Genomic DNA, 72,089 nt, shown 5'->3' on the forward strand with positions numbered 1-72,089 from the left:
GAATAAATCGATTTTTTAAAGAAAATCCGTGTTTTCGTTTACCCGTCAATTTGACGGGTGCTCGTAGAAATAGGTATCTAAAAAATGCCCGTAAACCTAGTGCCAAGGATGTCATCCACTTCGTGAAATTACCGATAATGTCAATGACGTTTTTTCCTTTACAATAATAGCAAGAATTCGATGTGACTCTATACCTGGCCAACATACCGAAATCTAAGGTCTTTATTACTTTTGAAGGTTAGTACAAGAATATATCAGGAAGCTAACTAAATTAGTGGATGGTTTAGAAAGTGTTTTGTTATTTACGAAAATTGCATTTAATTGAATACAATCCGATGAAAAGGTTTTTTCTTTCTTATTCTCATTTACCACTGGAAAAAAGGTATACAGGACGGTGACCTAACTCATCATGTGTTATAGGTATGAGTTTTTAAAAGTCATATTTTTATTAAAGGATCAATTGTACGATTAGCAAATGATCCTCTTGCTTTAGATAGGAATATGATAAACATTTAGACAATTACAGACACTAAGTAAGGTACTAATTCTGCTGATACATTTGCACACTATATACTATCTTAAGGTGAAGTGAAACCCCCTTCAAATCAGTCGATTCGAATACAAAACTTTTTTTTTAATGGTATTAGACCAAACTGTCCGAAACTTTGACACATCACTCCTCATCATCTAAGAATTGTCCTGACACATTCAAAATTTAGATTTTTTAAAAACATTTTTTAACAGCCCAGACCAGAACCAAAATGGCGTCGAGCTCTCATATTTCGATCAATATATAATTATAGAAAGGCTCTGATATGAGAATCGAAAGGGTCAGGACAATTTTACGACAATTTAGAACACTATCTTAAGCTGAAGTGAAACCCTCTTCAAATCAGTCGATTCGAATACAAAACTTTTTTTTTAATGGTATTAGACCAAACTGTCCGAAACTTTGACACATCACTCCTCATCATCTAAGAATTGTCCTGACACATTAAAAATTTGGATTTTTTAAAAACATTTTTTAACAGCCCAGACCAGAACCAAAATGGCGTCGAGCTCTCATATTTCGATCAATATACAATTATCGAAGGCTCTGATATGAGAATCGAAAGGGTCAGGACTATTTTACGACAATTTAGAACACTTTGGTAATCGATAAACTCGCATTTGAACGGGATAAAGGCAAAAAAAGTGCTGTCTGCGCTTCTATGCCAAAACGATGGGAATACGAGGTCTCGGAGTGAAAATTTAATTGACCTGAAAATCACAGATGGCGCAGGGGGTCCCTCTGCAGTCAATTAGGGCCGTAGGAAGCACGAATCCAGAGGATTTCTGGAGTTTTACTTCGATTTCTTTATAATTATTGTACGAAAACGACAGGTAGAGTATGCCATTTGGTACAATACCCAATATAATTCGATATAACTGTCAATATAAAAACCAACGTCGGCAACGTGGGCATTTAGAAAAATCTTCTTTATCGACGTTGATCAAGTTCCTCGACGTGTTTCACTTCACCTTAAATGTATAGAAAATATAGGACTAATGTTTTGTGCTACCAGGGGAACGATCCGAGACTTACCCGAGAGGAGCAAGCTACCGAGCACAGGCACGAAGACGACGAGTCCCACAACACTGACCGCCATCTCCCGCACTCCCGACGTGTGTGATATGACATCAGACACCGCAGACCCGAAAAATGAGTAAAAACGATTCTCGGTGGACGCACAGTCGTTAAATGCGAACTCATCGGGATCCCCGGAGAATTTAGAAAGTAGCCGGCGCCTCTCTCGAGCGCGATGTCGGTGCGTGAGACCGCATCAACTCGCGTGAGTTTAAATAGCGTAAACGGAGTGTCACCCGGACAAGCAGGCGTGAACCGAACACGCGAACGCACTTTGTCAGGAAGCGGATCCAGCCCGGGAACCACGTACTGGCGGAACACAGGTTAATTGTGTAACTAATAATTGCGAGATCTTCCTGAGAGCAGGGGAGAGAGTACCGAGACTGTAACGGGAGGCGGAACCACATGGACCAACCACGTGGGAGACTCCCATTCATTCACGTGAGGGATACACTGCAAGACGGTGGTCCACTTTCCAGAATACTTTCAAGATCGGTAATTCGAGGGTTTCGACTTTTCTTTAAAACAGGAAGGAAAACAGCGCACACTATTAATACATGATTGCCGGAACGGGTCAGTTTGACTGATTTACGATTTTATTGCTATATATATATATTGAAAAACTTAAATAATTTAATTTTAAAACATATGTTGGNAGATTTCCCGGTGATACCAAATTCAAAGACGTCTCAGGGCCAACTTCCTACTCCAAAAGAAATATTATACTTGGTACTGTAAAGAGCGCTTCCAGAATATATATGTAACAATTGTTTTGAATAAGTTTCATTAAAATAAAATTTTATTTTTTTTTAACTCAATTTTGACGTTCGAGTCAAATTGACTCATTTCAGGCAAAATAGGTATATACCCAACATCCGGCAATCTAGTGTTAAAAAACGTTTTTTTCTCATTTCTCTTAACTCTTTCGGTAAAATATTGAGTAAACCTTTGATATGTTTAGAATATACAGATTTTTAATTAGAATGCTTACCTCAACCATCGGCATGTCAAAAGAGAGAAGTATAAATTGAAAATTAAGGTACAAATAACAATTTTTATAAGTAGTAGTAATGGTAGTACATGGCACTTTTGAAAACATTGGCTTAAACTTTATTGTCAATAGTCGCCATTATTCCTTGTATTATTACATAATACACTCAAGTTACAATATACATACATATTTAACATAATTATTGATATAACAATGAGTTCATTTCTAATCTGTATGTGCAGTTAGAGAATAGGTCTGCTATAGATTAATCTATAAACGATGTCGATGAAGTCTTGGCAATAGATAACGCCATCCGTGAGTTGTCAGTTTCGAAAGATACTTATTTCATCGGAAAATTGGAACGATATTAAAAAGTTACCTTTCAACGTTATCATTCCGAAAATTCCGTAAATATAAAGAAATAAATGTTCGCAGCTGCGTTCAAACATATATATATTCCATTGTTTGGCAAAGACTGTCAATTTAATCGAACATGTCATTTTAGAAATGGTTTATTGCAATGAACTGTTCTTTCGAAACGAAAATAAATGTGCAGAGTTGCGAAAAGAAGAGTGAAGGGTAAACTGTATATACATACTGTAATTATAAATAAAAATCTGGACAGTAACTATAGGAAGTTTTATTTTAGTCTACCTTGCAAATAGTAATTACAAATTGTTACATTCAACGTTTTGACTTTTGCTGAAGGCGAAGTAAAAGCTTCACTATTATTATTAAATTATTTTCATTAATTTCAAAGAATTTAATTTCCCAAGTGACCAATATTACAATTTTAGATATTAGTGCGTGCAATTTTAAAGAAGTGCCATGTTGTAAATTACATAAAAATACAATTTGTAGAAGACCAATAAATAATAATGCCTCGTGTTAAGCTATTAAAAGCATAATGCACAACATTCATATATGTATTTGCGCAGAAAATTGAATCATGTTGGATTTTTTTTCTAAATCGGCGTGGGTGAACAGCATAATTCTGTATTAGAAATAGTTTGGAAATTTTTACATTTCGAAGTCTAAGCATATACAATCGAACGTCGACCTGCTTTGAAATAAAACTATAAAATTACTCGTGACAATAGAGCACCAAACCAATATTATTCTCGCACTTTTACTTACAAATACATAATATTATATATATAGATATACAATACCTAATTATCTCATATCTCTATATTATTGTCCTTACAGTGTATTACTTTCACTCGTTTATTATTTACTTTCATGTTATTGTCAATATAATAATTGATAGACTTACATGCGTTAATGTAACTATAACCATCTTATCACGACAGTACGCTGAAATAATGTACAGCCGATAATTGCTACGGATATATAGATAATAATTAATACATAATATATTCATACAGAGAACGTGCACATGAATGTATACAGAATATATCATAGCAAGTGATTCCATTGCAACTTTCTTCTGTATGGATAGAACGGCTGGTTCCTCTCTAAACATTGTGCAAATAACATTGAAACATTGCAACAAATAATAAAATATTACGAAACAAGACAATCTTTTAATAAAATGTATATATATATATATATATATATATATATAAACACAGTATGCATTGATGTTATTTTATGAAACTAATTTGGTGAATCTCGTTCAACATTTCAGGTTACTAATGAAATTGTTAACTTAACTCTTAGTACCAGGGATGAGCGGGAAAATGTTTCACAAAATGGTCGAAAGTGAGACACGGCTCAACGCCGTGGAAATGCTTTCAAAGGGGCGAAATGTTGTCTGTTCTTTGCACTGCACGCCAGAAGGCGAACAGCTCCTAGTAGTTCTGATTAATTGTTTTTAAACCAGACTTCTACTGGGATAAAGCGTACGGAGGGATGCAGCTTCGCGTTACGTTGTTCTAAATGAGAATCGAGGACTTCCTTCGTTCGTTGTAAAAAGCAGAGTGTCCCTTTTGGAGTCACGCAAGGACTCGCGGTGCCTCAGAAAAATGTTGCCGCGTTGTGGAAGGGATAGAAATTTTTTCTAAGTTTTACGTGATTGATTCGTTGGCGGAGATGCCCAAAAAAGTCGCCTCCCACGACTTCGGCAACGAGGGTAGCAAAAGGGTAGCCAGGTCGAGTACGGCCTGACCATGCCTTTGTAAGATCACGTACCGTCCAAGGGTATTTTTTATGGTCTTGTTTACCCAACCCTTCGCGAAAGTTCGGTTCCTTCGCACAAAGGCAAACAACATTTGGCGGCCAAATGCACACCGTGAGAAAGCGGAGAAAGTCAAAATTCCCAGGATGGTACGAGATCTCGTGAAGTTATAACTATGTACTCTAATTACTACACGCATTTTTCTTACGGACGTAACATTGTCCATCGATAAAAAAAGACGCGTCTGTAGATTTCAAATACAGAACAGTATTCCCACTGAACAACAAACATAACAGTTACGTACCTTAAAACTAACAAATAACATAATGTTTGTTACAATGTAATAACCTAACAGTCACGTAACATAGAGCTAACTAGTTACATGACATTCGTTACAATGTAGTAACTTAACAGATATGTAACATGGAGCTAACAGGTTACATAACATTTGTTACTATCATATCTATATAAATGCAGCATAACTTTGTTACTCTCATCTTACATTATGTTACCGTTCTGATATTACTGTGTATATGCAGCATATATTTATAACAAAACAGAACTACATTGGTGCTAACTGTCATTTATTTTATTACATCATCGTCATCGTCATTGTCATAATTCAACGTCAAATGTCATAAGATTAATAAATGTCATATTTTGTTTACTACTCGTATGAAAAAGTGTGACTTTAATTCATACACGCATATACATTATCAGTCATTGTTTGCTAGTCCAATGAAATCCTAATTGTTTTTAATTAAAATCAGAGAGTTCATCATTACATAATTTCATTGAATGTCTGATTTATTATTTAATATCTAACTATTCTCAAGTACCAACAAAATAATTAAAAATAAAATATTATCTAATTTTGGATAAAATTGCGTGATCTTTTTTATTAAATGTATGAAAAATTAACATTGTTTTAAGGTAACTGAAATAATAACATTAATATAACATGTTACGTAACATGTTACCTTACTGAGTGGGAAATAATAACTGACATCTAACTTCCATGTTACTTTTATGCTGCATAACATGTTAGTTTCAAAAACGTAACATTTACCCAATAGTTATATAACAGTGTTCACTGGGTTGATAGGTTACAGTTATCGCTTTTTTGTTTTCAGTATTAGTGTTAATGTAGGTTCGGAAAGCAGACTGTGAATACTAAATAAAGTTGTTATGCGTGGGTGAGATTACGGCACGGCACACACGTATATACTGTTTTACGGATCACGAAGATTTCGCCCCTTTAAAGCAGTTCGAATTTTTACAGGTGTAAGGGGTGTAGAGGGCGCCAGTGGGCCGTGCCTCATTTTCAAACAATGGCGCGAAAAATTAGAAACACGAAAACAGAGGAACATCTAATGCATTTACAAGTTATATAGTTTTCAAAATCTACGGAAATTGTTTCTGACATTTTAAACTAGTATATTGTTGGGGACAATAACGATGGAAAATAAAATTTGAAATTAATTTTTAAAGGTAGGTATAATAAAAGGTATTAGTAATTTCTTCGAAGAATTTTAAAACTCCGAGTAACGACGAATATGTATACTTATAAAACTTTGGATCGTCAAAGCTGTTACATCATTTTTTTAGTCCTGAGACTCCGAGATATGACATAGCGAATGTTAATTCATATAGCTGGATTTTTATCTACTACTATTCGATACTAAGTACGTGCTAAAATGAGAAAGGATTTGCTCACTAAATACGGCTTAACACCAAAGCTTTACTCAGTTTGTTTCATTTATACTTGTTCCAATTTCTAATTGAAGGGTTTAGTGCAAATAGGCAAAAGTAACACATGGCACTTACATTCTTTTTGCACAATGATGCATAATCCTTTCAATCGTTACAAACCTCACTACTCATGCTTTTCTCTGTTGCCAGCATGTTCAAAAGCTTGATTAAAAAACATGTACATTCGTTAACTTCTTGGTTCGTTTACACTATGAGAAAGCCTAATTGGAACAATGTAAAAAACATCTTCAATTGATTTCTCTAAATCATGAGATTATATATAAACGACCATCACTACTGTTTTTCGTATCACTGCACTTTTCGTGCTACAAGGTCATATGCTAATTTTGTCGGATCCTCAAATTCCTTTTCAATTAGAGAATTGCCTTTATAATATCGCTGGAAACCGTGTGTACACTGGGAGACATCAATGCCCTCCCGTCCTGCACAGGCGATATCGTATCTGCAGGGGAGGCATTCATGTCCGCCATTGTACAAAGCAATGTCAAGAAACTTTGTGGAAGAAAACATTTCATTTCTTGTACATACGATTTTAGAAGGGCAGGATATATCTGCTCGGTCGGATTTTTATCGTAATTACGCCGCTAATAATAAAATAACTATTTAGTGGTTTGCTTCAGAATGTCCGAAACAAAGCGTCAAATTAATTACCTGCTTTAAACACATAGGGATGCCTTTTACAGAAAATAATTATTGTCGTTTCGTAATAAGACATCGCCCAAAAATATTGTTTGCGCTAATGGTAAAAGTATTAGCGATAAACAATGTTTAGTGCTTCGGATACACGCTGCGCTTATCTATTTATTGTCGGAAATTATTATTGGATTTATACTAATACGTCATTGTTATTGTTCGAACAGCATTATAACTTAGCCTAGATATTTGTAGTGAATGTAATCGATACAATACTTCGATTCCAATCCTTTCCTCGTCCCCTCATTAAACTGCGCATAGCTTTAGGCCAGACACTACTTCGATTAGACAATTCACTTTCTTACATAAAAAATACCGATACATATATGGGCCAGAAAAAATACTTAGACTTGCCAGCGAAATTACACAGTTTCAAATCCAATAACTCGATACTAAAGGTTATTCGAGATTTGAAAAATGTTACAATTTCACAAGTCATTGCGTGGTTAGCTTCTACGTGGCGTCAGAAAATGTTTAAAATATGTTACAAAGTGTCAAAGTGTCAAAGAATGGACACCTAGTAAGTAGCAAACGTGATTCCTGACAAAAAGTGAGGACATTAAAGTGTAACATAAATTTCTCCAAAATACATCATTTGAATTTCAAATACAGTCAATCAGACAGAATGTTTAGGTAGTCGCGCATCTATGAAGGATAGTACGGACTGTACGAACATCAATTTGCCAACTCTTAAGGTGATGCAAATGTGATTCCCGACAAAAAGTACGGAAATGATAGTGTAACCAAAATTTCTCCAAAATGCATAATTTGTATTTCACGCACAGTCAATCAGACAGAATGTTTAGGTAATCGCGCATCTATGAAGTATAGTACGGACTGTACGAACATCAATTCGCCAACTCTTATGGTGATGCAAATGTGATTCCTGACAAAAAGTACAGAAATGATAGTGTAACCAAAATTTCCCTAAAATACATCATTTGAATTTCAAATACAGCCAATCAGACAGAATGTTTAGGTAGTCGCGCATGCGTGAAGGTTGGTATGGACTGTACGAACATCAACTTGCCAACTCTTAAGGCGATGCGAAAGTGGCGTCAAAGAGGTCTCGTTTGTGAAACTTTTCTCCGAACTGAGTCTACTGAATCGTTTCAAACTGGACAATGTGAATATGGAGGCTATAAGGAAGGTCCTGACACCGGTAAAATTTCAATTTTTTAAAAATCCGTTTATAGATATTTTCAAAATGTCGTACAAAAAGTGAAATTTTATGAGTGTCAGGATCTTCCTTATACCCTCCATATTTACGTTCTAAAATTTGAAACGATACGGTACACCCACTTTGTGGAAAAGTTTCATGAACGATTGACTTTTCGGATGCCCTTAAGCACCAGTTCACTCACAAGGAAGGTACCTGAGGTGTCTCCCTCCGATTTTGTTCATGTTTAATATATTATATAGGACTAAAATCTAAGGGACCCGTGTTTTTTTTTTTATCGGTGGATAAACACTTTTAGGGGGTGAAATCAGGCTTCAAAGTTGGCCGTGCAATGGGGTGAGTTGGCTGTTTCATATAGAAGCACTCGACCGATTTTCATGAAACAACTGTCAAAATGTAGAGAATGAAAAATTATGAAATATGCATTTGGAATTATTCGAAAAAATTCGTTTTTAAGGGGTGAGCCACCCCTTTGAATACTTCTTTTACCCCTTACGCGAGCAATAATTGCTCTATCCAAATGAAACTTGGTTCATGTATAGACCAGAATAATGCAAAAAAAAGTTTCATTTGGATAGAACAATTACTACTAACGTAAGGGGTAAAATAAGTATTCAAAGGGGTGGCTCACCCCTTAAAAATGAATTTTCTCGAAAAATTCCAAATGCATGTTTCATAATTCTTCATTCCCTACATTTTGACGGTTGTTTCATGAAACTCGGTCGAGCGCTTCTATATGAAACAGTCAATTCACCCCCTTGCACGGCCAACTTTGAAGCCTGATTTCACCCCCTAAAAGTGTTTATCAATAAAAAAAACATATCAATAAAAATAACATATACCAATAAAAAAAAAACAAGTCCTTTAGATTTTAATCCTCCATAACATATTTAAAAATGATCAAAATCGGAGGGGGACACCTCAAGTACCTTCCTTGTTAGTTTGGTATTAAATAAAGCCAGACAGTGAAGACGTACCCAAAGTCGGACTATCCAATTCGGTATTGAAAAAATACCGACACTGAAGACTTAGTAATTGTGCACCATCTTTTTGTCGGAATGATCGTAGGCTACTTATAGAGCGTCTCTTTTGAGACATCCTGTATAATTTTTGTAACATTGAATTTTTCAATTTTTCCAAAGTCTGACTATCCAATGTGGTACTGAAAAAATACCGACGGTGAAGACTTACAAATTGTACACCACCTTTTTGTCGGAACGATCGTAGGCTACTTATAGAGCGTCTCTTTTGAGACATCCTGTATAATTTCTGTAACATTGAATTTTTCAATTTTTCCAAAGTCGGACTATCCAATGTGGTACTGAAAAAATACCGACGGTGAAGACTTACAAATTGTACACCACCTTTTTGTCGGAACGATCGTAGGCTACTTATAGAGCGTCTCTTTTGAGACATCCTGTATAATTTCTGTAATATTGAATTTATCACCCCCATACCTACTGTTGGCAAGGTTAGTAATTTTTTCCGGCAATTCATGATTATGGCGACTTTCGGCACAGCTATTGTCGCGATAAGCATATACGCGACATACAAAGTAACTTTGCTTAAGTAAATTAAAAAGTTTAACATACTATTACTTCTGGCTTATTGACATAGTAGCTCATAAGCATGATCCAACATGAAACGCTTTTATAATTCGCCTGCGATTTTATAGTATAACAAAGATTGGAAACCATTGTCATGATTATTTTCTATCTCTCTCAGACACAAGTACCGAATAAGAAGGAAGAAATGCGCATTTACCTTCTTCTTTCATCGTGAATATTAGAATAATAGTAGAATTGCAATTGTTTTCAATCTTTGCCATATAGTATTGCGTCACATTAATAAATGGTATCAAATAAATATTTAATACAACGATAATTTACGCCTCTCAATAACTTAAGTCATAACGATATTACCAAGAGAAATGACGATCAACATCACTACGCCTTGTACGTTGCATTATTGAGTACAATGCAATAAACAATACGCTCTCTAGTAATAAATAAGTAACCATAGATCTCTATAAAGCACTCGATGCTATTGTTAACGTGTTTCAACGAGTACGTCATATAATATCATGAATAAGATATATAATTTCCAATGCAATATATATTTACGAGCCACTTGCGTTCTTTAATATACCGAAAAAAAAAAAAAAGAAAAAGAAAAGGTTGCAACCACAAAATACAATACTTTGACACGCACTAGTTAAGAAGAAGTTATTGTCAATTTATTAGCGAATTGAGACTTCATGTACGAATCGCTTGGATTATAAAAAAATTACACGATTCGATTATTCGCGGTATCTTTTCTTTTTCTCTATACTAACAATTAGTCTGCGCATGCTAAGCTTTATATGTGTAGACTTTTTAAAAATGAGATTTCCCGCGCAAAAATCATCAAGTATTGTCAAATTTAATACTCAGTTTGCGTTACGCGTACCACCTGACTCTATCGACATCGGCTGATGTAGATTTTAGTTTTGCGTCTCAATAGTATATGTATATATATACCGAGTATATACAGAGTGTTAGGAAAGTCTGCAAACGGTCAAGTATTTTGGAAACGAAAGATTTTTTTTTAAAAAGTTTCAGACCTAAGTTTCAAGGTTTAAAAAGTCCTATGGAATAGTTATATCCCTTTGATCTTGAGGGGAATGTTCACGGAAACATTAAGGAAGCATGATTAGTGTAAATAAAATATCTCATCTTTTATCAGGCAGTGTTCAAGCTGATGGTAAGGTCTTTTCAAGACATTGGTTGATGACATATTTCTATTGAGTATTACCTGAGTTATGAGCTTTAGAAATTACGGTGTCGGCAGTATTAGCATTATTCGAAATGCATCGCATAGTCAACCCTTTGTATGTGTGTGTGAGTGTGAGTGTGTGTGCGTGGGTGTATGGGGTACGAGAATCCTCACTGGATGCGCTTTTTGCGTACAGAGTACCTCCAAAAAGTTAATATTTGGGCAGGGGTTTGAAAACGTGGTATTATCGGGCTCTTTTTCATCGATGGGAATTTAAATGCCAACAAGTATATGGACTTATTGTAAAATTGTAATCCTTACTATGTAATCCAACGTAATCCAATGTGCAAATGTAATCCTTACTATTGACGAATTGTTCGATGGAAATACATGCATATCGTCAAACAGCAGACTGAAGACAATTTGAACATCTAATCAAGTGAAGTACATAGCCATCCACGCGCCTGCGCAGACGTAGGGATATTAAACCCAACAATGCAGTCTTCACGCAGTGCATCCTGAAAAATGCAAATATTGGACATACTGTAAATTCTAAAGCTCATAATTAAGGCAATACTCAATAGAAATATATAATTAAACTGTACTTTAGTACGACCTTACTATGGAGCTTGAACACTGTCTAATAAAAATTGGTTATTCCGTTAAAAAAATCACGTTGACCTTGATACCATCCATTCAAGGTCAAATGGGTATGACCTTATTCTATGGAACTTTTGAAACTTTTTTCTTGAAAATATTTCGTTTTCAAAATATTTCACCATTTCCAGATTGTTCTAGCATCCTGTACATGCCGACAAATTTGCATATACTTATGTTTCTATTTATATATATTTGTTTATTTATCTATATATTTCTCTCTTAACGTTCGTTTAGAAATTGACTAATTTCGCGAATCTCCGGCAACCGAAAGGGGATCTGTTCAATATGTTACACAATCTGTTGCTTCCCTCTTAATTTACACCTTTCGTTTAAATAATACTTTCTTCACATATAGTCATACATATCATTTGTGTACTTTCATTTGTCCCTTCTCGGGATACATAGGTACACGAGACCGTAGGATATAACGCACTTGTAAGTTGCGATTACGTCCGACATAATTGGGAAGCGCCGTGTAATTACCGAGTTACGTTTATTTCATTCAATGCGCGCTGAAGCGCATTGATCGGGTTCATTTATTGGACTATCCAAATGAAGTCGTGTCAAGCTACGGACAGTATAAGTCATAAATAAGTTTAAATCATTACCAGACAGGAATACAACTTCATGACTGCATCTGGGTAACCGCAACTTTGTTAAATGCGTGGACGCGCGTGTGTTTAATTTATACGAGAGGCATCTTATTGTTGTTTAGTATTACATATAACGTATTGTCTCCCAAATCCTCGCAATATTTAAATCGCGATTTTTGACTTTCCTTCATCAAAGAAGACCTTCTTATCGTACTAGTACTTTCATGTTTGGCATCACTTTCCTATGAGTACTTTCATACGTTTCAATATCAAATCATCTGAAATAATTCTTTCGTTATATGGGCGCGGATGTACATGTGTATACACGTTTTTTGCGTATGTTTCGTTACGGTGAGTACGTTCTGTTTCAGGCTCTAGAACATTATTTATATGATACATAATCTCACCGTTTGCTATTTCGGCTTTTTCGCGGTCGACATGAACCATCCCTATAATGCCCATTTTTTAAGTGAATTTTTTCCCACTTCTATCTCAAAGTTTTTTTATATCTGTCTCTCGACATTCCATCATATCGACTGATTTTTATTCACTATATGTCAGTCGATAACATGCCTCGTCTCGTTCTTTCTCACCGATTGTTTTTCCCCACCGAGATCGTTTCTAGTAATCGTTTAAACTTATCAGTTATTGCTTCATTTTCCTATTACCTTTTACTCGACATTTTTTACGATCGATCTTAAGCAATATCTAAAAGTCTCAGTCAATGGCACTTAAATCTGGGGACTTTTTTGCAAGGATCTTTTTCCCTTCCCTCATTTTATTGTCGGTAAACATTAGAAGTTATTGTCACTCCTTTAGTTCATATCGATGAATTTTGCTTTACATACTTTTCTGTTTAAAGATTTATGAAAAAATATTAAGAGAAATGAGCGCGTTAATTGTTACCTCATTGTGCGCCTATCACATTTTCATTAATATTGAGACTGTTATATCGGTTTTAAGCATAATTCTCAATTATTCGAATTTTACCGTTAGTACTCAATCTTGTTTGAAAGTGAAAGTATAAAATACAACCATATATGTAACATCGAATCCACGGTGAAAGTAAGTAATGTGGAATTCTTACCACCATTCTGACTAATTTACGAACTTTAACCATTTCGATGTTACTTTAAGTAATTTCTATTTTATACAGTTACGAAAATTTATGTTCAAACCAGAGTCGATGTAAAGTGGCTCTTAGTCTACTCTTAAAAAATAATAATTTTGTACTAAACAAGAATATATTAAAGGGGGAACGATCTATCTTATCGTAGGAGGCCGTCACAGGTGGCAAGACTTGAAAATTCATTGAATCAACTACGTTTAAATCAATTGATAGGACTTCGATTTCTCTAATTTTACATTTGATTCAACTCAAATATTCTATTTAACTAAGTCATGTTCCTGTTATTATTTTAAGCATAAATAAATAAATTATAACAATATCGGAAGCACCTTACCGTAAATATCAACATAAAAGTTTAAGTTGCTAATTGTAGATAATTTTGGTATGTCGATTAAATGTGAAACATACATTAATACTTACCCCAACCTTAGGGATAAATATTATCAAACACTTATTACCCGAAAATTTGCATAAAACTATAGGATAATAAGATATTAATAGTACATTGTATACCCAGGAGGAAAAGTGGGGCTTTTTACATTTAGCGCGATCTTGAAATACAAGTCGTAGGCTCGCGAACGCATGAGCACAAGTCGAGCACACATTCATGAGCCGAAGACAAGTATTGCGAACACGCGAGGCGTAAAAAACCTTGCCTCAGGAGATGTACAAGATACTTTAACCTTCTAACCGCTAAGCCTTTTTGACGTACGTTGACCGAAATTCGTGACCGTGTGCAAGCACTAAGTGGGCCAAATGTTAGGCGTGTATATACAGGGTGTAACAAAACTCGTAATCCCGGTTTATACAGCACTATCCTTGTTGACAAAGGAGTCAAAAAGCCTTGTACTATTTTTTTCCACCGTGCATAAATTACCTGTAACAACTAAGTGAAGCACAGCCTTCCAATCGCGTTTCCGAACAGACGCATAGCGGAGAGGACGCTGGTAGGCCTGCGTTCGGCTGTCTGTGGCGTAGCAGCCTTTCCGGCGTCCTCTCCGCTACGTCCGTTCGGTAATCGGCTGTCTGCGGCGTAGCAGCCTTTCCGGCGTCCTCTCCACTACGTCCGTTCGGTAACCGGCTGTCAGCGGCGTAGCAGCCTTTCCGGCGTCCTCTCCGCTACGTCCGTTCGGTAATCGGCTGTCTGCGGCGTAGCAGCCTTTCCGGCGTCCTCTTCGCTACGTCTGCCGTTCGGTAACGCGATTGATTGGCTGTGTTTCACTTAGTTACTACAGGAAATTTATGCACTGTAGGAAAACATATTACAGGATTTTTCGACTCCTTTTCAACAAGGATAGCGTTGTATAAACCATGACTGCGAGTTCTGTTATAACCTGTATACTCTTTTCGCAGTCAGAAGGTTAAATAACAAAAGCATGTGTCCCGCGTCTTTTCGCATGTGCGTCGAGTGCAAATATGGGCACTTTTCATGTTAGAACATTTTGAGGCTCATTTTTGTACGACCCCTGTTTTTTTATGTTCACCGTTGAAAAAAAAAGCCAAATAAGTACCGAAAACAGCAGCGAAAAGACTTGTTAATCATGCTTGCATCGCAAAATAAAATAGTATCAACGGCTGAAATAATGAGAGCAGTGCTATTTTGTATAGCGTTACATTTTTGCATACTAGAATTTTGTCAATGTTTCAAGTCTTGCCAAGAGGACGTTTTTTCGTAGGTCTTTTCATTCAAGTTACGATAAACTTAAGCACTATTTTCCGTTCTTTTAGGTATTACCTGCTTTCTTATCAACAAGACAATTTCAGAAATCGAACACAATCGATAATGTGGTACAGATTGCAATTCGAATCCCATTTAGGGCGATCGGTTACGAGGTCGATAATCAAACCATTACACCACAATGTAAAGTATAAAGGAAAGTTCCAACATTTTTATCCTACAATTCGTCTTTATGTTCTCCCTGAATTCTTAAAGTCGCTTTCTTTATGATCAGTTATGGTATTCCATATCTTACCATAGCCTTTTTTATTTATAACTTTTAACCTATAAAATAATAGACGGTATTGAACATTTTACTCAATTTGTTGATTTCTTTCCTTACTCCTTTTCAAAGGAATAATTATACTTTCATGTGTGTTTTTAATAACTTATATCAAACCACTGGAGGACAATATTTGTAAATTGAGTCAGCAGACTTCATTTTGGTTAAGATTATTCAACAGATAAACAATATTGTCATTTCTTCAGGTGCCATTTTCCTTGTATTCGATCTGTCGTCAAAGAATCGTATCTTTTCCGTTAATTCCTTACGACTACTTTTCATCTTGTACATCGTCGTTATATCATTTGAAAACGAGTACTGATGTAAGAATTCATCATGGTTTTAAACGCTAAAAAGTATCGATTATCAAACTCGAATTGCTAGTTGGGACTTCTTATTCCACATTATCGACCGTGATAGATAACCGAAGATCTGATTAATTGTTGATTTGAACCATTTTGATCAACCGATATGCCGAATTTCTTCAATTCCATCCTTGATTCTGCATGACGTCATATGTATGGTCGTCCCTCGGTGGTGGCTGCACCAGCGAGGTATTTAGTTCGCTGACGAAAGGATTTGTCGAATGGAATGGATTGCTGGGATTGGTTTCGGTCGATCCATAATTGATCACCTGATTTGTATCTATCTTCTCTTGCTGCACATACGTATACTGATCCACAGCTGGCGGCTGCTCGTAATCGTTCCAATCGGTTGGAGCTCCGCCCAAAGACGGTTGCTTCTGAAAATAAATAAACAAGACCATTAAAATCAAGCGCAAATCAAGTTGAGAATGCCAGTGCAGACAACTAAATTTACGTCAGTCTCCATCAAAGCAGCAAGTTAAGGTGAAGTGAAACACGTTGAGGAACTTGATCAACGTCGATAAAGACGATCTTTCTAAATGCCTACGTTGCCGACGTTTGTTTTTATATTGACAGCCGTGTCGAACTATATTGGGTATTGTACCAAATGGCATACTCTATCTGTCGTTTTCGTACAATAATAATAAAGAAATCGAAGTAAAACTCCAGAAATCCTCTGGATTCATGCTTTCTGGGGCCCTAATTGACTGCAGAGGGACCCCCTGCGCCATCTGTGATTTCCAGGTCAATTAAATCTTCACTCCGAGACGTCGTATTACCATCGTTTTGGCATAGAAGCGTATACAACACTTTGTTTGCCTTTATCCCGTTCAAATGCGAGTTTATCGATTATCAGAGTGTTCTAAATTGTCGTAAAATTGTCCTGACACTTTCGATTCTCATATTAGAGCCTTCGATAATTGTATATCCATTGAAATATGAGGGCTCGACGCCATTTTGGTTCTGGTCTGGGCTGAGTTAAAAAATTTTGTTATAAAATCCAAATTTTTAATGTGTCAGGACAACTCTTAGATGATCAGGAGTGATGTGTCAAAGTTTCGGACAGTTTGGTCTATTACCCTTAAAAAACAGTGTTGTATTCGAATCGACTAATTTGAAGGGTGTTTCACTTCACCTTAACGTCATTTTAAGGTGAAGTGAAACCCCCTTCAAATCAGTCGATTCGAATACAACACTTTTTTTTAAGGATATTAGACCAAACTATCCGAAACTTTGACACATCACTCCTGATCATCTGAGAATTGTCCTGACACATTAAAAATTTGGATTTTGTAACAAAATTTGTTAACTTAGTCCAGACCGGAACCAAAATGGCGTCGAGCTCTTATATTTCGATCAATATACATTTATGGAAGGCTCTGATATGAGAAACGGAAGGGTGAGGAGAATTTTACGAGAATTTAGATCACTCTCGTAATCGATAAACTCGCATTTGAACGAGATAAAGGTAAAAAAAAGTTTTGTATGCGCTTCTATACTAAAACGATGGGAATACGAGGTCTTGGCGTGAAAATTTAATTGATCTGGAAATCACAGATGGCGCAGGGGATTCCTCCGCAGTCAATTAGGGCCCCAGAAAGCATGAATCCAGAGAATTTCTGGAGTTTTACTTCGATTTCTTGATATTTATTGTACGAAAACGACAGGTGAAGTATGCCATTTGGTACAATATCCAATATAATTCGTCACAGCTGTCAATATAAACACGAACGTCGGCAACGTAGGCATTTAGAAAAATCTTCTTTATCTATGTCGATCAAGTTCTTCGACGTGTTTCACTTCACCTTAAGGTGAAGTGAAATCCCCTTCAAATCAGTCGATTCGAATACAACACTTTTTTTTAAGGATATTAGACCAAACTATCCGAAACTTTGACACATCACTCCTGATCATCTGAGAATTGTCCTAAATTGTTGCTAAAAGATGTTGCGAGAATTGTCCTGAATTGTTGCTAAATTCAATGTATTTGTCGAAAACTTGTCCGCCATTTTGTTTTTTTTTTTAATATTGACTTCGGATTGTTAGTCACAGACCCCAAAAACGCCCTAGTAACGAGTTTCAACTCAATTGGAAACCGTTTTCTATTTTTGTCGGGTCTTTTGAGATCTGACTCCACTGTGCGCCAGTTACATGTGCACAGATCAGTTTATACAGATTCATCGCAACGATTGATCATTACGTATTTAGCCACCTTTAGTCATATACTAGCATGACATGAAATACAAATACTCGCTTACCACAAAATTGGTCTGGACGGTCTGTGGTGGTGGCGGTACCGGAGGTTTGGACTGGTTAAGTTCGTCTAAAGGGTTCCATGCTTTCTGCTCTTCTAAGTTCGGATCTGCCCAGGGTTGAAGTTCACCAGAACAAAATATCGCGTAAAAGATTACCCCGAAGAAGTGAACACAAGCAGCCATGATGAAAACGTTTCTCCAGCCCTGTGGATCCTGCAAAATATATCGATGTGTTTTGTAACCCTTTGCGATTGTGATGAACTGAAAATGAAATTAATAAAATCCGTACAAGAAATGTGTAAAAATCATTGTTCATTTGTAATATGCGAGTTATTTTAGAGTTTTTGGCTCTTACTCATACCTCACTTTCAGCAGCGCTTTCAGACGTCTTTTTGTTAAAGATGATCGAACCACTGCTAAAAGACATACTCATACCTTGTTTTATGATCGCTTTTACTTAAAAGACCGCTTTTACAAAATGCAATATTACAACGTCGGAAAAATGTAACGACTGCGTTACGCACATGCGCTTCGCATAGGCAGTGCTTGCGTTTTTCGTATGCCAAAAGATCAGAGTCTGCTGAACTTTGCCGCAAAAATGGAAAGCGAGTTTGACAGAGTAAAGTCGGAACCAAAGCTCAATTTCTTGGTTAGCCAAGAACGACACAAATTCGATTTAAAAACTCCCTAGTATTTATTTGATGCACTGCATTCACTTCACGAGCTTTTACTTTGTGAAAAATGTCTTTAATGAATTTCATTTTTCATGTACGATTTTGACAACTAAAAGCTATCAAAATTTGATGTATGATTCTGACGGCTAAAAGCGGTTTATAAGTCCCCCTAACTACTTTTTGGGAATCGCCGCTCACTTTTATTCTAAAAGCACTCAAAGAGAAGCTTAAAAGAGGGTATGAGTAGGTATTGCTGCTAAAATATCTCTTTTATAGCTTCTTTCAAGACTTTTCTATGAAAGTGGTTTAAAAGCGGCACATGAGTAGGGTCCCTTTTAACAGTGCTCTCAAATACATCTTTTAACACTAAAATTTAGATATGAGTAAGGGCCTTAAATGTACAAAAACGTATTCGAATACATATAATTCCTCAATTAATTATAAAAGGAGCGCAAATCGCTTTTGCTTCATAAGTAGTATAAAACAACTACATTTGCTAAATACAATAAAACTATCATGTCATCCAAACCTCTAATTAAATATTTTTCTTCCAAATGATACAATACATATTGCTTCATATAAAATACGCGTACATCTGTTCAAAAAATTATAATTTCCCTCAAAATCATGTGTGTTGTGACGATGCACCCCGTGGGCGATCGTCCTAGGGACTTTATATTATCTTTAATTACTGAGCGGCATTAAATAATTGCCTAAGGGAGTGAAACTGTAATTGATTTGATTTTATTTCATCAACCTTTCGTTTCAAAACGCTCGAGGCCGACGAGGCAAATTATTATGTTGACTGCCTTTTATTTCTTATAGTTCATAAGTTACGTATATATTAGCCGTTAAGGGCGCTCACCACTCTAGCGATTTTGCAGGGCCTCACGGGGACAACGATTCCGAACGTATTTCTAAACCGATCGAGCTTAACGAGTGCTCATATCGAAGATGAAATGTTGACCTGTGTTTATATGGGAGCGATTTTCGATAAGTGGTCATTTTCATATAAAAAAGTGCAACGACATAATTTCAATGCCCTTTTACCTAGGAAGGAGGTGCTCGACCGAAAATCGCTCCCATATAAACACACGTCAACATTTTATCTTTAAAACGAGCACTCGTTGAGCTCGATCGGTTGAGAAATACGCTCAAAATCGTTGTCCCCGTGGAGCACCTTTTTCAGGATTTTCGAGTTTCTCGAGAGGAATTTTGGCATTCCTTAGCAACCGTTGCCGACTCTAGGCGGAGCGTCCAACTGGCGTGTGCGTGCGGCCGGTGGTCACACACGTTTCGGCGCCTAGTCCAGAGGCATCTAGCCGTTGTGTGAGTCCTATACGTGCAAAATACGCACACATTTTTCGCCCCTTGCTAAACACCGCCCATTATGCGTCGCGTCTCCCTCATCCGAGCGAGAAAGTACGTTTTGGTTACCTCCCCCGAATTCGATACTAATGCCATCTAGCGGTGGAAGTCATCGTCCCCACTTTGGTGGTGAACGCCGTTAAGAAGTCCTCGTGATGAGACGGATGCGGGCAAGAAGAATCGTCAACATACCAGACAACTGTCACGAGACAGGAGCGTCTTCGAGGGACCTCTGGAATAGCAACCACGGTGGCAACCCCCTCTCTCCCCTCTCTCCCCGCCGCCCTCCATAGATGCTGGAGTCCCGCGGAGTAGGGCCGTGCTGAGCCAACCTCGGCCCCGCTCTTTATTGCAAGGGCCGGCCCATGACGGCGCCGCTCCGTCATCGCGTCCGCACCCGAACATTCGGCCCGTCACTGATGGCGGGAGGAAGGCGCTTTACTGGTGGCCCTGACCCCCCCCCCCCCGCGCTGTGACCTATGACTCAAGGGAGTCCTTACAAGGGCAGCGAGGGGGGGTTCCATTTGCATTACCCTCCTGCATCGAGGCTAGGGCGCGGTGTTGCAGGGCGGAAGGGCCCATCGATCCCCTCACCCTGGAGGAGCCACATCGGGGGATGCCGGCACCCCTGGTCACACCGAGAGGAAAATTTTTGGCTCAAGGGGGTCCAGGACTGGCGTCACCAGATCCCTGAAGAGCAACGCCCCTGGACTTCACTCCCGCTGACGTCGCGCCCCAGCTGCGAGCCCCAATTGAACTGCAGGCGCGACCTCAAACCCAGTGCGCGAACGATCGCGCAAGCCGACTCACGTCGCAATATTCGAGAAATCTATTGTAGCCTGCGTAGAGTCGGTTAGCAACCGGGACGATAAAAGCGTCGACCGAAAGGCGTGAGGTCGCGGCTACGTCATCGCTCGCCGCTCCAAGAGTCGCCTCGAAAGCAGCGGCTGGCGACTGCGCAGGGGCGTGTCACCGAGGGGAGTCACGATCGTGACGACGGGTCCCATGAGGGAAGCCGGCCGACCCCATCTTCGTCACTCTGGCGGCCCTGCCTGCAGAGGCGGGCCCACAGTTAGTCCTGGCGGCTAGAGGTGAGCCGGCCGCAGGAACACCAGAACTAACCGGACAGGAGCCGGGCCGGAGGACGGGGCCTGGCATTTTTCCCCGGTCCCGATCGGCACGGCGGCGGATCGGCATCGGCATGCTGCGTCCTGGCAACGCCCGCTTCCGGCCAAGTCACTGCGTCAGAGAGCGGACAAAAAAGTCCGGGCCATAATTGCCCGGCGCTCGGGACGCCTGACTTCCGGGCCAGGAGTTTGACCGGTTGCCGCCGAAAAACTCGGGTTTGCTTAAGTAACCCGGGTGGACTGGGGAACCCTCTGTAAGTATTTCAGACGGCTGCTCGGGGAGAGAGCGGCTCGCCAGGAGCCCCGATGGACCCACCATCGAGGACGGGCCTGATCCCGGAGGAGCGTGTAGCGCGCTCCACCACCCTTGCCACCACGACCCCATCCCGCACCATCCATCAAGCACCAATTAGCGCTTCGCGGTGCGCGAAGATTTCCGAAATTTGGGTGTCAGAGGAGCGCTTGAGCCAACCAATGACCGGAATTAAAGATTCCGGAGTTATCGCCCGAAATCCTACATCTAGCCGGACTCCAAGAGCTCCGGCCTTCTGCGCCCACGGACCGTCGGACCGGACGCATCAACGGCTGTGCTTTCTACGTTTCCTGATTTCCTGTACGCCGAGCCTATGTCGCAGCCCCGTATCGTCACCTCGAGGAGTGCGAGAGAGACAACAGGTTAGTCGGCGAGCGGCGGCGATAGCCCTGCTAAAAGTAAGTGCCTGTTTTCTGAGGTCGAGGGGAGCCATTTAGAGAAAGATTGCAAAGATGAAGTAAATCTTCTGAGTAGAGTAGATTATCGAATCCGTTCAGATTGTTTGATTTCCTGTGTTTCGGTCGGATTTTCTGCATAGTTTTGGAGGAATTAGAAGGCCAGGTTATTTAGCGACTTTCGTTCGCGCCCGGTGAGTAATTTTTTTTTTTTCTCTGGCGTAAATCTCGTGCCAGCGGCAGGTTTGGGAGACGCCTAGGCGGCTTGTTCGAAAATCCGTGCGGGCGAGTAAAATTGGGAAATCGGATTTAAGTCTCGTGCCGGCGGCCGGACTGAGAGTCATGGAGGCGGCCTTTCCGTGGTTCCGCTCGGGCGAGCATTCGCGTTTTGTTTGATAGGGGTTAAGAATCCAACGGGTAGGAAAACCGAGGAGAAACAGGGAAGTTCTGGTCACGATTGCCTTGTAGAATAGGCTGAAGGCTCCCCGGATCAAGGCTAAGTGTCGTGTCCGAAACTGTCCGCGTTTTTCTTTTTCTGAGTTTAATGAAATTGTAGTAAATTTTCTAAGCTTTCGAACCGTGTGCAGCGAATTATATTGGCCGTAAACTTCGAGCGATCGCGAGTAATTTCAAGTTTCCTCGCGAGTTGTGCCGAGAGAATCATTGTATCGTACGGTTTTTCCTTTTCTTTTTTCTAAGTTCCCCGCTGTAGGAGGCAAAGAAGCCGCACGGCGACCGCGTGGTGTATAGTAATGGATCCATGTCTCATCCCCTGTCACTATTCGACCGAATAAACCGTCTCCCTCATCGTTGAAAAATTGCTGAAACTGCAATGCAACGCCAACTCTCTCCTCTTTATGTTGTTCTAAAAGCAGGCGTGGATCCCATCTTGCACACACTTTTAGACCCAAGTCTTCAAAAATGATCCTGTGAAATGTTCCACGGTTTATCTCAATATTCGGAGGCAGTTGATAAAAAATGTCATCAAGCGTAAGGCGCCAATCAGAATCCAAGATCCTTCGAACATACTTGGCAACACACGGAGTGCGTGAAGTCGAGGGCCGGCCTTTTCGTTGTTTATCGCGCAATGTTTTTCTCCCATCAGTGAATAATTGGCCCCAACGAGCAGCCATTGATCTTGACATAACATCTTCACCTTACACGCTACACAACTTGCGATGAATTTCAGTCGGATTTTTGCTTTTCCGGTTAAAAAACAAATAACACCACGAACTTCACAATCGGCAGTATGAGCGAGTGGAGCCTCCATGGCGACTGGGACGTGATTGATCTAGCGATGAATGCACGCGCACAGGGATTTTACAGGGTTTGCACCACACACAAATATTCACTCCAAATTTCAAACGTTTCCCACCAACCCAACGGGTTTAAAGAAATAGTGAACCTTTCTTTTGAGACACCGCTTGTAAAATAATTTTCTGAATACATGTTTTTGGATAAAAGGCCACTTCTGAAGCCCTTTTCTTTGTTTCGTATTTCAAATTGAAGTATACTTACTATACATACATTACGTATATATTTCGATTTGCATTTGTTTTCTCAAAAACTGAATTACTATTTAGCTAATATTAAATAACACCACCAAGAGTGCATACCTGCGATATTTCACGATTCGTTACTCTTTTGCATTGATTCACCAGCATTAGATATGGATTGTTACTTTCAACATAAATTAAAATATTTCGTTTCTCTTTCAGTCAGATCATTGATGTTGCGCGTAAAAGAATTGCATTACTCAGAATACTAGTCTACAAATATATATTTGGCGTACTGACTGTGTTGAACGAATTAACATCCGAGTTCAACATATCTTTTGGAAGTTGGAGAGATGTCACCGGAAATAAAGACCTCTGCGAAGCCAAGGTACAGGTTCTCTTCAGAGAACTCCATTCTTTTACTCTTCATCATTCCTACACCTTCTTCCAAATTCTATTCAAAATTACTAACCTCTCACAAAACTCGATATCCACCTTCCAACAACCACCGTCGAATTATAATTCCCCATAATTCAAAACCGCAAAGCATTAGCTGCCCGTGCTCAGTAAGGCAAAGCGCACCTTGCAAGTAAAGAATTTCTTGTCAACATTCTACAATTGGTACGCAGACATATATTATTACACTTCCGCAGGCCGCTAACGAGCGGCCTCCAATGCCCTTGTTTCATCTCGCAACATTCTCTTATCACAGCGTATCAAGACACTTGGTAGAGTTTCGAGCCAAATATATTTGAACGAGAAACTCGTAGTGTCGAAAGGTGAGCGAAACGCGCCTTGGGCGTTTGAATTTCAACGAGACGCTACCGAGTTCTTTTTTTTAATTTACCCGACTTAGATTAATAGTATGTACGTGAAGATATGGCAGATTCACATTTTACATACGCTCAGAATCGTTATAGTTTCTAATCGTCGTCGTCGTCGCCGTCGACTCTTAAATCGAAGTAAATATATATTTCGCACACAATAATAGGACACATTTTTAGACAGTCGACATTCGACACCGTTTCTTGCGGAACGAGTACGAACCATAGGTATCCCACCTATAAAAGTGATATGTGCCGCGAGCACGATATCAGCTTCGGTGCAAACCTGCGAGTCTGTTCCTCGCCGGCCTTACTAATTCTCGGTCAAACAAGTCATAGCGACGGTTTCTGAAAAACGACTTCAGGTAAGAAGCAGCAGAAACAGTACGGACGACTCCGATCGGTGCCGTCATTCGCCCTTTAGTATATCAGTAGGACCAAAATCTGTAAGAAGGATTGAATCTCAAAACGGACACTGTACAAAGGGAATAAACATCCCATTTTCGCAAACCCTCATCTTATTTTCTACCGAGTGAACGTCCTGCCATTCTGCACCCAGCCTATCTCCCGGCGAACCGGAACCTGTCCACGAGGAACCAGAAAGCAGCTCCAGCGGGGAACCCGGGCAGACGAGCGGACAACCGAGGAGCGGGTCTGGCCGATAGAAGCTGGATCGGCGCTTCGACAGCGGAGGGCGCAGGTGTAATGGCCATTCCAAGGCTGGGCGACAGTAAGTCGGTAGATGACACCCCGAGGATGCAACGCGCGGAACCCCAGTTCATTCTCTCGGGGCTCGGACCCCGCGCCTAGGAACCGGAGGGCAGCCACCCGGGACTGAGGTTCGCAGCCTCAACAAGGCTCTGACCAGCCCCGGGGACGCTCGCATCCCTCCGTAACTTCGGTCTATCCGGCGGATGCCGCGGCATCCTCGAGGAGCTCGGCATATCCGTCTCCGAGCTGGGGAAGCACGCCGGACCTGTCGAAACGTCGTACACCTTAGTGACTTCCTCACCGCAGCAGCATGTAGCGGCCCCCCTTCGGAGTCCACCCTGACAATCCCGGCCGAGGGCGGGGACTCCACCACAGCCACCTTACGGAACCAGTCACCAGAACGGACCAACCCTGAGGCGTGTCTGCAAACAACAGTATCACCGTCCCTGACTCCGGATAGCGTGTGGCGGCAGGACCAGCTGTTCACCTGAGTTCCCAAGGTAGCAATCAACCCGCCGGCCTACAGACGGTGCCAACAGCTAATCGAGAACCTCCAGGACTAGAAAGAATAAGCAGCAGGCCTTTTCCGCAGGTGCGCCCGAGACCGAGTACTCTTGACAAGTCGCGAGACGTCCTCTTCATTTGCCCGCCACGTCGATAAAAGGATTGGATTTTTGTAGAAAAACGGTTTCTTGATGTTTTTGAAATTGCTGAAGTCAGGTTTAACATTAGATTTTATTCACGCATTCCATATGCTCGCACACATATTTCGCGCCATTTCCCGAGCGCCCTATCGCGCCGACTCCCTAGCGCTCTCTGCGCGAGTTGATATGGGGCGTTTCCACCTTCAGTCTTCTTCTAGATCTCTTCAATCGTGTCATTGAACGAAAGTGGTGCGATCCTTCCCCATCTGAAAGTTTGCGAGGTTTCTTGTCGTACCTTGTGTGCGGGATTTCGAGTATTGTGCCCATCCGGGTGTGACGTAGTTTTTTAATTTTCTTCGAAAACCCTAAATGGAAGGGACCATCAATATCCGATGGGAGGGGGTCATCAGCGAGCCCCCTCCATAACAGACAACTATTACCTGTGGTAGTGAGAGAAATGACGCTCTACACCACCAACCTTAGGTTCGCAGCGGGTACGAAGGGAAATCTTGTCCACCCATTGGTGGACATCCGGGTGTAATGTAGTTTTTTAATTTTCTTCGAAAACCCTAAATGGAAGGGACCATCAATATCCGATGGGAGGGGGTCATCAGCGAGCCCCCTCCATAACAGACAACTATTACCTGTGGTAGTGAGAGAAATGACGCTCTACACCACCAACCTTAGGTGCGCAGCGGGTACGAAGGGAAATCTTTTCCACCCATTGGTGGACAACACACGACCGCACTCAAGGTACCAGGTGGACTGGATGGTCATGACCCGTCCCAGTTAAAGGCTCTGCCGAGCTCAATGTACAGAAACTAAATGTATGCAACACGATCTGTGTCTTACAATCCTTACTCTAGGCACATCACTCAGGTTCGTCCCATTTGTACGTACGATACTCACTGCACTCAACAAAACTCAGAAACTAACTAAACTTGTTTTTGGGGTTCCTTATCAAAACGCAGGTCATGTTCCAAAAAGGGGGGGGGGGGTGATCCTTCAATTGGGCTCCCTCCGAAGGGTCCCTGGGTAATTACCAACATGAATTGTCTCCGTCACACACGCTTTTGTAAACTTAAATTGGATATGTTGCCAAACGTTATAGTATATTTTGCCCCATGTATGCGTATGCACACATCTATTCCAAAAGTTATATTTTCTCTTAAGATCATGTATCTGAATAAATGTACACAATCTTCTATTTCATGTAACCAAATTAAAAACTAAATTTAACGAGATAAAGAAAAAATTAGATGTGCATGTATAGTGTGGGGCAAAATGTACTATAACTTTTGATAACACATTTGATTTAAATTTTTCTAAAGAATTAAAGTACTGAATTTGGCAAAAATAGTTCATTTCTACTTCTTATAAAGAAAAAGCGATATATGCTATTTTTATATTTGAGAAGGGAAACATGAATACATCTAGAGAAGTTATTTTATTCCTAAGGTGTTTTTTTTTATTAGATTTTTTAATTTAGAAAAGTCATTCATGAACCCGCGCGGACATATTTTTTGTATTGAATAAATAATAACTGACCTCAGTCGTTTTGCAAATATATATGTATTCGTCTAAAATTATTGTATGCTACTTGTTTTTTACTTTTACTGATAAAGGAATTTTTGTCTGAGTACTATACGTTCCACACATTATCAGACACCATTACATCTCAATCATATGCAATTCTGTATAACTGCATATGGTAAAGCACATAGTTGTATACAATTACATATAATTGTATACAATTATTTTTCTTGGATATACAGTTTTAATTTGGCGTTCGGTACACTGCACGTCTGGTGTCCGTAACAATAAAGTGATGTACAGGTAACCCTCCTATAACACGGTAGTTAGGTTCCTAGAAAATGCCGTGTTGTGTGAAACCGTGTTGCATGAGACCCAGAGCTAGTATAAAAAGGGGGGTTACATTCCAAAAACTTATTAAAAACAAATATTTTTTTAATTCGACATAAACAACTTAATTTTTATTAAAAATATAAAAGTATATACAACACAAAGTATAAAAAAAATATTTTAATCTAACGCAACCATAATTTAATGAATTTATTCGTCGTCACTGCTCAGTATAATCAACCGAGCACGTTTTTTCGGTGGAACGATATCGCCTTCACTTTCAGAACTTTTTTCTCTATTTAAAGTTTTTGTATGTTTTCCCCTCTTAAAAAAATCTGTAATCGAACTTTGCTTGCTGGTTCTTACTAGGTCATTGTAAATTTCGCGGTATGGAGATAAACAGTTTTGCAGCTCCCTTTTGAATTTTCGACTTCGTTCCGTGGAAGGGTCTGTATTCAAGAAAAATGACTCGAGATTTTCCGCTAAGCATAGGCCTTCTTGTATTTTTTTTCGTATCTTTAGGACAGCAAGCCTCGCCGCGGCTGTAGAACTACAATACAGTGTTGTATGGACAAACGATTTGCAGTTTTCTCATCACGTTATAGCGAAACCGTGTTATAGGATGCCGTGTTGTAGGAGGGTTCCCGCAATTTACGAATCGTGTTATAGCGAAACCGTGTTATAGGAGGGTTACCTGTATTCAGTTTTACCGCCCTGACGAATTTTTGATAAAAGTTGCACTTGATCTCGCTGTAAACATTATAACAACAGGAAGAAACACTTGTACGGAACATTAACTTTACCTTATTCCTTGTGATGTATTCCACAAAGAAGGGCACCAGAAGGCCGGCAATGGTACCGATACCGTTTGACATTCCCATTAAGATGCTGGCATATCTGGGCGCAATGTCAAGATGATTAACGTTGAAACCGGAAATTGCGAAACCACTGCAAGCCACACCAATCGCCAGAGCCAGTGTACCCGCTGTACCGTTCCTGTGAGTGGTAGCATTAGCCAAAACCAGGAAGAATATCGCCTCCATGCCAAAGCCACCACAGTTGAAGACCTTCCTGACATTTGTCGTGGACATGATACCTCGTTTCCTAAGATGATCCGCCAGAAGGCCACCGCATGGAACGATAATGGTCATGAGCAAATGTGGAAGTGAACCTATTACTCCAGTCTGAAAATTCAAATCGACTCGTATCATATGGGCATAATGGTTCGTTAACGATACTTTGAACTTATGATTACAGTTCAAGATGATGCAACATTTTCTTCTAAATTTACATTGCTTACTTATTTACATCGGTACACGTACATGAAGGAAAAACTCTCACAAGAAATGAAACTTTAAAGGTAGTAATGCACGACTTTATACGTGTTAATTCATTTGCTGAACTTTCTTGGTATCAGAATATAATGAAGGTTAGGTGTTAGGAAAGGCTGGATGCGGTATAATATTTTGAAAACAAAATATTTTTGAGAAAAAAGTTTCAGGCCAAAGTTTCCCGCTTGACCTTGAGTGGAGGGGTCAAGGTGACTTTAAGATCAACGTGATTTTTTTTAATGAAATACCCCATTTCTTATCAGGCAGTGTTCGAGTTAATGGTGACCCACTGAACAACAAACATAACAGTTATGTAACTTAAAACTAAGAAATAACATAACGTTTGTTACAATGTAATAACCTAACAGTTATGTATCATGGAGCTAACAGGTTTCATAACATTTGGTATCATATCTTTATAAATGTAGCATAACTTTCTTACTCTCATCTTACATTATGTTACTGTTCTGATATTACTGTGTATATGCAGCACATATTTGTAACAAAACGGAACTGCATGGGTGCTAACTGTCATTTATTTTATTACATCATCGTCATTGTCATAATTCATCGTAAAATGTCACAAGATTAATATATGTCATATTTTGTTTACTACTCGTATGAAAAAATGTGACTTTTAATTCATACGCGCATATACATTATAAGTAATTGTCTTAGTTCCAAAAATCTATATGCGCTATACCTATTTTGACGGATGTGAGTCAAATTGACTCATTAAATATTTTTAAAGTTGCTCGTTTTACCCACATGTAACTTATTTCTTGTCCATAGAAATTTTTTGTAAACAATCAGATTCGATAGTTTTCATGTTCAAACTTGTCAATTTACTAGTTAGATATCTATTGCAAGCTTGAACTTTCAATATTGTGAAATTATTTGTTGCGTCTTTTTGTTGAAGGCTTTTATGAAAGCTCTGACAAAAAATTCTTCGTGTTCTTCCATTTCGATTTCTGGATTATTATCGGAGAGAAGAATGAATTTTTGGTAACACTAAAAAAAATAAATTTTATAAATTATTTTTGAAGAATTTTTGCGTACCAAATTTCAGAATTTATTTACAGATGTATTTACGTATATGCAAATAAATATTTTAGTTCTAGATAAGGGTTGCTATTATGACAAAAACTGTAAGAGATCTTGAATAGCGAAAAAAACTGACCCAAATAAGAGGAAACCAATCAGATATCGAATTCGATGCATCTGATACTAAACTATATGAAGTAGAGAATCAAGCTAAAAGGATTGAATTTTCGAGCAGGGAAGATGAAGATCTTCATCATACAGCTCCTAGAAAAAGAACAGCTTGTTTTCTATCTGAAAGTGAATCAAGTGCTAGTGAAAGTGATCGTTATATAACTCTTGGCAAAAAAAGAGTACGATATATTCCCGATTTTGAAACCGATAGTGAATTAAACCCTGCAGATAGATCCGATAATGAAGAAATTTCAACGCAAAGTGCTGCTGATGGGACATTATGGGAAACATTGAACGATTATAAAAATACTGGTAGATTTCCCGGTCATACCAAATTCAAAGACGTCTCAGGGCCAACTTCCTACTCCAAAAGAAATATTATACTTGGTACTGTACAGAGTGCTTCCAGAATATATATGTAACAATTGTTTTGAATAAAGTTTCATTAAAATAAAATTGTATTTTTTTGTTTAACTCAATTTTAATGTTTGAGTCAGATTGATTCATTTCAGGCAAAATAGGTATACACCCAACATCTGGCAATCTAGTGTTAAACTGCGATTACTTCGAGTTGTGGAACCGGGACTAAACCCGACAGATGGCACCGTTGGTCGATTATAGTATCAAAAAGCACGAATCCAAGGGGTTTCTTCGGTTTAACTTCGATCTCTTTATAATCGTTCTAGTGAAATGACGTATGGATGGGTCTACTACAGATAGATCCGATAATGAAGAAATTTCAGCACAAAGGTCTGCTGATGGGACATTATGGGAAACATTAAAAGATGGTAAAAATACTGGTAGATTTCCCGGTCATACCAAATTCAAAAACGACTCAGGGCCAACTTCCTACTCCAAAAGAAATATTATACTTGGTACTGTAAAGAGTGCTTCCAGAATATATATGTAACAATTGTATTGAATAAAGTTTCATTAAAATAAATTTTTTTTTTGTTTAACTCAATTTTGATGTTCGAGTCAAATTGACTCATTTCAAGCAAAATAGGTATACACCCAACATCCGGCAATCTAGTGTTAAGAAACGATTTTTTCTCATTTCTCCTAACTCTTTCGGTAAAATATTGAGTAAACGTATCGATATGTTTAGAATATACAGATTTTTAATTAGAATGCTTACCTCAACCATCGGCATGTCAAAAGACTCGTGCATAAAACGAGCTTGGAAGAGCACTAAAAGATAGAAGTTCCAAGATCTGCAGAAATTTGCTACGATAATGGCATAGACCGGCATAGACGTAAGGAACTTTTTCCAAGGTGTGTTGGCGAATGTCGGCACGAATACTTGAGTTTGACCTTGCCCAAGAGAATCCTCGATATATCGTAACTCGCGAGCTGATATGCAAGGATGTCTGGATGGTTTTTCAAAGGCCAACCAGAGCCAAAAGCAATACCAAATTAACCCACAAACACCTGAAATAAGAAAAAGATGACAGTAAAAATCATGGGAACACAATCGATCCATCCACTCTTTTCTATTAATCACTAGTCAAATTTCAAAGTGTATTATTGTATCCACGAAGCTAGAACTAGGTTCCAGATCTCGGCTGCAGATGCAGCCCGTCCTATTTTTCTATACTAGTTACACTTCTTTTACTATGTTACAGTCAAACACCGAAATCTGAAGAATGTCGACTTTCACCGGTGAATGTCAACATTCACATAGTCGCTTCGTGTATGTCCGAAATATTTGCTAAATACCCTTATTTCTGAGTTACACCGGTAAATGTTGACATTCACCGGTGTGTGATGTTGACACACACTGGAGAGGGTGCGAATGTACAACAATGTAAAGAAATATTCGATCTTTCACCGACGTATTTGGTATCTGTTGACATTCACCGGTGAAAGTCGGCATTCTCCGATTTCGGTCATTCACGGTAACAACTATACTACATATAACTTCAGTTTATATACTTGATTTTCTGATTCCGAGATCTCGGACTGAGTTTATAGTATCGTGGGCACAACTTCAAAGGCTCGTGTCCATGAACAAATAAAATTTCCGAAAGCTGCTTTCAAACAGTTCTTGCCGATAGTGTACACGGTTTTGGAAGTAAACTTGTGCAAGAACTTACACATTACGGCAAACGTTTCAAGTTCAAAAAACGAGTGGCCATACACTCGAAAATCAAATAAAACGATTTTCTTCTTTGAGGACTGATTGCCTTTGGTTTCATATAATAAACAGTAATGTCATTCAGAAGCAAATCACGGTCAGTTTTTAAATTCCGACAATTTTTCCGTGATTTTCAACTGTTTCCAGTGATTTTCGCATGCGATTTCGAGCTAATTTGCACGTGATTTCGAGCATTAACCCTTTCGTTACCTTGGACGAGATATCTCGCGACCCAGTACTGGCCGATTAACCCTTTCGTTACCTTGGACGAGATATCTCGCGACCCAATACTGGCCGATCAACGCTTCTGACGAGATATCTCGCGATCCGGTAGTAGCTGTATTTATTTCTTCCTTTTAGCTATACGAATAGAATTAGTTATAAAAAAAAATCATCTAGAATGTCAAAATATTGATGCTAGAAAGCTAGAGTCTCGTCAAAAGCGTTAATCCGCTACTACCGGATCGCGGGATATCTCGTCAAAAGCGTTGATCGGCCAGTATCGGGTCGCGAGATATCTCGTCAAAAGCGTTAATCGGCCAGTATTGAGTCGCGAGATATCTCGTCCAAGGTAACGAAAGGGTTAACCCATAATTTCCTCAGTGAATAACCTCTTGTCGAAAATGCAGCTCATGTTCTATAACGAGACGATTCGGGAGCGGTTGCGCGGTACCGAAATCGACGGCAATCGACGCGTGCGCGATAAGGGAATAATTAGGCGGCGCAAAGAGGCCATGAGACTCCTTGAGACCACGAGTCAAAATCAAAATGGCAGAAGGAAGTTCATCTATTTTAACAGGGCGATTCGGGAGCGCTTGCGCAACACTGAAATCGACGGCAATCGACGCGTGCGCGATAAAGGAATAATTAGGCCGCGCGAAGAGGCCAAAGAGTAGGGAGAGGCCATGAGATTCCTGGAAACCACGAGTCGAAATAAAAAAAGCAGAAGAAAGTTCATCTATTGTAACGAGGCGATTCGGGAGCGCTTGCGCCGTACCGAAATCGACGGCCATCGACGCGTGTGCGAAAAGGGAATAATTAGGCCGCGCGAAGAGGCTAAAGAGTAGGGAGAGGCCATGAGATTCCGGGAGACCCTGAGTCAAAATCAAAATGGCAAAAGCAAGTTCATCTATTGTAATGGGGCAATTTGGGAGCGCTTGCGCGACACTGACATCAACGGCAATCGACGCGTGCGCGATAAGGGAATAATTAGGCCGCGCGAAGAGGCCAAAGAGAGGGAGAGGCCATGAGATTCCTGGAGACCCCGAGTCAAAATCAAAATGGTAGAAGAAAGTTCATCTATTGTAACGGGGCGATTCGGGAGCGCTTGCGCGACACTGAAATTGACGGCAATCGACGCGTGCGCGATAAGGGAATAATTAGGCCGCGCGAAGAGGCTAAAGAGTAGGGAGAGGCCATGAGATTCCTGGAGAACCCGAGTCAAAATCAAAATGGTTGGAGCAAGTTCATCTATTTTAACGGGGCGATTCGGGAGCGCTTGCGCGACACTGAAATCGACGGCAATCGACGCGTGCGCGATAAGGGAATAATTAGGCCGCGCGAAGAGGCCACAGAGTAGGGAGAGGCCATGAGATTCCTGGAGACCCCAAGTCAAGATCCAAAAGGTAGAAGCAAGTATATCCTCAATTGGAACAGTCGCTCAAAGTAGAGATCGACATAATAGATTCGAGTCCATCGTCGAACGAATTAGCAAAGAAAAGGTTCTTAGAAGTTAGAATTTCGACAGTATATCGGAAGAGATAGAGATAAGACCGAAGTAATCCGGAATCCAAGATTAATTGATGGAATAAACTTTGCAGGTAGGCAATGAATTCTAACTAAATCCCAAATAACTGCGGTCTCTGCCATCGTGGTAGCCTTCGCACTCCCAATTCTAATCCTTTTGAACCCTATCCTGGGACTGTCCTGCTGCAGCATCTCCCAAAATCAAAGATTAGAACGCGTAAAAGATAAGAAAAAGAAAAAAAAAGAAAAGAGCCGTACCTTCAATTGACGGAAGTCAATCGAAGCAGGTTCACCCAAAAAGAATACTAAGGACGTGTAGATCCGTACCTTCGGCCTTGTCAGTATGACAACCCTAAAGCAGGAGCCAACACGGTCTTCAATTGTGGAAGATGCTCGGACTCTATCACTATGATTGTCTCCGATATGCCGAGCTTGCACAGTTGGAAAGGATAAGAATCGTGGCACGAATAAGTGCACAAGAACCTTATCACAAAACATCCTACCGAACCTGAAAATCCTTTGCCAGCGGATATCCGAAGCTGGATAACCTAAATTAAGTTGAAACTAACAACTGTAGAACAGTGCTCTAGGAATCACATAAGATAATCCAAGTAATTTAGAAAATCGTATCATGAATACAAAATTACGGGAATAACTGGGTTCCGAAATACTAGGGACAGTCAACCCATTCTCACCCACATCTTGACTTCTTTTTATCCAGATTCGATGATGAACATTTGGCGTACTTTTGTGAGATGAATCGTCAGTCTGAGAGTTCACTTCCTATCCAAAATTAAGTCCATCTCGGAACAGCGAAAACGATTAAACAATTAACAATCGAAGTTAGTTTGGAATCTCGGCGCGTTAGAGATATCGAAACAGGAATTCGACTCAGGATTTCGGCCTCAATCAGCTGAGCGACCGAAACCGAAACGCGCAAAAGATCGAAACATTGCGCGGCACGATACATCGCGATCCTTCTCTAATTCGCGCTTGCCTCTCATTTACTCGCGTCTTCGCATCTAGAAACCGGCGATTTAAGGTGAAGTGAAACACCCTTCAAATCGGTCGATACGAAAACAACACTTTTTTTTAAAGGTATTACACCAAACTGTCCGAAACTTTAACACATCACTCCTCATCATCTAAGAATTGTCCCAACGCATTTCAAAATTTGGATTTTTCAAAAAAAGTTTTTAACTCAGCCCAGACCAGAACCAAAATGACGTCGAGCTCTCATATTTTGATCAATATACAAGAATCGAAAGCTCTAATATGAGAATCGAAAGGGTCAGGACAATATTACGACAACTCAGAGCACTCTGGTAATAGATAAACTCGCATTTCAACGGGATAAAGGCAAAAAAAGTGTTGTATGCGCTTCTATACCAAAATGATGGTAATACGAGGTCTCGGAGTGAAAATTTAATTGACCTGGAAATCACAGATGGCGCAGGGGGTCCCTCTGCAGTCAATTAGGGCCCCAGAAAGCACGAATCCAGAAGATTTCTGGAGTTTTACTTCGATTTCTTGATATTTATTGTACGAAAACGAAAGGTGGAGTATGCCATTTGGTACAATACCCAATATAATTCGACCCAGCTGTCGGATATAAAAACGAACGTCGGCAACGTAGGCATTTAGAAAAATCTTCTTTATCGTCGTCGATCAAGTTCCTCGACGTGTTTCACTTCACCTTAATATTCCCGGAAAATTCTTACGCGGCTCGGACACACGACGGTGTGGAAAATACGGTGCATCTTGCACGGCCTAAACCGTACCATTACAGTACACGCTTACTTCTGAAAGTTGAAATTGCGCAGGTCGATTCCGAATCGACCTTGAAATTATTGATGCAAGTTTCGTACAGTTTCGTATGTTTTTCCCAATAGGATCTGATAATAAAATTCAAAATGATGGGTCAGTTCAAACTTCATGTCGCCGATCCGGATCATATTAAGGTGAAGTGAAACACGTCGAGGAACTTGATCGACGTCGATAAAGAAGATTTTTCTAAATGCTTACATTGCCGACGTTCGTTTTTATATTGACAGCTGTGTCGAATAATATTGGGTATTGTACCAAATGGCATACTCCACCTGTCGTTTTCGTACAATAAATATATAGAAATCGAAGTAAAACTCCAGAAATACTCTGGATTCATGCTTTCTGTGACTACAGAGGGTCACCCTGCGCCATCTGTGGTTTCCAGGTCAATTAAATTTTCACTCCGAGACCTCGTATTACCATCATTTTGGCATAGAAGCACATACAACACTTTTTTTGACTTTATCCCGTTCAAATGCGAGTTTATCGATTACCAGAGTGTTCTAAATTGTCGTAAAATTGTCCTGACCCTTTCGATTCTCATATCAGAGCCTTCGATAATTGTATATTGATCGAAATATGAGTGCTCGACGCCATTTTCGTTCTGGTCTGGACTGAGTTAAACAATTTTTTTGAAAAATCCAACTGTTGAATGTGTCAGGACAACTCTTAGATGATCAGGAGTGATGTGTCAAAGTTTCGGACAGTTTGGTCTAATACCCTTAAAACAAAGTGTTGTATTCGAATCGACTGATTTGAAGGGGATTTCACTTCACCTTAAATACAGCGACATCAGTACCAAGCATTTCATTATATAGTAGCACCTACCGTCTCGTTGTATATTTTTAATACTGAATATTTCACTCCCAAGTAAAATTGCAGAAAATTTCAGATTACAGTCTAGAACCTGAAGCTAGTTACTTTAGCAAGCCGTTCTGCAAGTACTTGCTAGAGTAACTTGGGGCTTGAAAATTGCTATAAATTTCTTGATAGCGTATACTCAAATACAATCTACTCTAGTAAAAAATTTCGCAAGTTACTTGATCATTGACACGAACTTTTATTAGACTTATTAAGAAAAAGAGTCCACAATTTTCTGTAACTATTTTAACACAACATATATTACATACTGAGACAATAGACCGAATCATAATAGGTTCTAAAAATATTATTATTTATTGGAGTTAGCCGGATGAAACGTTACTAAATTAATGATGTTACTCCAAATAATATAACAAATCGTTGAAAAAATATGAAGCTTGTTACCGAAATTTAAATTGACAGGAACAAACAACTGTACACTGTTTGTTTTTAACATAACTTATGCCACAATTCCGGTTTCCTTTAACTTCGTTTTGTCTAGTTTCAAGAGCACAATAAAACTTTGAATAAGGGTTAGTTGCATTCGGTATGCTCTGAATAACACGGGAAAGTGATATTTCAAATATTATTTGCATTACATAGTATCGGATGTTAAAAATCAACATTACCGTAAAAGTAGAAAGACGCCGTCCATCCAAACCAATTACTGAGGCATGCAGAAAGTGGCATTCCTATGACCACTGCAGCATAAGAACCACAGAAGGCCAAGGTTGCTAATCTTGACCTCTCCAATGGTGGAGCCCAATATTTCCAAATACCGTGACACGCTGGATATGTGACACCCTGGTAACCAAATTATCATTCACAATGAAGCCTTGTTTATTTATTCATATCTAGATACTTCATAAGTACGGTTACATACAACTCAACGACCCTGTTCAACCGTGGAAGACTATAAATTAAATAAATAAGAAAGAAAGACGACTGATACAAAACACAGAGAATCTAATAATATTTATTCATCTAGAACATAGTAATTTTGAAGTATCTATTTAGCTTGTGATTTTCTTTAATCGGTTCATTGGACTATCAACAAATTTGAAACACCACCTCGTTAAGTTCAGTCATACGTAAGCTTAAATTCCAATTCGCACAAGAATTTAGTTACCAAACTTTTAAAGAAATTAAAGTCCGAAGTATCAAGTAATATTTCAATAGAATGAAAAGCCAAACTCAGTTTCGCAAGATATTAAATTTGTTATTAATATTTGCTTCTGACAATATCCGTTTAGATTCCTTCCAGTATGGACTACTTGTGCAATGTATCAGCAATTACCATACAACACGAACATTGTACGCGAGGTATGCGGAACACATAGATAGTCGTAAAAGTTTCATGCTAAGAAATTTTGATAGAGGAGGTCTTTAAAATTCTCTTTTAGGTTCATCTCAGTACATAATTACTATTGTCAAAATAATCCACATTTATTCAATAGTTCCAAGTAGTAATAGTGGCACTACGAATAGACACAAATAACATCAGAGTTGCTGACGTCAGCCGACGTCACATTGGTGTGTCATTCGATATCATGAGGCACCGTTGCGAACGCGACGGCCGATCTTTACGCCCCATCGCGTGTACCGCAATCACTCTCTTTCTCTCTCTTTCTTTCTTTTTCGTCGGTCTCTTTCACACGAATGTGAAGACCATGCCCCCCCCCCCCTGATCGAGTGCATCGCGACACGGTGACCATATCTTACCCCATCAACAGTCAGATGCAAGCTGTGTGGATTAATTTGATTTGAATTTCTAGCAACTGTCTGCAAGTGCAAGTGCATATCCATTTTAGGACTAGACGTCTATTTTAAAACTATTTCCTCCGTGCAACGCGTTTCGGTTTACTCCGGGTACCAGTAGATATTTCTTTTATGTTATGATACGGCTTATCACAGTGTGATCACGCACCGCGAAAGGAAAGTGTGTAAACCTGTGTCCAGGACACGCCGACTCGTCGGGAATTATAACTCGTTATTTTTCGATTTCAAAGAAAATTCAGTAAAGAGTCATACAACCGTTCCGCTTGTAATTGGTTGACCGTCTGTGACCCGCTCCACCAAATCATCGAAAAGAAGGCACGTGCATTTATAACGTCGTAACCGCAACGGTGGCGATGGTGCATCAACACCTTGTCCGTCGTGCATATCAGTGGTGGTAAAGACGCATACTTGCACGCTGCATAAGTGTAGTCCGTACCCGCAAAACGCGCTTGTCCTTGACACAAGTGTATCATCCCTCGGGCGCAAAGACGCGCGCACTTTCGCGTTTACCCACGATACAAGCGTATGCCGCAGCCGCGCGCGAGGGGTCCCTTTGCCGCAATGAGCCTCACGCATGTATAATGTTATGCCTTGGGGTGATATTCTTGTTTCGAAAATTATAACAATTTCGTAGCACTCACTTTCATTATTTAATTCGTGAAGTACCTTCAGTTCGGAGGGACAAATGACGACTGACTGTCCTCGGGAGCCGACAGAGTCGTGTCACAGTGAAACAGAGATGTTCTTAGGAAGCGATATGATTCTGCTGACCAGGGAACTACCGCTGTGAAGCGCTGTCCGGCAGAGTTCCCAGGGTCCGGCAAATGGCAGAAGATCAAAAGAATATTATAATATTAGGGCATAACAATAAACACGACGCGGACCGAAGTGTACAGGCCGCTTCGCCTCCTCCCTGACCGACTTGCCTGAATTATAGGGAACCCCCGCGAATAGATAACCGTAGCCATTCATTTATACATTATTCATAGTAATCACTAATTCATCACGTACCATTTACATTGTACATATTTTCCAAAAGATTGTAAGACGATTTACCGCCTCATATTCAATACTCCGCTTGCATTTAGTCAAGCGCAGGGCTTCCATTCGCTTTCAGAAGGCACACGGCAGCCCTGTGACCTCACGTGTACCGAAATCGGAGGAATAATAAACTGAGACCTTTTAATTTGCACACCGCATAATCACTCCACCCAGGCCTTACCCTCGGTACAATTTAAACGCTCTGAGCGGGCTATTGTCACGGGAGGAAACCCAAACATAGACCGCGGCACGCGAGACTGCCACCTAACCTACGCGCCTCGTGTCTATCGTTACAGACTTAATACCCATACCTATTTAAAACCTTCACAGCAGTTGTCGTCGAGGCTCGTTATGGATACGCGCTGGAAGCATCCGTGGACGGCTATGATATGTGGTCTGATGAGCTGTGGTAAAATACCTTCTGTGAAGGCATTCTTTCGTGATGTGAATGACATGATAACGAACGCATCACCCGAACGTATTCTTTTCTACTATGTCGAAGGGCAAGAGAGTTATCGCGAGTACGGTGAGAATGGGAAACTTCGCGAAGGTTTTCCGCGTGCGAGCGACTATGCCGTCGATTTTCCCTCGAAACTCATGGTTATCGATTATCTGATGTGCGAGGCTTTGAATAACGCAGTAATGGATCTCTTTACGACAGGTGCTCACCACGACAATCGCAGCGTAATTTTCATCACGCAGAATCTATTTCATCAGGGCCAGGGACGACACGACATCTCATTGAACGCCAACCACATCGTGGTATTCGAAAACCCGGAACATCGTGCGCAGATACGTCATCTGGCGCGACAAGTATGCCCGGAGAATCCGCGATTTCTGCAGGAGGCTTATTTTATATTCAATATCTGCCATTTATTGAGACTTTCCTTAGGTCCTCACTTCCCGCAAATCCTACCAGAGGATTTGATTGAGCCGTTCGGGTCATTTCCGCACTTAAATAATAAATCCGTTACGCGGGCATTCGAGGCAAAATTACCATAAATTTCACCCGAATTTTCCCGGCCTCGCTACCGCTCAGCCGTCACGTAACAAAACATTGCCATCAACCACTTAACACTTCGAACCCACTGTGATACTATATGATGTGACGTGGTGAATTCTTCGCCCATCACGAGGGGGTTTCGTTGCCGAAGCGAGGAGTCACTCTGGCAATCACTAGATATAAAATGTTTTCATTATTATAAAATTTGTACAAATTTTGCGGTAGGCGTTAGCTCTGCGGGAGAACGGCGCGCCAACTCCGGTTTTCAGACTCGCGGTAAGCACGCGAAGCCCCGAATTTGAGGCTCTGTTGCCATCGGCCGGCAGTCGCCTTAATTAGGCCGCCTTGTAACAGAATCAAACTAGGCGAGGTAGCAGGGCGGAATGCCGGAATTAGGTTCCGCTGAGGCCACCAGGAGGAAGAGGGCGCTGGAAACGAAGATCTTCCAGTGGAACGGATATTATCAGAGGAACCACCGCTGATGCTTCTCTCGTCCCGTATCGCCCCGATCAGCAGTAACGCCGTCTCGTTTCACTGAATGTTCTCTGACGCATCCCGGGAGGCACCATACCGTCAACGAGTTCCCGAAAGGCACCGTCCCGATGCAGCTTCCCGAAGAGCGCCGTACCATTCCCGTCAGGAGCCCTACCGCCCAAAGCCTTAGCGGAGCAACGCCGGTGAGCCCGAACCTGGTCAGGGAGCCTCAGTAAACCGCCATCTTTCCTTCCGTATTGCGCCGTGGTTCAAATTCTTATTTCGGATTTCTAACTGCCGGTATTTCGTGCGCTTCCGATGGCCCGCTGCCTTTCATGATCATTCCCGAGCACCGCACTGTTCTACGATTGAGTCCTGTAGACTGCGTGTTCGCCAATGCCGGCCGCGGTCATTTTTCCGCACCCGTGGGGCGACTCCCGTATGTATTTCCCTGTGAAGCTATGCGACGAGATGCATACCGATTTCTAGCCGATAGTTTCAGCGAGAAGAGACCGTCGGCCGTTCTCGAGTATCGTGCCCCTTATCGTGGATTTTTGGATTATATCTTATAGCGTAAAGAAAGGGCGAAAGGGTTGGAGCGGCCACGGATAGCAGCCAAGACTCTGTCCCGTTCTTTCTGATAATCGCGGGAAAGCTGATGTTAGATGCGGAACAAGGAAGGGATCGCGGCGCGGAAAAAGTACCTGTGGCTATTTTATTCTAACGCACGTGAGAACAGCTTCCCGCTGTCCTTTCTCAATTCTAGCGAACTTATTCTAGAAGACACCAGTCTAGAAAAATGTCACGTAGTCGAGTCCTCCTCTTACGAAAAGTTATGAGACAGTTTCTAGAACAGAGAATTGTAAGAAAGAAAGAGGGAAAGGGCAGGTGCGCGTAAAGTGGTAGAGAGATAAGTTCAGGCTATTGAAAGGGAAAAGGAAAGTATGGGTTTCGATGGTGACCATGTATGGGGTTACAGCGGGCCGCTGGTCTGGCGACATAGCGACGGCCGTCTGGGGGTTAAAAAGGGTCTGGCGCCCGGCTCTTTTCTAGAACATTTGGTTTTGGGGAGAGAATATTTGGAATATCATTTTAATAATTCTAGCCTCTCGGGCTTACTCACGACAACTTGTCAATGGAAACAAGAAATGCCGGATAATACAGGAGCAAAATTAGCCAACAATAGCACATGACACTTGGTCATTTAGTATCACGCAGCTCATCGCTACTGACACCCCTTCCGAATGTTGTACCATCGCCACCACAACTACCGAGGGTAGAAGGGGATTTCCAGCAGTGGGAGATATTACCCGGCATTTGGATGGTATTTGAATGGACCCATCCAGAAACGGTGGTCATCGATAGTTTAAGGCGCCACTTATCCAGAGATAATCATCCAGAGGCGTGGTGCGAATATTTTCATTTCACCCTACAGGATGGCTCGTCATTGGTGGTCTTCCACGACGTGCCAGAGTAAGTATACATAAATACAGAAACATTTTTCTTTGTTCTAATTCGTTCAATTGTCTCTTTCCTTTGTTTTTTAAGGAGCAGTAGAATCCTTCAATGCTGGAATACCCTTCTACCCGTGATGGACATGATAGCTGTGGTGTAGCATTCGGCAGAACTGTTAGCGGCGTAATTCCAGTTGTAGCTGGGGGTTTCGATACTGAGACGTCAAAGAGGTCATTCATCCAACTGCACGGTACATGTGTTTAATAAATAAAATAAATCATCTTTTATCCCACGTATTTTAATCCCTATCTAAGCGTCGGTAGTTTGTAGAGGTGGGTTGGGGATCGCGATGCACGTTGGGAAAGACTATAGCATGACATGGTCTTCGGACTAACGTGAAAGACAGCGGCTGGAAAGGAAGAGAAAGCCGTAACATCGCGTTCGATGGGGGTAAGGATCCGACATCACGTTTACAGTGATACATTGGTAACGTAGCATAACACACCGATGTGATGTCAGCGGACGTCATTTGTTGTGCCTATCCATAGTGCCACCATTGCTACTGTATTAATACCTGAATGTATACAGTTTTTTACGTAACGTTACCCACAATGACGCGAAATCGGCATTCTTCCGTTTTGTACGAGTTAATTAAATAGAAAATTTGAGATAAGGCTTACAAAACTTACCTCTACAAGACCCTTCATGATCTGCACAACCATGTCAATAATGGGATCAACTTTAAGGGCGCCGGGCACTAATAAGTTCAAAAAAGAAGACACTGCAATTGCAGCTCCAAAAATTTTGTTCGCGGGGTATAAAGAGGCTAAAAATCCTCCTGGAACTTGTGTGATAAGGTAGCCCCAAAAGAAGGATGAGTCCAGCGCACTTTCCATTCCAGTTGTCCAATTGAACTTCGCCGTCCCACCGTCCTCGGTTTCGTTCTTCATGATGAGCTTTGCCATGCCCATGTTGCACCTCATGCCGAATGAGATGACAAATCCTGAAATTCACCTTCCAAACAATATGAACGGTACAAGAAAGAAGGTAAAAAAGTGGGAAAAAAGAATAACAAAATAGTCCACAGATAGAGAAATAACTTCAGAACGTTCTCCGTAACTCTATTGAGTTATTACTGTTCAATACTTCATTATTGACTAGATCACGTTACTTTATATCATTAAAGACAGACAGATATAGGATCCAAATAAGAATGTATATAAGGCAATTGATATGCCTACCCACACGGAACAAAATCTCTAATATACGTATATAGCATGTTTTCATAACTATAGAATGTATCAGTGTATCCGGATTTAAAAATATATGTATAGTACATATTCACGGAATGAATAAAGTATTCTATTGGATTTTAGATGTACATTACATGTAACATAGACGTTACGGGGGCATCCTAATTTTCACCAATTAAATACGTTTAGTAAACGTATAATGTATCATTGTTTAACAGGCATTTGTATCTGAAATATCACACATCAAAAAGACATCTAATGTGTACATATTAAGGGATAGAAAATTAATCTGCCATAGATGTATAATATACTGTGACGTGTCGGTGTGGCGGTCGTCCCGGTTTTCTAGACTGGCACACGCCGCCACGGTCGCTCGCAAGGCGGGATATTAAGCGTGAACATTCTCGTTTATCCTAACTTTATTCTGTCACTCCTTCCTCTTCCAACACTTCGTCTTACTTAGAATACTTTTGCTCGTTAACAGGTTCGGACCCGCTCTACTGGAAACGACGTATGGGCTCGGGAACTTCCAGTGTAATGTTTTTGGAGAGGGATTCTCCTTTCTCGTCACGTTACTCCCGCGTAGGCGGTACTGCCTCTGGTGTCTTTCGGGATGCACTTACTTGTGCGGCGTCAGTACCTCCCTCTAAGTGGCGCGAAATTTGTTGAGTCGCCACGGATTCGACCCTCTTTTTGGCTGGGTATTCTTCCGTAAGTGTGGCATTTCATCGGCGTTTGTCGACTGTCGCCGTGGGTTTGACTTTAATGGATTCGCATCCCTGTACAACTCGTTTCTTCTCTATAGCGCCTTGCATTGCTCCTGTGGGATTCTCAAAACCTCGAGCCGTTATTATTACTTAATGCTTGCAACAGAGCCTTCTCTCGAAGTCGTGTACCGCCAATTGTCGGACGTATCCCACTATAACTTTCATCGTGACGCCTGTTTCCTCCTTTGCCGTATTCGCATCTATTAATTCCATCATTATAGCTTCGAATTTTCGTCTATAGGCTTGCACTGTCTCGTTTAGTTTTTCTTTCCATGTATTGAAATCTATTTGTAACACGGCTATCGTTTGCTGCGTACCGTAGAGAGCAATAAATTCGTCTTTAAATTCTTAAAATTTCTTAAAAATTATTTAAATTGTCTATCCACTTATATCGACCTTTCCTGTCTTTCCTGCTATTTTCATGTTTAACACGGTCGGTAACAAGTCACTTCTGTCGGCGAATGCTACGCTTTTATAGACATACTCGTACGCTTTTATTATATCGTCTACTTCTTCGGGTTTGGTTCCGTTAAATTGCGGAACAAGCGATTTAGTCTCTTTAAGGGACATGTGGGCAGGATTTTCTCCACCGGTGGGCATGTCTAATAATTCTAACGCAGGGTTATTTAACAGTGAAAAATTAGCGATGTCAATTCCGCGATTCCTCTCGGTCTCTACCGCGTTTTCAAAATCGTAGTCGGTTATGCCTGAACTATCTGAAGAGGTAGGCGCTCCAAATGTGCGCGTCTTCTTGGCCCGTACGGGGAACATCTTTCCGTTGTCCTTATACGCTCGTAGCGGATCGATTTGTTAAAGAAGGATTTTAACGAACGCGAGAGTACTTCCTTGCCTAGCAATCGTCTAGCTAGGACGCGTTCGTCTTCGAACATATGACCTTAACTGGCTTTAGTTATATCGCAACTATTGAAATGTGACTGCCACTTATAGTACGATGTAGTCCAGCATGTACCCTGGTCTTGGGTTGCGGATTTACATATGCAAGCGTCCTTCTGGACTGCGTGCAGTTTATTTTCTAAATCCTCGGGGTCCTTGGGCTAGTCTCGTCTTCTTGTTCCACGGGATGGCGACTGCAACGTAACGATTCGGTGGTCTCAGCGTATTCGTTCATCCGCAACTTCTGCGTGTCGGATCGAATTTACGTTTCCAATCAACGTTTGCGTGTTGAGTTTGGGTTGATACGTCTCTTCGCCGTTTGCCTTCGTCGGACAGCTTCTCGAATTTTATCACTTACTTTGGCACTTACCGTCGTTGTTCCCTCAACGTATCACTCACTTTTTCGGGCATCCAACCGCTACCACCAATTCTGTTGTCGACTCGCAGGTGCGTAATGGAACCGCTTCAAGACGAGTCCAGAGGGATTTTTGCCAGGACTCAGGGCTCAGGATTATAACTTTTAGGATTATACGCGATTTCATTATTTAAGTTCTCGGATTCATACACCGACTGAACACCTTATATGTACTCAAACGTTTGATCGACCTATTCTGTCTGATCGACTCTTGGATTCAATGTGTCATACGGTAGTTTGCATTATCAGGCTACCGTTTTAAGGCGACCTCACCTAGAGGTACCGCGCGCTCGGCCCCCGCCCCGTTTCGGATTAGCCGAGGACGACCGACACCCTTGCCGCGAAGAAAGGGTCTTTATTCCTTTTCGGGACCCTTCGCGGACCGTACTTCACCTTTCCGACTGACGCACTCCTTAACAATTCCCTCATAAACCTGCTTTCTCTGCCTTTAGTCTCAATGCATGCCGATTACTTTACAACATAATCCTCGACAACTGAATTTCCTCACGCTTTAGTTTATTACTTTATAACATTTCCTAGAACGGCCCATCCTTTAATTTGTTCCTGGATATCCCCACCTTCTTCCTTGTAAATACGGGACATTCCCTTTCTCTTCTTTTTTCATCCAATCACCTTTTTTCGAAATCCACCCTCTTACATCTCACGAACCAATCCGCGGTCCTTGAACTTTTTAACTCCACCCTCGAAGAATACTTTCGAGGTCTCCCTTTTCGGGTACAAGCTACGACAACTCAGAATCTCCTAAGATCTCCCGCGAATCACTTCCTCGTAACTCAAGCAAAATCCACTCTCGCCAGTGGTCCGCACCTCCGCGCTACTTAGAAGTACGCGTCCGCCTCTCATTTAATCATCACTATTAGTTGTTTGTTTAAGTTTGTAAAATTCTTTAAGAGTGTTAGCAATAAATTCTCGTATTGTTCAAGCTTTGCATTCGGCACCGCTTCTATTGCTTGGAATCTTCGATTCCTCGAATATATAATATACAATAACTAATACTCATAATCGTAAGATAATACTAAGTGGTTTACTGAAAATAGGTGTATATGTCTACTCCTGAGACCAACCTGCCCGTTTCAGTTCTTAGTTTTGACTTTCATTCTTCTCGACTGTAATTACTAAGGTTGATTTTTCTGCGTTTGCAGTTTCGCGGCCGTAACCATGTATGGTCACGCCGCTCAATTCTTAATTCGTGAATGTTTGCGGGATCATCGCCTTGTGTTTCTAGACCGTCACCAAATATGGGCATGTTGCCCGGCTATTAGCAACGAACCTTGCTTAACACTGTATCGGTAGTCGACTTGCGCCCCCGGAAATGCCGATGCGAAGTTTCTTAATCTTCGTTTGCGCAAATAGGAAGTTATTAGGGCTACAACGGACCACTGCTGCTTCCATCGAGTCGGCGACGTTAAACTTCTCGCCAAAGTCGAATCAGCTGAAGCCGTGCTAGAATTGTGATAGTTCGAACCATTGGTTTAAGAACTGGCGAAAGTCAAAGAAAAAGTATTATTGTTAAAAATCCAGCCTTCTCGAAAGGGACCCCGAGTGCAAATGATGCACGGGAAAAGGAAAATGGGAATGAATGGGTCGGTCCTCTCGACCTCCTCTGCTCCTGACCTTAACATTCAACGTGATCCTTCGAATGAGTTTCACTCGCTTATTCGAGATCATCATCGACGGCGCGCGCAAAGAATTGTAGTCGAACTTAATTGGGACTTGCCACTCAATCGCCGAAGTGAAGCTCCATCCGGAAGAATTGTTGCGGAATTTCGGAGCTCACCGAAATGGAGCAACGGAAACTCGACTACTTTCTGGCCAAGGAAACCCCGAGCGTATCGAACAGCAAAGGGAGAACAACCCTCATTGAGCATAAGATTAACGTGCAACATCATCCCGTGATAACACAAAGATATTATCTCGTTTCTCCTCCAGCTCAGCAAGCCATGTATGCTGAAATCGATCGCATGCTGACTGAAGGAATAATTGAGCCATCGAACAGCGAATGGTTCACACTCGTGGTCATGATCAAGAAATCGAACGGAACGTATCGATATTGCCTGGACGTTCTCAAAGTCAATGCAGTCTCGAAGGAAGACGTTTATCCGCTGCCTTACATAGAGGAAATTCCGGATAAATTACAATTTGCTTCGTATATCTCGACGATTGGCTTAAGCTAAGCTTTTCACCAGATCCCCCTTGGAATGTCCAGTCGAGAAATCACCGCTTTCACGGTTCCCGGGAAAGGCTTGTACCAGTTTAACCGAATGCCTTACGGTTTGACAGGAGTCCCGGCGATGTTCCAACGATTGTTAGATCGATTGATCGGATCCGAGACGGAACCTTACGCTTTCGTAACGAAGTCCGATATCTAAGCTTCCAAGTAAACCAAATCGAACTCCAGACCTACCCCGGAAATGTTACACCAATTCTCGAATACCCGCAACTGACCAAAATTCCTCAGTGTTGATGATTTTTAGGAATGCCTTTCTGGTACCGACGCTTTTTATAAGACTATGCGAACTTGTCGACCCCTCTGACGAAATTGTTAAAAAAAAAATGTCAGAGGATGGAGAAACCAAACAAGAAGAAGCCTTCCAGTAGATTAAGAAGGCCTTATCTTCCGCACCTATTCTGCAACCCCTGATTTCACCTTACGATTTATCGTACAAACAGACGTGAGTAGTTTCGGTATCGGCGCCGTTCTGACGCAACAAATCGGTGATGTCGTACACGTGATCGCGTACGTGAGTCGAATGCTTACGGGAGCCGAACCTGACTATACGGTGACCAAGAAAGAGTGCCTCGCCGTTATCTAGACCGTCCGAAAATTTCGACATGACCATGAGAGTTTTCGCTTTACGGTAATCACCGCTCATAGTAGCTTATGGTGGCTTGAAGAGCCCGGACTTACGCGATGGGCACTCCATCTCCTAGAATACGCCTACATAATCGTACATCGAGGGAGAGCCATACCTCACGTTCTAGATGCGCTCTCCCGGTTGCACGAGTTCCAGGCAACGGATGAGACTGAAAAGGACGAAACCGAGCCGTCCCCTCTTGCGAAGAAATCATGGTAACGCCGCCGACTCGAACGTGTCCAACGACTCCCCGGGAGAAACGAAGAATGGAAGATCGAGGGTCAAAATCTGTATCGATATCGCCCTAACTTATTCCTCGATTTGTTTGTACCCGATTTAAATGCGTAGAAATTCGTGATGCCACCATCTTGTCAAGAAGATATTCTCGCTGAGGCCCATGACGAATGACAAGTCGGAAACCTTGGAGTCGCGAAGACGTTCTATCAAGCCCAAGAAAATTATTATTTGCCTGATGTGTAAAGAGACGACTTGTGGTACGTTAGAGGAAGCGAGACGTGTCAACGATGTAGAGGAGCAGACCGCTCTCCCGAGATTAATGGGACAACACGGCACTCACGATCCGTAGAAAGTGATTGCCGCCGATGTTAGGGGACCACTCCCCGAAATCTCATCGGATATTCCTATATCCTGGTCTTTCGCGTCTCCACGCGAAATGGATCGAATGTATTCCGCTGCGCGTTGCGAACTCGCAAAAAGTCGAACTTGTCTTTGAGAAAGACCCATGGGATCCATTTCGCGATCTTGCGGATGTATCATTCCCAAGCGAATTCCGTCAAACGGATTAATCGAGTTCATAATACTAAAACCGGCACACGTGAGTCGCGAAAGCAACCTCGGGACCCATGCACCTGACCCCGAACTGTGTGCTGCCGTATCCCACCGACTACGGAGTCGTCATCGGAGGCATCAGGACTCGTACTCGGTACAGACCGAATACGAGTGCTGATAGAATAACGCTGCATCCCTGGTACTCGCAACCAAGCCGGTCGTTCCCAAACATGGTAGAGGATGACCGAGGAAATCACCGATTCCCAGCGCCATTCCTCCGGACGTTGCAACTCTGAACGATAACCCATCGGAGACTAACGGAGGAGTTACGAACTCTTCTTAGCAGACTCCCCGTTACGCTCTCCGTAACCTAGTTAAATAATTTCCTCGTCCACCGAGCTCGTTCAAAGGTTAATTTGCTCTTGACGGGGACTGTACTGCTGTAAGTGTCCGACATCAGGATCCTATGCCACTGACGGAGGAGGCCATCGAGGATACCATCATGGCCAGGGTCCTCGTACCACTAGCTGCTCTCTTGACGAATTGGTATCGCCTCAGAACCCGACGGCTGAGCAACAACCTCGCCCATCGCCGGAACCCGTCGACTTCTGGAGGAACCCGAGAGATGGCGCCGACCATTGGGTCTGTCAAAAAGGAGACTTGGCGGTAGCAGCCATTAGTCGACTTCGCGACTCAAACGCCTCGACTCGGGCCGTAAATTTCATCTGCTGTTCAAACCCCTCGACCACCTCTCGCTTACCCGGTTGCTACGCAGGTCGTCGTCTACGAAGTGGCTACAATCGACAGCTGGACTTCCTACGAGGGCAAATCAGCAGGTGGAATCGTCACCCCGAACGCTCGACATTATTCATTACCGTCATGTCCAAGGCCTCCCGGAGAACCCATTTCATGGGACCCTACCCCTACGGAGAGAACTGCCTCTCGACGGGAGCAGGAGCGTGCTACGATCTGGAGCTGCTCTATTTGTTTCGAGGTGGGCCATGCGTGGCCCTATTATCGAAAGCCCCTGCATCGCCTATTCTGCCACAAATGTTGCCAACAGAAAACGATCATCGAGGACTGTCTATTCTGCCGCCCTCGTCGCTACTTAGCGAATTCCGGCCACACCGAACCTTCGGCAGTCCAGACTATTTCGACCATCTGGGCCTTATGTCCCCTGTTATGAATCGCCCCCAAGGGACCAGACGCAAACTCGATCAGGACCGCACAGGGACACCGATTGTTTCTACGGGATCATATAAAGATCATACGTTTTTTTTCTTTTCTTTTTATAATACTTTCGTTTCGCTTATCTCGACCCTGTCGTTATGTTTCAATTGTAACTCGTGATAGTCGCGTTTAGTTTTCGTTTTCGTTATTATTCCTCCGATCGGTTCTCGTTATGTTTTCATACTACGTACCTGTTAATCCCAAAAAACATAATAATTTGTGTACCGTAGTATGGAAGTTTTTGCCACTGACTTCTCCTTCGACTACGTCAATTCTAAAGGTGGGAGGGTGTGATGAGAATATCAGAATTCGTTCGAGACGCGTCTGGACCAGTCGAACATTTCATTGTTTACGTTTGGAGAGCTAGCGCCACCGCTCCCCCCCCCCCGTCCCTCTCCTTCTGAATTTTAACCCTTTTAGTGCCGGGCGAAAAAGAGATGCTTATGCGAAGATAACCGGCCGAATTTTATGATTTTACTAGGATTTGGAAAAAGGTTCATAAAAACCAAACGAAAAGCAATATTTACATAAGTCAAAAAGCAGGGTATTAAGGACAAAATAGAGAATAAACCAGTGACGCTAATTTTTCTATATTCATTGAAAATTACATAAATAACAAAGGTATAAGTGATAAAAAAAAAAGAAAAATTGAGTTCTCCGTTTCAAAACGTAATTGCACATAGGAAAAGTCATCTTTTTATCATACATTTATATAGACCGTTTATTGCAAAGTATATACTTTAAATTTCCAATATATTTTTTAACAAAATAAGTAATATTGCACAAGAAACATAACAAATAACTCCAAGGCACATGGTAGGCGCCGGACGGATTATCTCATCCGAAACAAGTAATTGTTATAGGTTATAGGTTGTTATAGGTGTTGTTGTATCGTTATTTTAATTCTCTCGTAATGAAATTAGACTATTTATAACGTATTATAAATTTATTTTGAGATGGAGATCTCTCACAAAGCGAATAGCAAAGTGCTACAAGGTGCGGGCCGATATATCGGCTCTGGCACTTTTCGCCAGTGCAGCGAGGGCCGATATATCGGCCTCCGGCACTAAAAGGGTTAAGGAACCTGTCTGATCATCCTAGCGAGTTCTTATCACTCCTCCTCGCTCAGAAAAATTGCTCGTTTTCGAGGTTCGATGTCCGATCGTGATCGACCGGACGCGAGTGACTGGCATTGCGACTGACGAGTGTACAGGAGTGGATACGAATGCCTTCTCTTCCAATACTGGCGACTCTACCCACACACCGAAGGCATTCATGTCCGTCCCTATACGTGGACCGCCTTTTCGATCTCTCGTCGCACCCCGAAGGACCATCCAAGGGATTCCGCCACATATTTATAAATAAAGGATTCAAGGTTGATGGAAAATAAATCCATCTCCTTTCTGGCTACCCCAGCCCGTTTATCGAAAGCAGCCCCTTCACTAAAAACAGGCAGCTAGCTGCGGTCCGAAAAACCTCTGGACCCGATCCGCATTTGGAAGCGACATCGTTCTATGAACGTCTGGCTCCTATCTCGAGCACGCGGTAGATCGGTCGAGGCAAATGCTGTGTCGCGACATCGGCACCCAAACCTTCGAAATTCCCCTGGGCGCCGCTGGTACCTTGTCGATGTACTGACTGGCTCCAACATCGCGTTACATTGAATATAAAAAAAATAAAATAAAATGAAAAGGTTACTAAAATGTAATCTTTAGAAACATGTCGAACGTTATTATTGTACTGCTGCAAAATTATTTTTAAAAATTAGTCTATTTAAATAATGAAGTCAGGTATCGGTGACAAATTTAGACGCATTCTTAATCCGTGCGTAGACAGTCTACTAAAGCGTTGAAATCATTCCTCCCTATGAAGGAATTCTTCGAAATTCAACCCCAAAGGGAATGAAAAGGACTAAAATGTGTTTTAATAGATTTGTTAATATTTCTCAAGCCTGCTGAGATATTGACTTAGTTTTTACTTAAAAAGAATACATACACACATGCCAAAAACGGAGTTAAGGATTTTACCCTAACCAAGTCCTAAGGGGGTGAAAAGGAATAAAAAAGGAATATTTAAAATCCCAAATTCTACCTGCACATATCACAAACGAAGCCGAGACGGGGAGGCTAGTTTATTCATATGTAGATATTAATGGAGTTATTATTTGACCGCGAAGTATTCATTGAAAAGAAGCGAGATATGATTCTATAAAAAATATGCGGCGTTCCTATATTTGAGAATATAAGGAAGAAATTCTTCGACAAAAATGCCCTGCGAGAATTATATTAATTAGTAAGACAATGTCAACTCACCTAAACATGCTAATACCGCAATGGTGTACCTCTTGGAGAGACAAGGACATTCGGGCATGCAGTAAGTGTCGATGTGTCGTAATGGAGGCCTTTCGGGTTCCGGAAGTGAATCAAAAGATGGATGCGTGGCGTACCCTCGGTCGTCCTCGAATCCTTTATTGTCTTTAACACCCGAGTTGGGCGGCATTGCAAATTCTTCATAGCCTGCTGCATTGTTTCTTCTTATTCTGTAGGAAGTTATTTCCCAGAAATTAAAATTAATAATAACGCTTACCAGGACCGGTTCCTTACGCAACCATGCAAGAAGTGTTTCAGATTTGTTCTAAAATGAAATGTTTTCCCTATCTAAACATTTATCTCCCTCCATAAATAAAGGCACGAGTACTTACTCTGCAAGTTTCCCTACGGCCTTCGCCCTTAATGTATCGAAGGCAACCAGACCCGCCGTTGCGAATCCGGACATTTTCCAATTATTGGGGTTGCTTCAGGCTTTCTGTCGTTGAGATGGTTTTGTGCAGCCCCTAAACATGAACAAATATTTATCTATTTCTATTGACTGCAGAAGTTATCTAATTAAGGTGAAGTGAAACCCCCTTCAAATCAGTCGATTCGAATACAACACGTTTTTTTAAGGGTATTAGACCAAACTGTCCGAAACTTTGACACATCACTCCTGATCATCTAAGAATTGTCCTGACACGTTCAAAATTTGGATTTTTAGAAAAAATTTTTTAACTTAGCCCAGACCAGAACCAAAATGGCGTCGAGCTCTCATATTTCGATCAGTATACAATNAACGCGCAGGACGCGTCTCTCGCAGCACACAAAGCTGTGACTTTCTCACTCAAAAATGTATTTGGCTCGAAACTCTACCAAGTTTCTTGATCAAATTATTTTTTTTTCCGTGTACTGACATTACAGGCGTAACTGATTAATGCGTAAATTACAATGGCAATTTTTTACAATTCTTTCCAATGATACTTTCTCTTCATTTTCACATATAAAAAACGTGAAATTGTATGTGATAGTTATTGTACGAAAACGACAGATGGAGTATGCCATTTGGTACAATACCCAATATAATTCAACACAGCTGTCGGATATAAAAACGAACGTCGGCAACGTAGGCATTTAGAAAAATCTTCTTTATCGACGTCGATTAAGTTCCTCGACGTGTTTCACTTCACCTTAAGTCAGTAGATTTGAATTAGGCACTTTTTTTAACCGTATTGCACCAAAATGACTGAAATTGTAGTACCCAACTCGTGAGCATATGAGGAATATCCTAGCACTTACAAAATTTGGATATTCGAAAAAATGTTGTTGGCTTAAACCACAATCAAATCTCTTACATTTTGACCACTATGCCATCTCTACAAAAACAACTTCGGTAAAAAAAAACGCGCCAAATACATTCTATTGGACAAGTCTACTTATCTGCTATGCCGCAGATAGTCGACCACAGCCTTATCGGCGTCCTCTATACTATGCGTTCCGTTCGGGAACGCGATTCATTGACTGTGCTTCAATTAGTTATTACAGGAAATTTATGCACTGTAGGAAAAATAGTATAGGACTTTTCAACTCCTTTTTCAACAAGGATAGCGCTGTATAAACCTTGACTACCAATTTCGTTACACCCTGTATATTGTTTCAATTGTAACGTAATATACGTGTTAAGCAAGAGTGATTCATTACTACTATACGCTCAATTATTACTTTATGGGTATGTTCTTGCAAAATTGTATGAAGAAACTCGGTAGAGTTTCGAGCCAAATACATTTTTTAGCGAAACACAGCGTCGTGTGCTGAGAGAAACGCGCCCTGCTCGCTTGAACTCGAACGAGACGCTAGAGCGTTCTATATAGGGGGTCGACACTGCCATGTATTGGGGTGTAACGCTTTATGCACTACCGCCATCTTCGGTTGGAGTAAACCTTCTTCGCGAACTAAATTATTTGGCGGGCTATTCAAATTCATTTATTAAACGAAGGGATATTTTCGGGATTTAAAAAGTACTTGCAATGATTAAAACAGGCGTTGCTTAAACTGACACACACAAATGTAAGAAAACAGTATATTAAACATAAAATAAGTAACAAAAGGGTCAGTGGCGCAACGCCTGTTTTAAATCACTGTAAGAACTGAAATAATTACATAAACATTAGTTAAAAAGTAACATATTTATTAAGATAAAAATATTAATTATTATGAATGTATAAATATACAAATTCTATACAAATTTTATTTTTGTTATGATTACTTTCATGGATTAAATGCGATCTATAGATCGCATTTAATCCATTTAATTATTACAATTATTATAGTAAGAAACTACAAACTGTTCTCGATTTACACTTTTACTCACAACCTCACGTTCGCGATTTAATACCCGAGGTAATCGAAACTTGTAAAAATATTGCCACTAATCGAGGTTAGGTTCACTTTGGTTCACTTGTCCCGACTATTTTTATGCGCATCTACCCTGCGCCTCCTGGAGTCTGTTGCTATTGGTTAGAAAATCTTTTCTCTGTTCTTCTCTTTCTATCGATCATCATCGACCTCGAGTTTGGTGTCTTTGGTTCTCGGCTCTCAGTTCTTAGCGAGTCTAAGACCGAAACCATCAAATTCGGAAGATCACATATACCTCGAGCCACAGTTGTGCTGCTCGGTACTCCTGTGATCCAAGAGCATCAAGCCAGGAAGGGACGGTGGCATTACTACATCCGTTGGACGGGAGGCTTCTAGGAGACCGCCAACCCTAGGATACGTCATAGGCGAGAAGTGTTCACCATTTTTTATAATAATTCAGTCATTTTGAAATTATATTATTCGCAATGTTCGATCGGCCACTTTGAATTTTGAAATAAACATTCTGTTGTCATATTTGAATTCAGCGATCCCAAAATTCGACAGAAATAAATCCTTTTTTCTTATAAAAATCAAATCAGTCTGAAATTTGATGTCCGCCATATTGGGTCTGCCATTTTGAATTTTAAAATTATATTATCTGACTTAGCTTTAGCGATCTCAAAAACATCAAGAAACTTGTTTTCTATAAAAATCCAATTATTTTAAAGCTGGGATGGGTGTAGTTCCTTTTCGTTCCGCGCGAGACGGTGTCGCATGTTGGCTGCCCAAAAACTGTATGACAGTCCACCTATCATGTCTGTCAGTCCACCTATCATTCATGAGAAAGTAGTCTGTGCCTAAGGCGATCACAATGATGATAACAGAACCACGATTCTGAGAGGCTGAAAATCTTTAAGATGCTATATCTTCACGTAGGTACTAGCGATCGGAGCTGGGTAAATTAAAAAAAATTCCTGTTTTTTTGCTTGATTTTTTTAGCTGATCAGACGTTCATTTCTACTTCTATAGTAATGGGAAAAGTAGATTCCTATTTCTCCCATTCCTGAAATCTCGATCCTTGGCGCACAGAACCCTTTAGCGTCTCGCTTAAGCTCGAACGCGCAGGACGCGTCTCTCGCAGCACACAAAGCTGTGACTTTCTCACTCAAAAATGTATTTGGCTCGAAACTCTACCAAGTTTCTTGATCAAATTATTTTTTTTTCCGTGTACTGACATTACAGGCGTAACTGATTAATGCGTAAATTACAATGGCAATTTTTTACAATTCTTTCCAATGATACTTTCTCTTCATTTTCACATATAAAAAACGTGAAATTGTATGTATATTTCATTATTACTGTTTAAAATACATGATGTTTAATCAAATTTATATTTGGAATTCAGGAGAATACAATACATATGAAACCATGGTTAAAATACTGTGGTAAATGAATCCGCACAAATGGTGAAATTGCCCACATGGGATGATAAATGTAACCTTGCCAATAGGTACTGTGTCCATGGCGCTGCGCTTAAAAAGTGCAGTAGTGATCAACGTTTAAAATGGTAATATTATCTATATGAGGAGATTATATTAACTACAATAAGATAGAAGGTTTATCTGGTAGCTGTAACCACAGTTATAATAAAATTTTATGTATTGCAAGGTTACTCTAAACTGGCTTATGTAATTGCAAAAACAATGGTTTGGCACCATTAGTTTCGACAGAACCACTAGATGGCCAGACTTCTCCCACGCGACGCAGACAGCTCGTTTGCATATAAGACCTACTATTATTCCTTACATTTATGTTATAATGACCCTACACCTTCCCGAAGGAGAGTGAAAAGGGAAGTTATCATCGAGAAATCATCCTTTTGAGCATCAAATATTATTTTACAACTTAAAGTAGAAATATATAAGAACAATGACAGGAACTTAACCAGTTAACTGTGATTGACGAGTATACTCGTCATGGAGAAGTGGCACGATTTTGTGTATTGACGAGTATACTCGTCATGCGTATAAAGTAGGGACCATTGGCTATTTAAATTTTAATTTTTGAGAAAAACAAAACATATTCTCAAATTTCAAGATGTTTAGAATATTTTTAGGCCAGGCCGGAATAAAACAAACGAATAAAAAATATAAATAATTTGAGATAAACTCATGCGCCCCGTATGCACCGGCTGAAACAGCTTGCCATCTATTAGATATTATTTGTTTGAATTCATATATATTATACAAAAAAAATAATGGAACGTTATCGCGAATGAATTTTTTGCTAGAATTTGTTGAGGACACTATTGCATCATATCCAATAACACGGGAAAAATCGACACAAACTCGGCCATCTAGGCCTAATGTAACACAATTACTCGGAAATCATGTTCTGGATCATATACCCAGAACTTCGAACACAAAATATCCTACCCGAAGATGTGCACGTTGTTATAAACGCAAGATCAGGAAAGAATCCCGTTACTGGTGTTCCATTTGCAAAGTCCCATTATGTGTAACACCCTGTTTTGCCGAATACCACGCCACGGCAAGAATTTAAATTCTTGCTATCATATGCATTTAATTTCTCTTGCGTTTTTTGTCTAATAAGTATGTAATATACGTTTAAGTTAACCAAATAAATATACATTAGTAATAAAAGTGTCAATTTCATAAAATAAACCCATCTGTTTGATCCAGTATCTTAACAGTGACACTTACTCTGTGATTGACGAGTATACTCGTCATCGCTCGATTTCGGCGACACATATAGGTGCGCGCTCGCAAAAGGGGGCGCCACAGCTAACTGGTCAAGTATAACGTACGTAATCATAAAAATCGATTTTTTTTTCGTTTCTCCTTTTTTTCCGAGTAAATAAAAAATTAGTTTCAATTCCACAAAGAGTATTGAGATTCATATTCCTTTGCTCTATTCCTATTCTCGTATTTTTTAATTCCTTTGAATCCCGTTCCCCTCTATTTTTCAGAGTGACTTGATAGGAATTAGATTTTGCTTTTTTCTTTTATCGTCAATGGAATAAAGGGCAAAGGAAAAATCAGGTATTCACTGGAATAAAAATTCTTAATTCCAATCAATTCCAGCCTTCTTACAGGGTTTGCTTCATCTTTATTGCCTTAGATTGGCGTATTTAATTCTGTTAAGAAAGTTCTTCACGCTCCCGGATATAGAATCTTGTGGTTCGGTTATACGAGTCGGAAAGGTTCTTTACGAATTCAGGTCCCGGGGATAGAACTGCTCTAGTAGGATAGGTTGGACGATCTTTTGCGAATTAATTCTCCACTAACTGCTCCTGTGCTTCTTCGCCTAATTCGCGAAATGGTAGGGCGCCCCTTTCCAGTTTTTACCTCCGTGAAGATTATCATTACAGGAAACACTGAAACGACATTTCAGCACTGTCACCCAAATACTTCAATTTTCAGCCATGTTACCCTACTCGGAGTAAACTGACAGTGTCTCTGAAAAGACGCTAATTGTTAGATGTTTCAGAGGACCAAGAAGTAAGAAACACGTGTATTTTACTTTGGCCCATTTTCATATTTAGGGGATGAAGTAGCCCCCCAAAGTTCATAAAAAGAGGAATAAGAATTCTTAGTTTAAAGCGTAATGTGTTGAGTAAAGCTTGTAAATTTAACATACGTCATAACTTGCTTGATATCCAGGGTGTAATAGATCTGGTAATCACGGTTTATACAGCGCTATCCTTGTTGAAAAAGGAATCGAAAAGTCCTGTACCGTTTTTTCATTCCTCTCTGATCCTTTACGTTCTTTGCATCAAATTTCCAATAAACGTTGTTAATCTACACCGAAACCTTAACTCTAAATTCACTTATTATTACCCTTTTCCCCCTCTTATTTTACGGGCATCTCCACGACATATAAAATAGTAAAACAACGATTCTTGGGTGCTGATCGATTGGGACGCTTGCCTGTAAGAGCGTTGGGACCATTCCTGGGAAGGTCTAATTGTTTATCACCTCTTATGGAACGGACCTATCCTCCTCAGTTTCCCCTCCTGATCGTTCTCTTATTGGTATATACGATGGTAAGATGATAAGAGGAGAACTGGGCCTTCGGGACCTTTCAATCTCCACTGGTTAATGCCTCGCGAACTAGCGTCCAATGGGAGAACGAAATAGGATGTGGACAGACTCACAGTTAAAAGATTAGATTAGAGTTGTTTAAGGTGAAGTGAAACACGTCGAGGAACTTGATCGACGTCGATAAAGAAGATATTTAAAAATACCTACGTTGCCGACGTTCGTTTTTATATTGACAGCTGGGTCGAATTATATTGTGTATTGTACCAAATGGCATAAATTATCCGAAAATTCGTTAAAGTGAAGTGAAATCCCCTTCAATCAGTCAATTCGAATACAACACTTTTTTTAAGGGTATTAGACCAAACTGTCCGAAACATTGACACATCACTCCTGATAATGTAAGAATTGTCCTGACACATTTAAAATTTGTATTATTGGAAAAAATATTTTAACTTAGCCCAGACCAGAACCAAAATGACGTCGAGCTCTCATATTTCGATCAATATACAATTATCGAAGGCTCTGATATGAGAAACAAAAGGGTCAGGACAATTTTACGGCAATTGAGAACGCTCTGGTAATCGATAAACTCGCATTTGATCGGGGTAAAGGCAAAAAAAGTGTTGTATGCGCTTCTATGCTAAAACGACGGGAATACGAGGCCTCGGAGTGGAAATTTAATTGACCTGGACATCACAGATGGCGCAGGGGGTCCCTCTGCAATCAATTGGGGCCCCAGAAAGTATGAATCTAGAGGATTTCTGGAGATTTACTTCGATTTCTTGATATTTATTGTACGAAAACGACAGGTGGAGTATACCATTTGGTACAATACCCAATATAGTTCGACACGGCTGTCAATATAAAAACGAACGTCGGCAACGTAGGCATTTAGAAAAATCTTCTTTATCGACGTCGATCAAGTTTCTCGACGTGTTTGACTTCACCTTAAAGGTTCAGTCAATCTTAAGTTAACCTACACCCGAAGTGATTATAACAACTTCTTAAGTGGATACATCGATACTGATTAAGGAGGTAATGATAATGGTGATAAGAAAAGTACAACGAATTATTTATTGAAATTATTCGAGCAATGTACTGTATGTTGGGGTATAAAAAAACAGTTATCGGTAGCAGCCTCGTAAACAGAAGCTGAATATGGCTCTTTTTGAAGCTGTTAGGATGGCACTTTAGTTAAGATCACTAGCAACTTGTATCAATGTGTATGTGTTAGAACTAATTATCACTTATGAAGATAATAACGGTTGAATAATTATAGCAGATAATCCGACTAACGATAGAAGATCGAAGTACGTTGATATAAAATATATTTCTTGGGAACAGATTGGGAAGAATGTACTAAGACTGAATTATATTCCTACAGGTAATCAGTTAGCCGGTGCCGACCTCTTCAGACTATTAAATTTTCCGAATTTAGAGCCAGAATGAGTCTGGAATAATATCAATGTCGATTTTTCTGACTGAAAACACAATGGTCAAATTTGTTTTTTTTTTTATCGAAGATATATCTACGTTGAAGGCGAAATTCATTAGTTTTATTTTCTAAAATCGATTGATCTTTTTATGCGGTTGATTGGATTCAGTCTTGATACAACAAAAACTAATAGATTTTCTCTTTCTTTTTTGCGCTCAGGACAGGATGTTTTAATTATTTGATATTCCTAGAAGTGTGGGTCACCTCACGTAATCCAATGTTGTGAATCGGTATTGAGACTTAGTGTGGACCAGTCTGTTCAGGAAGAGTGATTTTGCGTTAGTTCTACAAAATCCTTTGTAAAGTGAAATATTGTAATAAAGAAAGTGTACCTTGAAATTCTGCAATTTATTAACCCAAACCAATAGATTTTAGATAAACATCTAGTGTTCTCTCTTACACAGAGTATCACAGACCATACGAACAAGAAATACATGACAGTAATCTCTGTTTAATTCTGTAAAAGAATATTTAACGCAAACTTGAATCCGAATTGAGCCGTTTACTTTGAAAGTGGCCTATGTCCATTTGTCAATTATTTTCGGTTGCTCGTAGTTACACGTACAACTTGAAGTTATCTATCAATAAAGCATTTGAGGTTAATTATATTCCGAGTAAATACGATAATTTTGGACACATTAGTTTTCAGAGTTAGTTCAATAATTAAAACCATCATTTTGAAAGTGGCCTAAGTCCAATCTATATGTACGTTATAAATTTGGGTATTCACAATTTTCATAACGATAATATTCACATGTACGTTTGGAATTAAACTATTGCATCCAGAGGTGCTCAAGAAATAGCTTCATGCATCCTAAAACATGTTAAAAATTTAAGAAGTGAAAGACACATTGTAGCTTACAGTTACATGTGTGCAGGACAAAATAGAAACGTTAAAGTAGCTTTAATGTGGATAAAAATTGTCCAAACTGTTGAACATAATGTGGAAATCATTGATCATACATTTTTAATATCAGGACATTCGTTTTTACCAAATGATAGAGATTTTGGAGTGGGAGAAATGTCATTAAAAAAAAAAACTTACTGTTTGTCCCCCAAGATTATTATAATATTATCAAAAATTTCCGGAGAGGCAATAACTTTATTTCAAATAAAATGAAATAGAGGATTTTGTATCAACAAAATTATTAGAAGACGCAATGTTTAAAAGGGTAAAGAATTCTAATGGAGAATCGATAAACTGGTTAAAAATATGTTGGATTCGTTTTGTCAGAAATGAACCATATAACATTTTCTATAAGACATCAATGAATAAAAATGAAAATTTTTAAGTTCTGGGTTTATTACCACGTCAGAGTAGACCAAGAAAGTTCGAAAATATTGTATAGACCCCACTTTACAAAAATATAAAACAAATTACAACATAAAATTCAAGGATATAATGGACCTACTACCATATATACCACCGGAACATCAGGACTTCTTCAAATCCCTTTCACATCCACAAAATGTAGATGAGCAGTAAATTGTTTTGTAACTTATGTAGTTAAAAAATGTTCTGAATTGCATAAATATTGTTTTTGAAGTGTTGTAAAGATATATAAATTAAATTAAGCATTGTTTCTTTCAATTTGAAGCATTTTAAATTATATCGAATGGACTTGGGCTCTTTCAAAGTTTATAACGAATCTGGTTGTTAATTTTGAAAGTGGCTTAACTCCATTCTTGGGAAGAAAACGCATATTATTCACTTAATAATTGCCATTATTTTAATAGNTCCCGTCGTTTTAGCATAGAAGCGCATACAACACTTTTTTTGCCTTTACATCGATCAAATGCGAGTTTATCGATTACCAGAGTGTTCTAAATTGTTGTAAAATTGTTTTTTTTTTTTCAATTTGAAGCATTTTAAATTATGTTGAATGGACTTCGGCTCTTTCAAATTTTATAACTAATCAGGTTGTTAATTTTGAAAGTGGCTTAACTCCATTCTTGGGAAGAATACGCATATGATTCACTTAATAATTGCCATTATTTTAATAGGAACTGTAAATTTAACTCCTTTAGATACACTTAAGTAGTATGACTCATTGGTATCCTGTACGTATATTTTTAATTGCATTGAAACACAAACCCTTATATATCTTAATTTAAGTATAAATGGACTTAGGCCACTTTCAAAATAAACGGCTCAATTGTAGTTTCAGAACTACAGTAGTTTAAAGTTGACCAAGCAGGATTAGTTGCCGAATATTATCGGTACAAACATCCCATTACCCGCGTCATCTTGAAGTGGGATTCAAATATTAATATCAAATACATTTTTCTTTCACTTTGAGGTCCACTTTTCGTTTAGCAAGAGATTTTTTTGCTTATTAAACATGTTGCTAAATGCAATGTTGGATGCAACATGGATTTATCACTGCATTTTTTGTTATCGTTACTTAGCCGATTCTATGAGCTCACGTTCAGATTCTCTGCTAACATGATAAAATTCAAGAATCTCCCGAACAAACTCTCTTGTTAGCTGCAAACACCGAATGAAATAAAAATAGTAATAGGAAATTGTACCGACACTTGCTCGGTGACTAAACCTAATTCGTGATCCGTCAACTTTGAACTACAATTCGGATTCAAGTTCGCGTTGGATATTCTTTTTTCAAAATTAAATAGAGATTACCATCACGTATTTCTTGTTTACGAGATCTGAGACACCCTGTATATGTCTCGTATATATAAATGAGCCGCTCAGTGCACACATTGATTAACTCCATAAAACAAAACATTGAGAAATACGATGAAGTAACGTAGATTCTTTTTTAAAATTCCTATTATAATATAACTTCAAATATATAATGTAGAATACATAAATACAGTTATAGTTTTCATCTAACGGTATATAAAATTAGTAAGAAAGAGTAGACAAAAAATAATCGTCTGCATTTTATATCGACAAATGTTTTTGCAGGTATTAAATTTCCTCCCCTATTCCTGTATGCCAAACCTTTTGTTCCGTTACGCTTTTGTAAATTTCGTGCCCATTTATTGGGATTACGACTTCTTTTCCTCCCAATCGATGTGTTTGTTGGGGAATTTGTACCGTTGCAATCGGATGAATCCGAGAAACACGAAAAACGTCTTCTTGCCCCAGACTTTCTGCTGATAAATCGTATTGAAGAATCATCACTGCTTTCCACATCCACATTGTTATTAGTTTCACTCATCTTGATTATAACGGTATAATATTTAGTTCTTTAAAAACAATCAGGAAGTAATGTTGGAAAGACCAAAAAATATGTAGTCCGTGTAATATTGGTGAAGTATACGGTAACATTCAGCGTGAGAGATCACTGTTATACCAACTACCGTCTGCATTGCGCTTCTTTCTATCTGTTTGCTGATGCGATTTTATTACTCATATTGTTAAAAGGGGGAAAGCATCTTCGGCTGTTAAAAAAAAAAAGCGTCGATGTACGGCCGCAACAGATAATCCAATAATACTATACTGCCAGGTATTCGTCTACGATTTACATTAGAGTACGGAGTTAATCAAAATGGCTTCTGAAATAAATTACTTATTATTCAATGCCCAAAAAAATTTTGCCGTTTAATGGTGTTAATCTTTATTAATCGGGAAAGATATTATAAATATAAAAAGTTATGACTATACCAAGTGCTTTGACACCTAAATTTAAGATGTTTCAAAAAGTGGAGTTAGTCGATGTGTGCACTGAGCGGCTCAAATGTCACTATACATTGATAAAAATTATATAGATTTGTCTGTCCCGTATTATTACGCGCAATAAATAAAAGTATACATTCCAAAGACGTATGTCAATACTTACAATAGGTATGAACATAGTAGCCCAATAGATTAACTATACATATGTATTTTATACATTGTTAATAGTTTAAACAGTTTTTAAACGTAGCATAGATGCTAGTCCAAAATTGTACATATTAACCTTTATGTAACGCTTGGGATAATATTATTATCGGTTCTAAGTATGAATACACGTGGCGCGAATCTTAGAAAAGGCAATGCTTTTTTATTTCGACGGCACTTTTGTTTAACCCAGCGATATCTTAGTAAGGATCAATGAATCTGTTTCTGGCTACACGACGCCTTTGTCTGGCTCCTTCGTGATGATAAATATAGGAGGGGGGAATCATGAGGACCATAAATCCACTTCGAATCCATAGACATCGATGAATGACAATTCGCAATGACTTTACGCGAATTGCTAGAAACGTTCCCTTTAAGGTGAAGTGAAACACGTCGAAGAATTTGATCGACGTCGGTAAAGAAGATTGTTCTAAATGCCTACGTTGCCGTCATTCGTTTTTATATTGACAGCTGTGTCGAATTATATTGAGTATTGTACCAAATGGCATACTCCACCTGTCGTTTTCATACAATAAATATCAAGAAATCGAAGTAAAACTCCAGAAATCCTATGGATTCATGCTTTTTGGGGTCCTAAATGACTGCAGAGAGACCCCCTGCGCCATCTATGATGTCCAGGTCAATTAAATTTTCACTCCGAGACCTCGTATTCCCGTCGTTTTAGCATAGAAGCGCATACAACACTTTTTTTGCCTTTACATCGATCAAATGCGAGTTTATCGATTACCAGAGTGTTCTAAATTGTCGTCAAATTGTCCTGACCCTTTCGTTTCTCATATCAGAGCGTTCGATAATTGTATATTGATCGAAATATGAGAGCTCGACGCCATTTTGTTTCTGGTCTGGGCTAAGTTAAAAAATGTTTTCCAAAAATCCAAATTTTGAATGTGTCAGGACAATTCTTAGATGATCAGGAGTGATGTGTCAAGGTTTCGGACAGTTTGGTCTAATACCCTTAAAAAAAAAAGTGTTGTATTCAAATCGATTGATTTGAAGGGGATTTCACTTCACCTTAAGGTGTAGCCCTTCGACATAGGGTTGTTTATTTGGAGTGGAGGTCTCTTCACCCCGAAAACGTTAGAATGTCCATTTTCAATATTTTTATCCCATAGCGTGGGTTCCTCGCAGTGGGTTGCATTAATTTTCAAAAGTAACTCTCTGGGAGTACTTATGCTGATAATTTTTTGGGACCGCTGGGGTTGGCCTTGACAGCTAGAAAAATTCAGAGGTCCCAGAACCTCCCAGGACCTCGAAAACGTTAGAATGTCCATTTTCAATATTTTTATTCCATAGCTTGGGTTCCTCACAGTAGGTTGCATTAATTTGTAAAAGTAAATCGCGGGGAGTACTTATGCTGATAATTTTTTGGGACCGCTGGGGTTGGCCTTGACAGCTAGAAAAATTCAGAGGTCCCAGAACCTCCCAGGACCTCGAAAACGTTAGAATGTCCATTTTCAATATTTTTATTCCATAGCTTGGGTTCCTCGCAGTGGGTTGCGTTAATTTGCAATAGTACATCGCGGGGAGTACTTATGCTGAGAATTTTTTGGGACCACTGGGGTTGGCCTTGACAGCTAGAAAAATTCAGAGGCCCCAGAACCTCCCAGGACCTCGAAAACGTTAGAACGTCCATTTTCAATATTTTTATTCCATAGCTTGGGTTCTTCGCAGTGCGTTGCATTAATTTGCAAAAGTAAATCGCGGGGAGTACTTATGCTGAGAATTTTTTGGAACCGCTGGGGTAGGTCTTGACAGCTAGAAAAATTCAGAGACCCCAGAACTTCCCAGGACCTCGAAAACGTTAGAACGTCCATTTTCAATATTTTTATTCCATAGCTTGGGTTCCTCGCAGTGGGTTGCATTAATTTGCAAAAGTAAATCGCGGGGAGTACTTATGCTGAGAATTTTTTTGGACCGCTAGGGTATGCCTTGACAGCTAGAAAAATTCAAAGATCCCAGAACCTCCCAGGACCTCGAAAACGCCTCGAAAACTTGACGCCATAAGTTTAGTGGTAAATGTAGACGGTACTCTGTGTGCGGGTTACATAGGCAGCAGATAGGTCTGGAAGGGTAGCTTCGACGTAGGGCTGTTTATTTGGAGTGGAGGTCTCTCCACCCCTAATCCTCAAGCTCTCTGGGGAAAATCTTTAGGGAGCGGAAAACTGCGAGAAGTTCGTCCCTCGCCGTTTCGGGTGACGATGGAGCTTACGACATATTTTTGACGGATGCATTTCCGTGATTATTATCGTGTTCACTGTGACGAATTTTCTAAATTATAAAAAGTAGTAAGTAAGCGAAATAAATTTTATGTACTTAAAAATTGAGAACTTTTACCAATCAAGTTCATAGCGAATAGACTCCTGTTAAAATCAACACACGGTGTCACAAAATACTTATTTCTTGCTAGCAAATGTAATAAATATTTTAAAATATCTTCAGATAAACGCAGTTAAGTTAAGACGGAAGAGTTAAGGGGATATGAAAGTGTGATATATACGTACCAAAGAGTCAACATATTTATAAAATTTTTCTCCAAACTGGGTGCACCGAATTATCTGAAACTTTAACACGTGAGTATGGAGGCTCTAAGGAAGAACACGCTGCTCGTGAAATTTCATTAGAAAAAAATGTTGCATTTATATCGGACGAGAACCGAAAAAAGATATTTTTTTTCGAAAAATGAAATTTCAAGGGCAGCGCGTTATTCTTTAGAGCTTCCATAATCACGTGTTAAAGTTTCCGATTATTGGGTGCACCCGATTTGGAGAAAAGTTTTATAAATATTTTGACATTTTCTTATGTATATATCACACTTTCATATTACTTTAAGGAAATGTAATCTCCTTTATGCTTTACTGACACCCATTATAGATATAGATTTAAGAAACATTTTTTTTTCGAGCTACTCGTTCACATATCTAAAAAGAACTTATTTCTTCGCTGCTGACGTCTGCCTGTAAATTTTCAGTTGTATTAGCAATAATATTATCGTAATATATAAAACGAACAATTTACCATGTTAAATATAGGTAAACGTGGTATACATATTTAGTAGTTTTAAAGAAATCTATAATTTATGATTTATTTCTTGTAACGTGTACGGTTTTGCGTTATTATAATGTGTTATTTTATTAAACTGCAAGTCTGTAAAATCAATCATTCAATAATGTACTGAATTAAGTAATGCCAGAATAAATTGTTTTAATAATTCTATGACCTGTTATTTAAAATTTATTATTTCTGTATATCAAAAAGCTCTCTAGTAATCTCTATTTGAAAACAAGTTTTATTAATTAATTAAAGAAAAAAATTGTAAAGCATACATATTCAAAATGAAATGAATTCTATGCGTTGTCGAGTGAGATGTTGATTCTTCAAAAAACAAAACTACTAAATAGTAACTACCTTATTTAAAATAAAAAATAAAATATATAAACGTTAGTTTAATACAACAACGCGCAACCGATGCCGAAATTCTTTATTAAATTACTAGAATTAAATTTAGTTCTTAAAAAATATACTTCTTTCGACTGGTTTTATTCTTGATATTTGGTCTTGATATTTGGTCCCTTGGTTTCAATTCATCATAGTAGAAAAATAATTGAAGGCTCTATTATGCACGTTTTCTGTTTAAACTTGTGTAATTTCCTCTTCTTAAATCTATATTCTGGATTAAGACACATTTGTGCACAGAAAAGTGAAATACACGAGTGTAGAATAAAAAAGACTGTGTGTAACTGTGTGCCAAAAATCAATGTCGAAATTGAGGTCAGGAGATGTAAAGCCGACCACCCCTTCGCATGTTACGTGTCAATCGATTCAAAATTATTATTAATGGAACATATCATTAACGATAAGGATATGTTAGACACGGAGAACATCGTTTGCGAAGACTTCTATGATGCGTTTAACAATATCGAAGAGCAATAATATATTCGATGAGATAATATGTGTGGAATGTAATTTTGTTCACGGGTGCACTTAAGACGGAAATAACACGCTATATATCATCCTGGTACTTTTTGACATTAAAATGGCACGTGGCAGACAGAAGACTGAAAATGCGCGGCACGTGGCATCGAATCAGGGGTTGGATCTAAAAAACGAGGGGCTGCGAAATCAACTTAATGGACATCGAGCGACAGCGGACTGGACATTTAGTGCGTTAAAATATTACGATAGTAATGGCCGATAATTTTTTTGCCAAAATACATGCAAACAAGGTACAAATAAAAAGATGCCGCCACGTGGATATTCCAACATTTTGGACAAACTTATTTACATCGCGATTAGGAATTATTTCAGTTAAATTTAACATCTCAATTTTGTTGGGCACGATCCACGATTAATACAAACTTGGGTATTTCTTGTATTAATAAGTGTTAATTTTTTCTCAAATAGGTTCTTGTTCACTTTATGGGCCGAGCAGTAAATGCGCGTTCATCTTTGGCTGATAATAAAAATTATATTGCTATTTAGCTCTCTGGTGACTATATATATAATGTAAAACATCATTCCGAAGAAAATGAATAAGGCAAGAATTCAGATTGACAGATGTTTTCTGGAATATTCATATTGCTGCCTATTCTTTTACAGCACTATTACAAACAAGAACTCTGACGATTAACCTACCGATTAAGAAGACAATAAGGTATTTATTAATAATTAATAATTCACATCGTACGCTACGAAACATTGAATTAAATAGTAATTTCCACTATTCACTGGTTTAATCATAAAAAATGAAATTAAATAGGTTTTATCGCATAAAAGGAATATTTTCCACTGTCATCTCCTGCAGCATCGATACGTAAAGTAATTTCAAAATACCGTAAAAAAAACTGCCGATATGACTGGAAAGAAGCACTTTCGCGGTAACCTAAAAATTGTCCTTAACAGAAATCAATATTTCCTTAACGCGAGTCAGCCGACATTTCTTGGAATTATTACGAAAAACTGCAAAGGCTATCTGCATTACCGTAATTTGGTGCATTGCTAAGATGTATAGAGATATTTTAGGTATTCTTTAAAAAGTATATCAACGTAATGGAACTAACAGAATGAAATATTATCATTATTTATCAGGCTTTTATATAACGCAAGTGATATTCCTTAATTCAAGATACATGGGACATTTAAAAAATCTTTTCTCTATTGTAAACAGCTTCTGAAAGATTTCTAATAACGTATAATTAAAATAAGAGAAATGTTGGCTTTCAAAGATCATACAGTTCAAGCACAAACTCTAAAGTTGAAGCACAAAAGAAGAAGTATAATGCAAAAATGTAAAATATTGAATAATGAACGCCGATGACGTCACATTGCAAGTCTACGTAAGTATCTTGCATTAAACCACCAGGTAAAGTAACTATTGCCCAAAAATAGTGACACAGAGGAGCTTTATGGAAAAAATCAATAACAAACTTTAGAATATTAATTTCTCACCAGAAAAGTCACAAATAATCACTATTTCACTAAATCATTACGATAGACAGAAACGACGAATCACTCGGAAACAAAGCGAAGAAAACTTGTTGTTTCTGATTAATTTAACTTACATAGAGTAATTAAGTCAACGTTTCAAACAAAAAGTAAGAAATAAATAATACGTTATATTAATAAAGGAATTGATGAGTACGTCTATTAAACTAATGATCGCACTGCAGCACATGTACTTACTATAATCAAATGTCTCAATTACATCCCCCTGAACATTATTTTATGGGCAATATTATCGGTGATATGAATCTGTAATTGCTCATAAATTAATTAAGACAATCTTGCTTCCCATAAAGGTTAAAACTTACATACTTTTCTCGAATGTACAATACAAGTAAGGGATATGCAGTATGAACAATATATTGAATGCGTAAAGATGCAAAATGGAGGTGATGCCCACGTCACGTTATGAACTCTTTTCTCAAATAAATATAAATAATTATATTCCCTACATAATCATTGGTCACGTTGCTAGTTACGTAAATAGCCTTGAAACGCATTGAAAAACCTTGTTATTAAATAATATTTAAGCCCAAATACGGAAACACGCGAAAGTAGCCTGGGCGTCGTTGCCTGTTATTTGGGCGTTTTCAGAAAGTTCTTTTAATAGAGATTAAAGCAAAGACAGGCAAATAAAGCAAAACACAACCCTATCCTAGAAATGTGTAATAGATGAATATACATAAGCGTACCCTGCATCTGTGACACTGCAAACGTCATTCCAGAGCACAATTACGTTCAATTTTTCTTTCCTTAGTACTCAATAGCCTGAATAAACACTTTACAAACGTACTGAAAATTTCGATAAGCACAATTAAAATAGAGATCACTGGATTCAAGATGTCGCTTAAAACGATGGCGAAATATAATTGGAAAAATGAAATGAGAATATAACGAGGGATAGAAATAACTTAACGAAAATATGAAAAACAAAATATATTCGCACTGCACGTAAGATGTTGGAAAATATATCAGACGCTGCTTCTACGTCTCTATGGCACTTGGTAAATTCTTCTCCAGTGCATAATCACAGATAATGATTGCTCCGTAAGCACCATAGTTGGTAGTACAGAGTTAACCACTCACAAAGGTAAGGAAAAAAATTTCTTCACTCACCAATAATTAAGTCCAGATAGGGAAACGAGCGGAGCGGGTTCGAAAACGCGGGGTGCGCGACGAAGAGCGTCGTCGACGTCGGGACGCCGACGGGAACGCGACCGAAATCTGGGCGTGTGGCACCGCGCATGCGCCACCGGAAAGCTTCTCATAGGAGCAGCCCTAAAACCTATTGATATCACTGGCCAATGGGGCTTCAACAACCCCTTTTGGATCGACCCTGGGAGGAGTCCGGTCACCAAGGATTTTACTACTAATAATAACCGATAACAACGGGCCGACGATAACGGTGACTACAACGAGAAGAACAATTGAATTAATTGGAAATAAAAAGCACATCGTCTGGTCCGGTGCGATCCTGTACAAGTTGCACGACGATGAGTGTAATGGTTTGACGGACTCACAGAATCCGAGATTGGGTAACTGTTACTTAACGTAATAGACTATTATATCTAGTTTTTACTAACGTAAAAACGTTTTTATTAACGTGTTAGACTATTATATCTAGAGTTTTTACTGACAATTAAACTACTTCAATTAACACACAGAATCCGAGATTGGGTAACTGTTACTTAACGTAATAGACTATTATATCTAGTTTTTACTAACGTAAAAACGTTTTTATTAACGTATTAGACTATTATTTCTAGAGTTTTTACTAACAATTAAACTACTTCAATTAACACACAGAAACCGAGATTGGGTAACTGTTACT

The 72,089-nt window shown here is 39.6% G+C and overlaps 1 protein-coding gene across 1 annotated transcript; it reads right to left on the reverse strand.

Annotated features, from left to right (window-relative positions):
• Window positions 1-16,024: 16,024 nt before the first annotated feature.
• LOC105694998 (vesicular glutamate transporter 1) lies at window positions 16,025-53,443 on the reverse strand. Its single transcript, XM_012416208.1, has 8 exons — window positions 53,370-53,443; window positions 52,981-53,207; window positions 43,134-43,447; window positions 37,322-37,496; window positions 31,260-31,552; window positions 28,379-28,759; window positions 18,164-18,373; window positions 16,025-16,282 (listed from the first exon to the last, which is right to left on the reverse strand). The coding sequence occupies exons 1-8, from the start codon at window positions 53,441-53,443 to the stop codon at window positions 16,025-16,027; spliced, it is 1,932 nt and encodes a 643-aa protein (XP_012271631.1).
• Window positions 53,444-72,089: the final 18,646 nt, after the last annotated feature.

The sequence above is a fragment of the Orussus abietinus genome, unplaced genomic scaffold, assembly GCF_000612105.2.
Source record: "Orussus abietinus isolate OABI.00-Male unplaced genomic scaffold, Oabi_2.0 scaffold228, whole genome shotgun sequence".
Lineage (NCBI taxonomy): Eukaryota > Metazoa > Arthropoda > Insecta > Hymenoptera > Orussidae > Orussus > Orussus abietinus.

Bases quoted from the DNA above. Each gene is read 5' to 3' on its own strand.
- LOC105694998 (XM_012416208.1), bottom strand. From the start codon at position 53,443: ATGTCCGGATTCGCAACGGCGGGTCTGGTTGCCTTCGATACATTAAGG. The intron at 43,448-52,980 runs GTGAGTTGACAT...GGTGAATTTCAG, and splicing joins TGCGGTATTAGCATGTTTAG to GATTTGTCATCTCATTCGGC. The intron at 31,553-37,321 runs GTAATGTTGATT...TTCTTATTTCAG, and splicing joins GGCGTCTTTCTACTTTTACG to GTGTTTGTGGGTTAATTTGG.